The sequence below is a fragment of the Triticum aestivum genome, chromosome 5B (genome assembly GCF_018294505.1).
Source record: "Triticum aestivum cultivar Chinese Spring chromosome 5B, IWGSC CS RefSeq v2.1, whole genome shotgun sequence".
NCBI lineage: Eukaryota > Viridiplantae > Streptophyta > Magnoliopsida > Poales > Poaceae > Triticum > Triticum aestivum.
The window spans coordinates 588,274,899-588,346,177 of record NC_057807.1 but is presented as its reverse complement, the minus strand read 5'-3'; the positions used below and the strand labels follow the sequence as shown (position 1 = coordinate 588,346,177).

The 71,279-nt window shown below is 46.7% G+C and overlaps 4 protein-coding genes and 1 long non-coding RNA gene across 5 annotated transcripts; 3 read left to right on the top strand and 2 right to left on the bottom strand.

Moving 5' to 3' along the window:
- Window positions 1–20,476: 20,476 nt before the first annotated feature.
- On the bottom strand, window positions 20,477–21,374 carry LOC123117039 (uncharacterized). The gene has a single exon (XM_044537892.1). It carries the CDS (start codon window positions 21,147–21,149, stop codon window positions 20,682–20,684), a length of 468 nt encoding a protein of 155 aa, XP_044393827.1. The 5' UTR covers window positions 21,150–21,374; the 3' UTR covers window positions 20,477–20,681.
- A 7,600-nt stretch (window positions 21,375–28,974) lies between these two features.
- Window positions 28,975–31,173, top strand: LOC123117038 (uncharacterized). The gene is made up of 3 exons (XR_006457260.1): window positions 28,975–29,242; window positions 29,347–29,435; window positions 30,903–31,173. It is a non-coding gene; the product is annotated as an uncharacterized lncRNA (long non-coding RNA).
- A 2,385-nt stretch (window positions 31,174–33,558) lies between these two features.
- LOC123113448 (cytochrome c biogenesis protein CCS1, chloroplastic) lies at window positions 33,559–36,317 on the top strand. Its single transcript, XM_044534676.1, has 8 exons — window positions 33,559–34,060; window positions 34,167–34,386; window positions 34,482–34,593; window positions 34,688–34,960; window positions 35,047–35,312; window positions 35,403–35,559; window positions 35,652–35,735; window positions 35,827–36,317. The coding sequence occupies exons 1-8, from the start codon at window positions 33,667–33,669 to the stop codon at window positions 35,983–35,985; spliced, it is 1,665 nt and encodes a 554-aa protein (XP_044390611.1). The 5' UTR covers window positions 33,559–33,666; the 3' UTR covers window positions 35,986–36,317.
- Window positions 36,318–52,946: 16,629 nt separating this feature from the next.
- On the top strand, window positions 52,947–53,651 carry LOC123117037 (probable calcium-binding protein CML41). The gene has a single exon (XM_044537891.1). The coding sequence runs from the start codon at window positions 53,007–53,009 to the stop codon at window positions 53,565–53,567; it is 561 nt and encodes a 186-aa protein (XP_044393826.1). The 5' UTR covers window positions 52,947–53,006; the 3' UTR covers window positions 53,568–53,651.
- A 10,517-nt stretch (window positions 53,652–64,168) lies between these two features.
- LOC123113447 (BTB/POZ domain-containing protein At3g50780) lies at window positions 64,169–68,393 on the bottom strand. The gene is made up of 3 exons (XM_044534675.1): window positions 67,799–68,393; window positions 66,215–66,910; window positions 64,169–65,536 (listed from the first exon to the last, which is right to left on the bottom strand). Exons 2-3 carry the CDS (start codon window positions 66,839–66,841, stop codon window positions 64,589–64,591), a joined length of 1,575 nt encoding a protein of 524 aa, XP_044390610.1. The 5' UTR covers window positions 66,842–66,910; window positions 67,799–68,393; the 3' UTR covers window positions 64,169–64,588.
- Window positions 68,394–71,279: the final 2,886 nt, after the last annotated feature.

The window sequence follows — 71,279 nt, the reverse complement described above, 5'->3', positions numbered from 1 at the left end:
TGACTCACCTCGAGTGCGCATGTACAAAGAGAGAGAAGCCGAGCTTGATCGGCAGGACAGTTTAGATGCCCTGGAGGAGGAGCGTGACGTCACAAAAGCCCGTTCCGCATTCTATCAACAACAGGCTCGCAGGTATCAAAGCAGAGAAGTACGGGCCAAAACTTATAACGTTGGTGAACTCGTTCTACGCCTACCGGAGAAGAAAAAGGACAAGCTCAAGCCCAAGTGGGAGGGCCCCTTCATCATTGATAAAGTTCTCACTGGAGGAGTGTACCGTCTGCGTGATGCATGTGATAATCGACTCGAGCCAAACCCATGGAACGCGGCCAGACTCCGAAGATTCTACGCCTAGTGCCGGACTCTGTGTTCGTCTCCTTACCTCTGCCTTTTTTTAGTTATATCCGCTTTCTTTCTTTCTTTCTTCCCTTTTCTTTATGGCCTTAAAAGCTTAAAGTATGTCTTGACTACGCAATCTTGACGCGCTATGCGCGCTCATTATACCTGGGGCTTCTTATACAGAAGCTTAATATAATTATATTTTGGGATTTATGCCCACCACATATGTGTCACTTTTCCATATGTACCTTTTTTCGCCATTATATGCATCGATATGACTTAAGTTTTGGCCAAGATGGGTTGCCTGGCTCTTGTGTTTATGCCCTATGTTCCCGTTAGTTCGGCTAGGGCATAAGGGGAGCACCTCTGTGATTGTTACTGCCGGGTCAGCCGGATGCGTACCTCATGGGTGAAGCCGAAAGCTAGCGTTCTTAAGGGAATATTCGGTCGGTGAACAAAAGATGTTTCTTACTCATTACAATATATGCCCCCAGATGTTATTATCCTACGTCTCTTTTTGCAGTTCAGACAAGCACATTAATGCAGGCATGCCCGGGGAAAGGAACCCTTAACAGAACTATTTTCCCTGGAAGATATTTCTTACTATTCATGTAATATAACATAGTGAAAGTGCTAGTTATCGACTAGAGGGGGGTGAATAGGCGATTTTTACGAAAGTCTTCAAAACGTGGAAGTTTCGAAGACAAAAGATAGAATTGGCCTAATTGATATGTAGCGGAAGATAAACTACACTAAGCAAGCCATAGTCAGGTATGCGATAATGTGAAAGTACAAAGACTAATAGCAGCTAGGTAGTAAGGATCAGGATGGAAGATAGTATGAAACCAACAATGATGGTAGTCAAGCAATGAAGTCAAACAGGTATGATAATTAAGCAATGACTTCACGAAGACAAACACAAGGTAAAAGGGGGAGAGGATAGAACCAGTCACTTGTTGAAGACACATGATTTGTTGGACCAGTTCTAGTTGTTGTGACAACTGTACGTCTGGTTAGGGAGGCTGAGATTCAACTTAGAAGACCGTGTCTTCACCTTATTACCCTTGAGCTAAGGACACCTAGTCCTTGCCCAATCACTCTGGTAAGTCTTCAAGGTAGACTTCCGAACCTTCACAGACTTCGTTCACTGGCGATCCACAATGACTCTTGGATGCTCAGAACGCGACGCCTAACCGGCTGGAGGATTCACAGTCCTCTATAAGTCTTCAGGTCACACAGACAGAAAGACTTTAGTGATGCCTAACACTCTTTGGCTCTGGGTGTTTGGGCTTTGTCCTCGCAAGGATTTCTCTCTCTCAAAGGCTTCGAGGTGGGTTGCTCTCAAACGACAAAAGCCGTAAACTAACTCTGAGCAGCCACCAATTTATGGTGTAGGGGTGGGCTATTTATAGCCACAAGGCAACCCGACCTGATATGTCCGAAATGACCCTGGGTCACTAAGGAACTGACACGTGTTCCAACGGTCAGATTTCAAACACACATGGCAACTTTACTTGGGCTACAAGCAAATCTGACTCATCCAGCTCTGGATAAGATTTTCTCGCATTGTCTTCGCTCGAAGACATAGGATTTTGGTTGAGCATCACTTCAGTCATTCTGACTTAGTTCACTTGGACCCCACTTAACAGTACGGTGGTTCCTATGACTCAACAAAGAAGAAAAGGAAACAACGAAACGACATAGTCTTCGCGCTCCATAGTCTTCACTCAATGTCTTCTCATGTCATAGTCTTCAATGTGAATATCTTCACATACCACCATTGTCTTCAATGTCTTCATACATTTTTAGGGGTCATCTCCGGTAGGTAAACCGAATCAATGAGGGACACTACCTGCGTTATCCTGCAATTCTCACAAACGCATTAGTCCCTCAACCAACTTTGTCGTCAATACTCCAAAACCAACAAGGGGTGGCACTAGATGCACTTACAATCTCCCCCTTTTTGGTGATTGATGACAAACTGGTTGAAGTTTTCAACGGGAATAAAGTATGTGAAATTGTAAAGGATAGGGTATTGTCTTCATAAGTGGCAAAGGCTCCCCCTGAAGATGTGCATATAAGTAATTTGCTTTGGAATGCAAATGCACATGGCAGGTTGTACTTGTGGAGATCCTCTTCAACTTATGAAGATAATTCATCATGCATGAAATGATGTAACAAAAGGAATGACATGCATAATGAAAAATGGACGTCTGCAGAATGATCTAAGTGCGGAAGTTATCATCGCACATGCGGAATTTATCATCGCATCACAGAAAAGCAAATAAGTAGCAGACGACCATCGAGTTTAAGTGTTACAACTCAAAGAACCAAATGTATCAAAAGCGAGAGTTGTAAACACGAGGCAAAATATAAAGCAACCGCCCATATGAACCCGCTTGAAGACTATCAACTCATACGCTTCTCCCCCTTTTGTCAGTAATGACCAAAAAGGTTTGAAGACATAGAGCATCTACTCATTCTCATGAGTAGGTGAAGCATCAGGGTTGTCGTTGTTGTTTGGCGGTGCAGACGTACTTGGTGCAGTGTCGATGCGTGCAGAAGTAGGAGGCGGTGAAGTAGCATCGTCTTCATCATCGATCACTCTGGCATTCACAGTTGCCGCGGAGGAAGAATAGTCAGAGTCTTCAAGAGATGGGGTTCGACGTAGGACAGCATTCCGTGGAGGAGTGGAGTCAAACTTGAATCTTTCAGTGAAGCCATCGTCTTGAAGATCTTCTTCAGCACTAAGCAGCGTCAAACTCTTCCATGATCGCCGACAGGTCTCGTGAGTGACAAAGGCATTCTTGGTGGCAAGATTTCGAATGCGATTGACGTCCACCAAGAGGCTTTGCATCTGTCTCTTGAGCCAAAAGTGATGCTTATCTTGTTTCTGATGCAGTGCCACAAGTAGTTCTCGGTCATTTAGAACGCGAGAGCGCTTCTTGGGTCTTTGGGCAATTGTGCTCTCAGTAGCTTCAGTTTGCGCACGATGAGGCAGACGAGTGTTCCCAGCCATTGGATAGATACGAGTTACTGCTTGGACTCCTTCCATGGGCTGAGTGAAGCTTTGGTGTTCAACATTTTGAAGACAAAGAGGCTTCTTGGCAGGCTCAGGGTATATGGCTTCAACTGACATATCAACCTCTGGTAGAAAGATCAGATGATTGCGAGCAGAGGGCTGATAGTTGATAGCAGAGTGTAGCTTGATGAGGCGCATGACCCATGGAGCATAGAACTTCAGGCCAAAAAGGTCAGATCCAGACGCAGCAAGTTGCCGGATGAAGAATTCTTGTGTATTGAAGCTGATGCCATTGAGGATGTAAAAGACCAATGTCTTCATGGCTCCTTCAAGTTTTGCAGCTGATGAATGCCCTTTGATAGGCCATAGAGTCCGCCTGATGATGTGATATATGGTGCGAGGCAGATACTCAAGGTCATCAACAAAGAACTCTGTTGGGTATTCAGCGTCATGTGGCAAAGGCTTCATCATGCTCAACATCTGGCTCATGTTGGGTTCTGGCTTATGGAAGATGCTCTCCAGTGCATTGCGGTGGAGTTGACAATCAGGTTCGTACAGCTCTCCGGGAGTGGATAAGCCGGTAAGCTCAATGATGTCATGAGCTTTGGCTTCATGATGAACATTTCCAGTCATCCACTCGAGAACCCATGTCTTTATATCCCTGTTGTAGCCGCGAATGTGGAGGGTAGCATAGAATTGAAGCAAAAGTTCCTCATTCCAATGTTCTTTGTCTGTCACAAAGCTGAGCAGACCTGCATCACGAAAGCAGTCAAGTGCTTCTTCTAAGCATGGCAGTCCAGCAATGGCTTCAGTGTCGAGGCGCATATGAGGGAAAATGCGCCCTTGATCATACAGAACGCAGGAGTAATAGCTTCGCTGCTGATAGCTCCAGAAACGATCAGATGATATTCTTGGCTTTGTGTAGGGGTTCTTTGCGCTGTCAAAGAAGGTGTTGTGGCTTTTGAAGCCATTTGCATTGAAGGACCCTGTAGAGTTGGCAGTTCCTGGGAACCTTGGCAGTCTTGGCTTTGGTTTCTGGACCTGAGGCCTATGCTCAACATGATAATCAAACTGAGGACCAGAAGCAGTAGGCGGAGGGACCAGAACGGGCCATCGGACAGTGGTTAGCTGACCATGATTGAATGCTTGCTCAATAGTATAGGGCCTTGGTGGCGGAACAGGAGCAGTGGCATCAACTGAGGCTTTAGGCCGCACAACAGACACTTCAGGAGCAGTTGCATCATTGGCTTCAGGCACATTGGTTGGTGCAAGCTCCACATTAGCTTCAGCCATGACAACGTCATTGGCTTCATTGGTGTTGGTGGTGGCAGCCTCAAGATTTTCAACCTCCACTTGATGAGCTGGAGGGTCGGGCACTGGCACGTTCACATCAGGAACATCTTCTTCAGTATTGGGGGAAGTGGGGACACGTACGTCTTCTTGATTTTCATCGGCTGATGCAGCCGGATTGTCTTCAGCAGCTTGGGCTTCAGACTCGGAGACATTGACAGTCGGAGTGGCTTCTGGAAACATTTGACGTGCAACAGATGGGTGGTGCACTTCTCCTTCTGGAATGCTCGAAAGAGGGACCTGAGGCCTTTGTCCTTTGCGAAGCCTGCGAAAAGCTGGCGACGCCTTTGGAGATGGAGTTGGCTGGGCCTCAAGGTCTTCTTGTTCTTCTTGAACAGGCGGTGTAACTTGTGGTTGTGGTTGGGGAGTACTTGGGGAGTCTTGTTGCTGTGGGTGATCAGCCCATGATGCATCCTGAGCAATTGGCGTCAGAGGACGACCAATGCTGATGAGTTCGCTGTTCGTGAGAACAGGCGATGATACCAAGTTGTGTTCGATCTGAGGAAGAACGTCATCATCTTCAACATTGTCATGGTGACCAATGTCTTCAGCAGCGGTGGGTTCAACTGCTGGAATGTCTTCAGCTTCATAAGCCTCTGTGGAAGCAGGCTCATGAACTATCAGCTGTTGTTCGTGGTGTTCAGATGCAGGACGCACCATTGAGATGGGTTCAACAACCAAGGGCTCTGTGGGAGCAGCCCGATTCTTCTTGGTTTTGCGCTTCTTCTTGGAGGGAGCAGCATCAGAGGCTTCTGTAGTTTTCCTTTTTCTGGCTTCAGCCTCTGCAGCCCTCGTCTTCTTCAGTTCTGAAGCGGTTGACATGACCTTTGGCTTCGAGCCAGTCATGCTGCTTGGGAAGACTATGCGAGGTTCTTCCTGCCTTGAAGGTGCAGATTGGGCAGTTGATAACTTCTTCTTCTTTGCAGCCATTCTTGGGTCAATGCCAGGACGACCAAGAGACTTGCGCTTCTCAGCCTCATTGTAGGCTAGCACACACTTGTCAGCCAGACTCTTCATACGCTCACGAGAGCCTTGAGCTTCTTCACGCTTCTTATGAAAGGCTTCTTTGAGCTCGTGCAGCATGATCTTGAAGTTTTTGACATCTTGCACGCTGAGCTTGGCCACATGCTTCTTGAACTGAGCCTTCTCATAGTCGATTTTGTGCTTCAGTTCAACGATGCGCTGAGCAAGAGCTAGCTCAGAAGCAATGGCGCCATTGAAGGCGACGCTGAGGCCAATGGGAAGTTGCAGATCATCAAAGCTGAGATTTGGGGTGTCAAACCACTCATCAATGAAGTTATGGATGATTGCCACATCAAAGAGAGGCAAATTATTGAAGATCTTTGCTTCTTCCTTGCTCTTGATCAGTTGCTCAAGGGCATCATCCGCAAGATCTTCATCGCTGGACAGATCAATGTGCTCTTCTCGCAGAATGGCAGCAGGAGTCAAGATTTGATCAGTGTGCTTGACGATTTTCTTTTTCTTCTCCGTCTTCTTGGAGATACGTGATAGATCCTCAGACTGCACACTGTCTTCAGGAGGTGCAGTGGCCAGTGGCTTCACACGTGAAGCTTTTGGAGGAGCAGCTGATCCTGAAGCCTTAAGCTTCTTTGGCTTCTGCGGTTTTGGAGGTGGAGCTAGGGCTTCATCAGTGTCAGCATCATTATCAGAATGATCCACTTTGGCACCTTGGACCAAGATGTAAGTGATGAGGCCATCAAGGTTGGAGAAGGGGCCGATGACATTGGGTTCTGCATCACGTGAGCCGTCAGCACGGGGAGCAGAGGGACCAGGATTGAAGTCTAATCCCAATGACTTCTTGTTTTCTTTGGCCAATGCCTTTGCGTGCTGAAAATTACGCTTGAAGAGATTGTCGTCACGACATCAGAGCAATGATGTTGAGTTGGCATTTTCAGGCTGAGGTCCACGGACCATACAGGGATAGAAACCCTGTGCAATAGCTTCAGCTCTGTTCTTGGGTTGAAGGCCTCGATAGAGAATATCACCCAAGGACTTTTGATAGCATTCTTCTCAGCATATTCCTGGGTCACGAACTTGTATTTGAACCATTGTTTAGCCCAATATCGTCGAATCCATTGGATCCGTGTCTTGCGCTGATGATAATTCTCTTCAGGATCTGTCTTATAAAGTTCTGCGAGGTCATCAGGCAAATCTTTTGATGTTCCTCCTCGATGCTGTCTGCCACCCTTCCTTACTGACTTCTCTGTAGCCATGAACTTCAAACTGAATGGTTTCAATACGTTCAGAGGCTTCAAGGGCTTTCGCTTGCTGGACAAACAGGAACTGGCTTCAGGAGAATCAATGTGATGCTGTAAGAATTCTGCAAACGAATGCAGACTATGAGAACCAAGGGATTCTCCCACGGACATGTACCTGTGACAGCATTAGAGATGCGAGGGAAGGGGAAGAGGTCATATGCATTCTCAGAAGATTTTGAAGATAAATCAGTTTGAAGACATTGACCTCATGATGCGAAGACATTCACTTATATGTTGAGAGTTGGTTCCAGATTTGTACGAATCCGTGAATAAGTACAAGTGAGGAATCTAACTAGATATGAAGCTTAAGTGAATATACTAGGCAGTATGAGGTGCAGACAGACTAGATCTAACATTGTATAGGTAGAAACCACTTTTGGTAAATAGGATGAATCTTTGAGGATCAAAAAGATGGTAAAAATAGAGTTATATTTACCACACGAAGAACTGCTAGATGGGATGAATAGGAGACCGAGCAGTTCAATCCACCGTGCCCTAACTTGGCGACGGAGGACACCTACAGTAGCGGCGGAGAGGACGATGTCCGCGGCCGACGTGAGGACAGTGTCGGAGAAGTCGCGGCAGCTAAGCGCTTCGTCGCCGGCGTCGTCGAGAGCTAGTGGTGGCGCTAGGGTTTTGACGAGGTGGAGAGGTGGAAGAAGGTTTTCTTTACAGCAAGGGGCATGTATTTATAAGGAAGTGTGCGGCACAGCGCAATTACGCAGGTGCCCCTGGCGGTTCACATCTGAGGGGCACGTGGCAAGCATGCAACATACTCAGAGTTGTCCCACGTTCCCACGCCCGCCAGGCATGTCGGATGGTTGTTCCGGCTTCTCCGGATTTCAACCAATAAAGATAAATCATTTAAAACAGACTTAATGTTTGTCTCTGTGTCTTCTGCTGACTAGGACGCAGAGAAGACATTCGACAGTTTCAATAGAATGCATATGATTTGGACAGATAGAGTTTGAGATAGAAAGCACAGAGTGATTAGGGTCCGATCACATTCACTTAGTTCAAAAGATTCAAATAGGGAGACATAGCTATAAGTGAATGTTGTAGAGGACAGAACACTAGTATATTATATATATCAGAAAGCAATCAAATCATCATAGTGAAGAGAATCATGAAGATAAGTTGAAGTTGAAGACAAACAAAATGCGAAGACATTGCAAAAATAACGCCATGAGTGAAACACTTCAAACCAAGAAATTTGGTGGTGGCGTTACCCACCGTATAGGAAGTATTAGACCCAGACACGGCGCACAATTATCGTGGCGCTCCGAAGTCAAATTCCACGTTAATGTATTCACACTCAGAATGTAAGTCTTCATTAATTGAAGATATACTTTACTTCGTGTGTTAAGTCATCAACATGCATAAGTGTTAGGATGTGTGCCTGATCACAGGACATTTGAGGATTCCAAGATATTTAGCTCACACCGTAACTTGCAAAACCTTTTCTCATCCAAGGGCTTTGTGAAGATATCTGCCAGTTGCTCTTCAGTGTTGACGTGAATGATGTCAATATCTTTCTTCATGACATGATCTCTGAGAAAGTGATGACGAATTTCAATGTGCTTTGTCTTCGAGTGCTGGACTGGATTGTTGGCAATCTTGATGGCGCTTTCGTTGTCGCAGAAGAGAGGTACTTGTTTCAGATTGATGCCATAGTCCTTGAGAGTTTGCTTCATCCATAGAAGCTGAGCGCAGCAAGATCCAGCAGCAATGTATTCAGATTCAGCAGTTGAGAGTGACACACAGTTCTGCTTCTTTGAAGACCAACAGACAAGTGATCGTCCCAGAAAGTGACATGTGCCTGATGTAGACTTGCGATCCACCTTGTCACCAGCATAATCAGCATCCGAGAAACCAACCAAATCAAATTTTGAGCCCTTTGGATACCATAATCCGAGTGTTGGGGTGTAAGCCAAATATCGAAGAATTCGCTTCACAGCTAAGTGATGCGATTCCTTTGGTGCCGCTTGGAATCGAGCACACATGCAAACACTAAGCATAATATCTGGCCTAGATGCACATAGATAAAGTAAAGAACCAATCATGGAGCGGTATACCTTTTGATCGAACTCTTTACCATTGTCGTCGGGACCAAGATGGTGTTTGGCTGGCATTGGCGTCGTATAGCCTTTGCAATCTTCCATTCCAAACTTCTTCAGACAATCTTTGAGGTATTTTTCTTGAGATATGAAGATGCCATTCCTTTGCTGACGAATTTGAAGACCAAGGAAGAATTTCAGCTCACCCATCATGGACATCTGATATTGCTCTTGCATCATGTATCCAAATTCATCACTATACTTCTGGTTGGTGCATCCGAAGATAATGTCATCCACATATATTTGGCACACAAACAGTTCACCATCATATGTCTTCGTGAAGAGTGTGGGCTCAAGGGATCCAGGTTTGGAGCCTTTTCTCTTCAGGAAGTCTTTGATCGTATCATACCAAGCGTGAGGAGCTTGTTTGAGGCCATATAGTGCTTTGTTTAGCTTGTACACCATATCAGGATGTTTTGGATCTTCAAAGCCAGGTGGTTGAGCTACGTACACTTCTTCTTCAATCTTGCCGTTGAGAAATGCACTCTTCACATCCATTTGATGTAGCAGAATGTTGTGGTGATTAGCGTAGGCTAGCAGTATACGAATAGCTTCAAGACTAGCCACAGGAGCAAATGTTTCATCGAAGTCAATTCCTTCAACTTGAGTATATCCTTGAGCCACAAGATGTGCTTTGTTTCTGACTACTTGACCATGCTCATCTTGCTTGTTTCGATATATCCATTTTGTACCAATAATGTTATGCTTGCGAGGGTCAGGACGCTTGACAAGTTCCCAAACATTGTTCAGCTTGAACTGTTGAAGTTCCTCTTGCATTGCTTGTATCCATTTAGGTTCCATAAAGGCTTCAACAACTTTCTTGGGTTCTGATATTGACACAAAAGAAAAGTGCCCACAGAAATTTGCTAACTGTGTTGCTCTTGAGCGAGTAAGTGGACCAGGTGCATTGATGCTATCAATTATCTTCTCAATTTGTACTTCATTTGCAACTCGAGGATGAACAGGACGAAGACTTTGCTCTTGCTGATCATTGTCATCATTTGGAGGATTGTCTTCAGTCTGTGCATTGTCTTCTGATTGGTTAGGTGCAGAAATGATAAGTTCCTCTTCAGGTTGTGCTTCAGAAGGCATGATTTCACCAGTTCCCATCAGCTTGATCGATTCGCTGGGCGGAGCTTCATCTAGTGTACTTGGCAGGAGCTCTCTTTGTGAACCATTGGTTTCATCAAATCTCACGTCCACAGTTTCAACGATTTTGTAGAGATAGAGGTTGAAGACTCTGTAAGAGTGAGAGTCCTTTCCGTAGCCAAGCATGAAGCCTTCGTGAGCTTTAGGTGCAAATTTTGACTTGTGATGGGGATCCTTGATCCAGCACCTAGCTCCAAATACTCTGAAGTAGCTGACATTTGGCTTCTTGCCAGTAAGGAGCTCATAGGATGTTTTGTTCAGAAGCTTATGGATGTAAACACGGTTGATGATGTGACATGCTGTATCAATAGCTTCTGGCCAGAACTTTCTTGGTGTCTTGTACTCGTCGAGCATTGTTCGAGCCATCTCAATGAGGGTTCTGTTCTTGCGCTCTACGATGCCATTTTGCTGAGGAGTGTATGGAGCAGAAAACTCATGAGTGATTCCCATTGTATCCAGATAAAGATCAAGCCCTGTGTTCTTGAACTCAGTGCCGTTGTCACTTCTGATATGCTTGATCTTCACACCATAATTGTTCATTGCTCGATTGGCGAAGCGTCTGAAGACATCTTGCACTTCAGTCTTGTAGAGAATTATGTGCACCCATGTGTATCTTGAGTAGTCATCAACAATGACGAAGCCATAGAGACAAGCAGTTGTTGTGAGGGTAGAATAGTGAGTAGGGCCAAATAAGTCCATGTGTAACAGCTCGAAGGGTTGAGATGTAGTCATGATTGTCTTCGAGGGGTGCTTTGCCCTTGTCATCTTTCCAGCTTCGCAGGCACCACACAAATGATCCTTCTTGAACTTGACACCCTCGATGCCTATGACATGCTTCTTCTTGACGAGTGTGTGTAAGTTCCTCATGCCAGCATGCCCCAGCCTCCGATGCCAGAGCCAGCATTCTGAAGCTTTTGCAAGAAGACATACGGCAAGCTGTGGACCTGCTGAGAAATCTACCATGTATAGATCATCTTTTCGATACCCTTCAAAGACTAGAGACTTGTCAGATTCCATTAGTACAAGGCAACGATATTTTCCGAATAGCACAATCATGTTTAAGTCACAAAGCATTGAGACAAACAGTAAGTTGAAACCAAGGGATTCAACAAGCATCACTTTATCCATGTGTTGATCCTTTGAGATTGCAACTCTACCTAGACCCAATACCTTGCTTTTACCAGTGTCAGCAAACGTGATGTGACTCTTGTCTGATGGACGTAAGGTTGAGTCCATGAGAAGACTTCGATCACCAGTCATATGATTAGTGCATCCGCTATCAATAATCCATTCTGAAGCTTTTGGTGTCGTACCCTACAGTGCAGTTAGGAGGATAGGCTTCACAAAGAGTGTTGTGAAGCATAAGTATTTGACGCTTATAAGGATTATCACATCTTAGGTCATGGTTAGGACACACAGTATGACTAGTAAGAGATTCAGATGTGAAATACATAGCAAGATCATTTTATCATGCGTCCTATAATGTGTTTTAGGTCCCCAGCAATAGTATCGGACGCCTTTGATTGCTGGCTGGAGACCATTCCCTGCAAAAGAAAGTTAAGTCTTCTTCACCACCCACATCTTCAGGGGTGGTTTAGAAGCAATGAGTCTAAGTGCAGCATCTGAGAACTTCGGCTTTGAAGCCCTAGCAAATAGCCTTGCAGGAGATGAATGATACTCATATGAATAAGCAGAAAAGTTCTTAGTTCTATGAACATAGCGGTTTGAAGACACACGCTCATATTCATCAGTTTGAGTGCGATTTCCCTGCAAAACATTGGTGTTAGGGTGACTCAGATGAGTCCTGTATCTGTATGAAGCCTTTGGGCCATATGAAGCCATAGGTCTGGGGTTTGTCTTCTTCCTTGGTGGTGTCATGATGACATTCACAGGAAGATTCTCAATACACTGCTTGGGTACCCAGATCTTCTTCATAGGTGGTCCATTCCTGCAGTTAGTACCAATATACCTGGCAAACACTTCACCATTCTGATTTTTGAACAGTTTATAGTTTGCATCAAAGGATTCATCAATGATGATAGGGTTAGTGCAAGTGAAGCCAGATAAGGTGGATGGATCTACTGAAGGTTCCTTTGCAGCAACCCATGTGGTTTTGGGATACTGCTCAGGCTTCCAGTAGGAACCATCAACATTCATTTTCCTCTCGAACCCAACACCCTCTTTCCTAGGGTTTCGGTTCAGAATCTGCTTTTTGAGGACATCGCAAAGTGTCTGATGTCCTTTCAGACTTTTATACATCCCTGTTTCAAGCAATGTCTTCAACCTAGCATTTTCATCAGCAATAGTAGTGGTATCCTCCGCAGAGGGGTTAGTTACCACATTTGTAGTTGAAGACAATGCAATAGTAGCAGCAGTGGAACATTCAGCAACAGAGGTAGCGTTATCATGCTCAATGCATTTTAGACATGGTGTTTCAAATCCATCCTGAGCGGAACTGATCTGTTGAGCGCGAAGTGACTCATTCTCTTTTTGAAGATCTTCATGAGCCGCTTTCAATTTCTCAAGCTCTTGCTTCCTTTGAAGATAATCATAGGAGAGCCTTTCATGAGTGGTTGAGAGCGTTTCATGAAGACTTTCAAGGTCTTGGTACTTAGCATGAAGATTTTTTATGTCTTCAACTAAGGACTGTGAACGTGTCATTTCCACGTCCAACAGGTCATCGCTTTTGTCTAACAGTTTTTGAGTATGTTCCATAGCTTTTTGTTGTTCAGTTGCAATTTTAGCAAGAGTTTTGTAGCTGGGTTTGGATTCACAATCAGAGTCATCTTCACTTGATGTTTGGAAGTAAGCATCACGTGATTTTACCTTGGCACCACGTGCCATGAAGCAGTAGGTGGGAGCAGGATCGTCCTTGTCATCAGCTTCAGCGTTGGTGTGGAAGTCAGTGTTGAAGATGGACTTGGCAACATAGGCTGTGGCTAGAGCCAGACTTGCAACGCCAGGGTCGGACTCCTCTCCAGACTCCACCTCCACCTCCTCAGAAGCAGACTCCTCCTCTGAATCCATTTCCTTGCCAACAAAAGCACGAGCCTTGCCAGATGAGCTCTTCTTATGAGATGAAGACCTTGATGAGGACTTGGAAGAAGACTTTGAAGATTTCTTCTTCTTCTTGTCATCAGAATCATATTCCTTGCTCTTCTTCTTCTTCTTCTCATTGTCCCACTGTGGACACTCAGAGATATAGTGTCCAGGCTTCTTGCACTTGTGACATGTTCTCTTCTTGTTGTCATGAGTGGAAGCTTCATCATTTCTTGAGCTAGATCGTGAAGACTTTCTGAAGCCTTTCTTCTTGGTGAACTTCTGGAACTTTTTCACAAGCATAGCAAGTTCCTTTCCAATGTCTTCAGGATCATCAGAACCGCAGTCAGATTCTTCTTCAGATGAGGAAACAACTTTTGCCTTCAAAGCGCGAGTTCGGCCATAGTTGGGACCATAGATATCTCTTTTCTCAGAAAGCTGGAACTCATGTGTGTTGAGCCTCTCAAGTATATCAGACGGATCGAGTGTCTTGAAGTCAGGGCGTTCTTGTATCATGAGGGCAAGGGTGTCAAAGGAGCTGTCAAGTGATCTCAGTAGTGTCTTGACGATTTCATGCTTGGTAATCTCAGTGGCGCCGAGAGCCTGAAGCTCATTTGTGATGTCAGTCAGACGATCAAACGTGAGCTGGACATTTTCATTGTCGTTTCTCTTGAAGCGGTTGAAGAGGTTGCGAAGAACACTGATCCTTTGATCTCTCTGGGTTGAGACGCCTTCGTTGACCTTGGATAGCCAGTCCCAGACTAGCTTCGACGTTTCCAGAGCACTCACACGGCCATACTGTCCTTTGGTCAGATGACCACAGATGATGTTCTTTGCAGTAGAGTCCAGTTGAATGAACTTCTTGACATCAGTGGGGGTGACACCTTCACCAGTTTTGGGAACGCCGTTCTTGACGACATACCAGAGGTCGACATCAATGGCTTCAAGATGCATGCACATCTTATTCTTCCAGTAGGGATATTCAGTTCCATCGAACACGGGGCAAGCAGCGGAGACTTTGATTATCCCTGCAGTCGACATAGCTAAACTCCAGGTGGTTAAACTGAATCACACAGAACAAGGGAGTACCTTGCTCTGATACCAATTGAAAGTGCTAGTTATCGACTAGAGGGGGTGAATAGGCAATTTTTATGAAAGTCTTCAAAACATGGAAGTTTCGAAGACAAACAATAGAAATGGCCTAATTGATATGCAGCGGAAGATAAACTACACTAAGCAAGCCATAGTCAAGTATGCGATAATGTGAAAGTACAAAGACTAATAGCAGCTAGGTAGTAAGGATCAGGATGGAAGATAGTATGAAGCCAACAACGATAGTAGTCAAGCAATGAAGTCAAACAGGTATGACAATTAAGCAATGACTTCACGAAGACAAACACAAGGTAAAAGGGGGAGAGGATAGAACCAGTCACTTGTTGAAGACACAGGATTTGTTGGACCAGTTCCAGTTGCTGTGACAACTGTACGTCTGGTTAGGGAGGCTGAGATTCAACTCAGAAGACCGTGTCTTCACCTTATTCCCCTTGAGCTAAGGACACCTAGTCCTCGCCCAGTCACTCTGGTAAGTCTTCAAGGTAGACTTCCGAACCTTCATAGACTTCGTTCACCGGCGATCCACAATGACTCTTAGATGCTCAGAACGCGACGCCTAACCGGCTGGAGGATTCACAGTCCTCAAGTGTAATAAGTCTTCAAGTCACACAGATAGAAAGACTTCAGTGATGCCTAACACTCTTTGGCTCTGGGTGTTTGGGCTTTGTCCTCGCAAGGATTTCTCTCTCTCAAAGGCTTCGAGGTGGGTTGCTCTCAAACGGCAAAAGCCGTAAACAAACTCTAAGCAGCCACCAATTTATGGTGTAGGGGGTGGGCTATTTATATCCACAAGGCAACCCGACCTGATATGTCCGAAATGACCCTGGGTCACTAAGGAACTGACACGTGTTCCAACGACCAGATTTCAAACACACACGCAACTTTACTTGGGCTACAAGCAAAGCTGACTCATCCAGCTCTGGATAAGATTTGCTCTCATTGTCTTCGCTTGAAGACATAGGATTTTGGTTGAGCATCACTTCAGTCATTCTGACTTAGTTCACTTGGACCCCACTTAACAGTACGGTGGTTCCTATGACTCAACAAAGAAGAAAAGGAAACAACGAGACGACACAGTCTTCGCGCTCCATAGTCTTCACTCAATGTCTTCTCATGTCATAGTCTTCAATGTGAATATCTTCACATACCACCATTGTCTTCAATGTCTTCATACATTTTTAGGGGTCATCTCCGGTAGGTAAACCGAATCAATGAGGGACACTACCTGCGTTATCCTGCAATTCTCACAAACGCATTAGTCCCTCAACCAACTTTGTCGTCAATACTCCAAAACCAACAAGGGGTGGCACTAGATGCACTTACACATAGCTAGTTGGGTACTTGTTTGTTCAAGCACTTATGACCCCTACGCCTGGTTTCCACGCGTACCTCGGTTTTTACATAACTAAGCAGGTATTCAGACACACTCCGGACTATCGGGTCCAGAGGTTGAAGCAAAAAGGTCGCCATGACAAATGATTTACAATCCGGCTAGGAACAAAATATGTCATTTGAAGTACATAGTCACTTAGACTGACTAAATTCTTCTTCTATACTATCCAACAGGTTGTCCAGCCTACAATCCTGTTGAGAATACTTTGCGGCTAAACCTACCTGGTCATACACCAGACTAACTGGGATCTCTTTCCCATCTGACCCTACAGGTCCGACCTCGGCCATATGATTTGGGTCAACCTTGGTGTACCGCGTTTTCACCATGGCCCAGGCTTCCCTCGCACCTTGTCGGCAGGCAGATATCTTCCATAATCGGAAGTGCCGCCGCGCTCTCTTGAGCATCTCTACAAGCTCCCCCATGCCTCCTGGTAGGGAGGCGGATGGCCACAAGGCCTGGGCAATACCCTGCATCACCTGTCGAGCTTGTTCGTGCAGTTGTGAGAGCTCTTGCAGAAGATCGCCTGCGGATCCGGGCATCTCCTCTTCGGGGCGACCTGTCAGCATATCTACAGACATAACTCTGTTAGCCCGTTTCTTCTCCGAACTGTATAAAGGTTCGTTTGAGCACTTACTAAAAATGCCGCGTCGAAGCCTCTTATTCTCCTTCACGGAGTCAGCAAGCTGGGCCAGAATATCTCCCAATTCAATGCACAGCCGGGTATTGACATCCTGGAGATCGTTTTTCTCTCGCCTAACCCGTGTAAGCACGCGCTCGCCAGCCTCTAGCTGTCGTTGAGCTTGTTGCTCATCCTCTTGTACGATCTCCAGATTCACTTCAGGATTGTGTGCAGAATCTATTGTTAGATTTGCAAGTATGCCGAATACTAACTGGTATATGTAATTACATTTTCGAGACAAGTATTACCAGATGAGGCCTTCTTGGATTTCTCTATTTCGGCAACTGCGGTCCTTAGCTGGGCTTTGCACTCCTCCAGCTCTTGAGACAAACGGGTGTTCTTCGCTGTAAGAACCTACTCATACAATGATCCTTAAATCAGTTGTGCCAACTGTTTGAAGTCTCAGGGGCTACTGATATACATAATTATCAGATTTTTTCTTAGTTGTATATCCTTCAAATACTGGTCAGTGGCTCTAGCAAGCCCACCTTGTGCAGCTCGGATGTACGCATCTCCTGAGTTGAAGGCATTGAATGCCTCTTCGGAGAAATTAGCGTCGCGGAGTACGGCTCGCCGACACCGGTGATTCATAGCGCTCTCCACTTCGGAATTTGTAGCGGATATTCTATCCGCATCTTCTGTAGGAGGACCGTCCGGCACTGCCCTCACGTTGGCCTCCGCCCTTGAGGCTGGTTCTTGAGTCCGGCTGGTGGAGGCGTGGCCGGCAAGATCTCCGAACACAGTCCGGAGAGCACTTTTCCTGCCAGGGCACAACGATATTGTTACATTTCAAAGACGGTAATCACGGAGCAAGTTTTAAATTATACCTCTGCGACGGCGTCTCGGTCCTGACCGCCTTCCTTTTAAGCCTGCCCGGCTTGGGCGCTCCTTGTTGGTGAGTCGCCGCGGTTTCGGCACGGCGCCCCGACAGCCTTCCCTGTAAAGTACAATATGTGTACGGTGGGTAAGGCGTAAGGAGGGGATCCTTCTCGGAAGTTAGGACTCCGGTTTTACTTACATATGGTGCAGGGAGTAGCCTGGATAGTCGGCTATAATGGCCACCAAGGCGCCGTCACAGCTTAATTGGTAAAACGTCATGTCAACGAGCTCCACAAATATGTCCGGATCTTCTTCGAGTTCGGGGTCGAGGGCCCGGTCAGGGTCCTCTGGCTGTGGAGACAGGCTGTGGACCTCCCTCACAACTTTTCGCAGTTCCTGCTATGAATTAGCGAGGTAAATATTTGTGATGAAGAATGCAGGAATGAATGCAGTTGAATAAAAGATAGCAGCTCACCCAGCTTGGGGGGTTATACATGGAAAATCCGTCCCGCGGCTTAATACGGAGAAACTCCTCTTCTTCTCCTTTATACAAATCGGATAGTATTTCGCCAGAGCGGTGGCGGAGTCCGGACCTTTACGATCGCAGCGGGTGGCATCGTCTTCTCCGTTGAAGTGCCACATGGGTTTTCCCCAATACTGAAGTGGCTGCACCCCCCGCGTTATGCATATTGACATAACCTCAATTATTGTCAATCCTGATTTGGCCAGTATTTTTATCTGGCCCATCAGATAAAGGACCTCTCTGTTGTCTTCCTCCTGGGGGCTCCAGGGACGCCAGCTACGGCGTTTATTCAGTGGGGCATTGGCAAACTCAGGAAGGCCTACCCGGATAGGGTCCGGAAGGGGGACGTCCTCTATATAAAACCACTCTGAAGGCCAGTCTTCGGATGGCTTCTTCGGAGTGCTGGATAGGTATCCGGTTCCGGCAATGCGCCATACTTCGGCTCCGCCAACTTGGTATATTGATCCCTCCTGATTGCGAGGGACCAGGCAGAATAGCCTCTTCCATAGCTCGAAATGAGCTTCGCAGCCCAGAAATAACTCGCAAAGGGCGACATAACCTGTGATGTGCAGTATGGAAGCAGGAGTGAAGTTATGCAGCTGGAGGCCGTAGTACTCCAGGAGCCCGTGGAGGAACGGATGGATTGGAAATCCGAGGCCCCTCAGCAAGAAAGGGACACGGCATACTCGCTCCTCCCTGGATGGGTTGGGGAAACTCTCTGCTTGCTCCCCGCCATCGTAAGTGGCTAGTCTGGCTCGGACGGGGACCATATATGCAGGCGGGAGGAACCCCTGGGTCTAAAACTCCACCAATCGGCCATGGGATCCAGAACACTTCTCCCAATCACCTGGCTTAGCACTACGGGAGCGAGAGGAGGAGCTGCGGCGGCCGGCCATGATGGGATGGCTTTTTTCGGCCGCGCTCTGATGGATACTCGCTGGAGGAAGATGGTGTGATTTGGATCTGAGTATCGCCGTCTATTTAATAGGCGATTTACTAACATTGTCAGGGTGGCAGATGTAAAAATGCCCCGACTTCTCACATTCGCTCGACACGTGGAGACTGCCATTATTAGGGTATAGAAGCCGAGGAGTGCAACATTAATGGGAAGCCGGACACTGCTCGTTACAACAGCTACTCAGGGATTTTGGAGAAGAACCCGCCTTGCAATGCCGAAGACAATCTGCGCGCCGGACTCATCGTCATTGAAGCCTGGTTCAGGGGCTACTGAGGGAGTCCTGGATTAGGGGGTCCTCGGACAGCCGGACTATATACTTTGGCCGGACTATTGGACTATGAAGATACAAGATTGAAGACTTCGTCCCGTGTCCAGGTGGGACTCTCCTTTGCGTGGAAGGCAAGCTTGGCAATTCGGATATGTAGATTTCCTTCTCTGTAACCGACTCTGTGTAACCCTAGCCCCCTCCGGTGTCTATATAAACCGGAGGGTTTAGTCTACTCTTGTACTGCTCATATCTTCAATATTAATCTAGCAGGAAGTAGGGTTTTACCTCCATCGAGAGGGCCCGTACCTGGGTAAACATTGTGTCCCCCGCCTCCTGTTACCATTAGGCTTAGACACACAGTTCGGGACCCCCTACACGAGATCCGCTGGTTTTGACACCGACAGAGACAAAATCATGTACCCCTTCGTGAAGGCGTTGTTGTGGAAGAAGTTGACTTAGTCATAGGTGTTCTATTCTTTCCCTTATAATGGTTTGACCTTGATTGTCTTTGTTCTGTACTCTGTTTAATAATTTATAACGATGGTTATGTGCATAAAGGTCGGGGGGGCAACCTCCTTTCTTCTCTTAAAAAAAAGGATAATGTGGAGGTGCAGGAATCGAGTGGAGTGGGTTAATCATCCTTTTTCTAACTTCACCAAAATGCACTAGCCAATATCAATATCTCAACTCCACTTCACCAAAATGTGAAGCTAGAGATGTCCAGGATAACTCCACCTATTTTTTTTTCTAATAAAACTGTGGAGTTAAGCTGTCCAATGCAATCTAAGCCGTTGTGGTGGTATTCTCTTTCAACGAACGAATCTGAACTCAGTAGAATAGATTGTTTCGTTGGTGTTGGCGTTCTGCTTGGGATGTTGTTTGTTTGTCCCTCCGTCTGGAAATACTCGTCGAAGAAATGAATAAAAATGAATGTATCTAGAACTAAAATACGTCTAGATACGTCCATTTTCGCGATAAGTATTTTCGGACGGAGGGAGTACGTATGATGCAATTATAAGGTACGGAGTCAAAGACGAAAAAATTGACTAGTTTGACACGTTCATAGACTTATGATGGACTTGATCTAGGCTAAAAAAATGACTTGCGAACTTTGGTGGTAGCAGCGTTTTGTAAACTAGTGTAAACTCGACTGGAATTCCGTTTCGGAAAAAAAAACTCGACTGGAATATCAATATAGTCCCGTCGTCCCGAGCCCGAGAGTATCAAATGCCCTCGGGGTGGCAACAGGAATGTCAAGACAACTGATGTCTGCGCTTGTGACATGCCATTCATCGTGTGCCCGCTCAAGAACGGCATCGCCCGCGCTTTCAATCTCTCGTGTGACCGGTGACCCGGCGGTGGGTGGCAAGTTGCAAATATCTATACTGTATGATCATTCCGGCATTTCAATGCAAGCAAGAGACAAGAGAATGACCATGGAGCCCATGATTTTTGAAGCATAACCGAGAGTAAAACGAAACAAGCAAATTACACATGCATGAATTCCTCCCTGTATCGTGCTATTTACAAGCTCAAGATCCCAATTTTAGATGGATCGGAGCAGCATGAACAAATTTTGGCAAGCATGACCTGATCACACACGAGCAGTCCAGGAGCAGCCGGCACGGCAGCTAGCTCAGCCCAAGGCCGACATCTTAGTGTGGCAGTGAGACTTCCTGGGCCCCATGGCCCCGCCGGCGTAGCTCTGGCTGCGGGAGTAGAGCGTGGCGCCCGCGCCGCCGGCGAACTCGCACGGCGCGTCCTCGTCGATCGGCGCCATGGACGCCGCCCCCGCCACGCTCTGGCTCCTGGGCACGGCATGGAGATGGACGGCCTGCCGCTGCTGCTCGCCTTCGCGCCTCTGCGAGGCCGCTCGGATGAGCTCCCGGAGGTCCTCCTCGCCGCCATAGTCGGCGCCGGAGCCGCAGCTCTGGCTCCTGGACAGCGGCGCGGGCACGAGCACCGGATAGGCGCCGAAGGCCGCGTCGGCCGGGACGTAGCGCGCGCACCCCGTGATGCTCCGCACGTAGAAGTCCCGCGCGCGGCCGAACGCCCGCGCCGGCGCCCTCCACAGCCACCGCAGCTTCCCGCTCCCCGGGCTCATGCCACCCTCCCGACCGATCGCTCGACCCACTCTCCCTGCAAGAACGAACGCTGCGCCTGCTCCCCGGGCTACCAGGCGCAGGATCACACTCTCTATCACGGACGCTGTGATGGCGAACAGCACTGGAGGATCAGGTGCGCGGGTTTTTGGTTTAATAAGGTGAGGATGATGGTGATGATGGATTAGGTTGGGTTGGAGTTTCGAGCGTCTTTGGTGGTGGTGGTGGGGTGGCCGCCTTCTTGTACCGGTGGCCGGTGGGAGCCGGGGCCGGGGCCGGGGGGGGGGGCGCGGGTGTGGATGGTAGGTGACGGGGACGACCTCCGCGCCAGTGCGGAGTGGGCGAAACTGCGCGCGGTCACCACGGCGGCGACGTTGCCGACTCGGCGTCTCGCGTTGGTGCACGTTGTTTTGTTCCGGTCTTCTAGACGGAGCGGGTCAACACAGCACCGGATAGGGGCGTGAGTTGGCGGTGTGACTCAGCCAGCCATGAGGTCTGGTGCACCGGTAAGAGCGTGTGATTGATCCTGTGAGCGACTGCGCCTTTCCGGATTTGAGAATGGAAAAGAAACGCTGGCCTTTTTCTGGTGGAGTTTGACGTGACTGCTTGGATGGTTCCGCTGCCGGGTGCATTCGCGTGACTGTTTGGCGTCTGGTGGCCATCGTGGCATCGCCGTCGGTGCTTGCAGAGTGCGAAAAGATAACGACGGACGGTAATGGATCGCCAATCATATGATTCGTGCTCGTACTACGTATCTTAGAAGATGGATTCGTACATTACTTTGAGTACATTTCACCTGCTTACACTAGCTTTCCGGTCTTTTCTCCTCTCTTTTCTCATGGGAAGAAGCTTTCTTTCAAAATACTCCATTTGTTTCATAATTCTTATCGTGACTTTAGTTTAACTTGGAACTAAAACCATGACAAAAACTATGAAACGGAGGGAATAAAATAAATAGGAGTTGCATATTGAAGGACCCTTCGAGGTAGTGGCGTAGCTAGCCCAACATGCCAGGGTGGTCCACCAATGCAAAATATTCACATAAATATATTTATTTATTATAAAAATATATTTTTCTCTATGCTATATAGATTATGGGGAAATTCCAGGGTGGTCCATGGACCACCCTGTCCACCTCCTAGATACGCCACTGCTTCGAGGCACCACGTTTTAGTACTTCCCTTTTATTTTGTTGAGCTACACACTGGGAACTTCGACTGGCTTGGTCAATCTGATAGCCATTAATTAATTTTTAACTCAAACCTTTTTCAGTTTGATTAAAATTTAGAGAAAAATAGCTGGCATTACCAATAATATGCTACGAATACATATTTTGTGACAAATCTTCTTATTATTATGGATGTTTATCCTTTTCTACATATTTGGTCAAAGTTTAAAAGTTTGACTTTGAACAAAACTCAGGGTATCTGTTTTATAGAGTACATAAAGTGGTCCAGCCGCAAGGGTTTCAACTTTCAAGCCTTAAATAAGTGTATTCATACTCGGTTGCTCTCGGGCAGCGTGACAAGAATGCCATTATGTTTTTTCATTGAAACAACAACAACAACAACAATAATAGCCGACTGCTACCTACTACCTCCGTCCCGGTTTATTGGTCCATTCGTAATTTGTGCCAAATTTTAAACATAGATTTAACTAACAAAACTTTAGTGATGTCACCAAAAATTATATCGCATGATTCATATTTGAGCATAGTTTTCAATGATATTATTTTTTGTCACATGCATTAATATTTTATTACTTAAATCTAAGGTCATAATTTTGCACAAAATACAAAGGGGGCCAACAAACCAGGACGGAGGTATATATCCTATCGTCATGTTATTTATAGACAATCTAATAGGGACACGGATTTGATGAACATGATTCCTTGCACACCCCTTATGAATAGTAAATTCAAAAAATGCTAAAAAAATCAAAACATATTTGTCTTTTGTAATATACATAGTCAATTGGTATGCTTGCGGGTGAAGTTTCACAAAGAAATCACATCCATGGTAATCTGGGAAAATTTGACAAAATCATAGCTATATTAAAAAACATTGTTTGGTGACTAGTATGGTTCCAGTTGTATTTTCTTCACTAAGAATACCATGGGTGCCAATATATCACGAAACTTTACACGTGAGTAGAAGGTCGACTAAGTTTCAATGTTTCATACCCCCAAATTCCAGAGTTTTTAAATTTTTCCCAATATTTTTTCTGGATGTACTACGGGGCGCGTGAAACCATGTTCATCTTTGTATTTTCAATCTAAATATCTAATAGTCATCATTTACGTTAACTATAAATTTATCCTTCTTTATTAATAGTTGGGTCACTTTTTTTTGAGTAGTCTTAATCTATAGTCCGCTTCTTTTCTCCCCCTTCGACTCAGTAAAAATATAATATTCAGATACAAACACGACGTTGTACTTTTCAACAAACATGTCATATATTATTGGTGTAGTAGATTGTCAAAAGTAAATTTTAAAATAGGTATTAGGCCCTATACACATATACTACAGCTCAATTGCGTTGCATCCTTCTATTCCTTTTTTGGAAAAGAACTTACGTTTGTAGACCACATAACGACGACTAAATGCACTAGAGCGAGCTGAAGGAGCACCGTTGTCATTGCCCCTCCTTCGTCGAAGCCGAGCAAGTCTTATTGAAGTAGACAGTTGGGAAGTTGTCGTGCTAAGGCCCAACATGACCAGCACACCATAAAAGCAACTGTCCCGATGAAGAGAGGCGTAGATCAAAAGTATCCAATATGTAAACACATGAACGCAGTCAAACAAATATTAGATCCAAGCGGGTCCATGAAAAATAAATGCCGACCGAATCCTGCGATATCCATGAAAGACACACATCCCCATGCCCTCCGACGAGGCTAGATACACCGCTGGGACGAAGGAAAGATGAGGACAACTTTATTTCATCTTGAAGGAGCCACCGCCGCCTCATCTTTCTAAATAGGACACAAACTCTAACCAAACTAAAATAACACATAGACCAAAGCCCTCCCGCCTCCCCACACATTCATTAGTGTGTGTGAAGCTTTTCTTTTTCGGGTACAAATACTTGTTTTTTGCGGGTAGCGTGTGTGAAGCAAATTCACTTGATTATGAGTAGGAGTAGATGAGTACTCTTACGTTGAACTTTTCTTCGCGGGAGAGTTACGTTGAACTCACTCTAAATGTTTTCCTTTTTTTATTCGGGCATGTGTATCACGATGCGGCGCGATGGTCCACCAGGTTCAATGGAAACAGAACCAACCAGTTCAAACCAGTTACTAAAATACGTGGTTTTGGTAGGAGAAATTCTGCCAGAGGCCAAAGTCATACTAGTATCATTCTGCTAGACGAAACTGCACGCCGTTGCATTAATTCTGCTGGAAAACACCAACCCCTCCAATCATGATGCGAGACCGGGCTCAAACTAGCGAAAGATTCAATCTCGAGACTCCGCACGTGCCCGGTCCATGACTCCCGTCTGCTGGCACCGTAGCTATAGCTGTGGGCGGCTGGGCGGATTCACGGCGGCCGCCGCGCGCCGCCACCGCCACCACGTCAGTCGTCACGCCGCCGTTTGGCTTCGAGTGGTAGTGTCAACGTTAGGCATGATTGATGCCTTGATCCAGCGCGAGCCGGCACGTGGTGAGTATGCATTGGGTGTGCATGGCCGCGTGGTCACCGGGTGGTGACTCGCTGCTCAGCTGCCGATTTTGACACGACGTGCCTAGATAGTCTAGGCTCGGAGAGTCTGCCTTCCAAGGTAGGTGGCGGATCATCTCGGGTGGTCTGTTGGAAAGAGCAGCATTCCACTGCACGTTGCACACGTTCGTTTCCCGCGCTCACCACCTACATAGCCAGGTTCGTTTTTCATCAGTGTACGCGTCGTGGAGGCGGTGGAGCTTTCGTACATTCCACAGGGGGTTTCTAAAGTTGTGAAAATATATTGAATATGATCGACAGTCAGCAGCTAACGTTGAAGGAAAGTGCCTCTAAAGGGGTCGACAAATAAAGTTAGGGACTGTTCGGATCTCCTCCAGTTTCTAACCCCACCAACTTCACAAATGATTTTGACCCGAACGCTTGGGCTCCAAGAAGCTAACTTCTCGACGTTGAGCCCGATCGCAGTGTGAAAACCTAAAGCTCAGTCGGCCCAGCTCCATCGATTAGAAAGTCTGGAGTCTGCCCAATTTACAACAACTTACCACCATCTAACATAACGGTCTGTTGCGCCCAAAACTATTGCTACACGCCGCATCGGTACCACTCTCCCCCTCAATTGGTGCATTGCATAGCCCGAATTGGGCGGCTTCAGCCGGCCCAATTTGCGCCGAACAGGCCACTACCCTCCCAGCAGAGTTGCAACGTTGTGAGAAGCTGCTGATGCAGCCGAACGCTTCTGGATCGCTAACTGAAGCTAGAGGCCACAAAGTGAAGATGAATTTGTGGAGTTTTGTGAAGTTGGAGTGGATCCGAACATGCCCTTAATCTACTTGTATTTGGTTTAGCCACGTCATCAAGTATCAGGAACAAATATAATATAAGGTAGCAAGGTGCCTTTTACTGGGAAATAAAAAGGGAGAAAGGCCGACTGGATAAGATTATCCCTTGGAGATCTAAGATAACAAGACTTCAAAAGGATCCACATAGCATGGCAAAACACCAGCATTTCTATCGGCAGCGAGACCATGCACCATAGTAGTCGATATAAGTTTTAGTGTTTTTCTCAGAGAAAGACTACTGATTCGTTGGGTAGATCTCGCACGCCATTTTTAGTCCTTGTAAGAATATGGTCAGGCCATTGTGGGTAGATCTCGCACACCATTTTTATTCCTTGTGAGAATACGGTCAGCCCTTTGTGGGTAGATCTCACACATCCTGAGATTTGTTGGGTAGAACTTGCACACCATTTTCAGGCAGGACATGTGGGCTTTAAGGGCTTTAACAACATCTGACCTAAATCTGGATAAATGGCAACCAAGGTTGATTGTCATTCCTCTATAAAAGAAATTGACTGTCATCTTCATTAAGATTATGAAAAGGAGTTTTCAGTTGTGTATGAATCACATACCTATCACCTGCAAAAAAAATAAAATGAATCACGTACCTGCCACATTACAAAGACTCTGTCACTCTCTCTCATTATGGTCAGCCCATTGCCGCCCAAATCATCATGCTGCCTCCCAAAGCTTGAACTATTCAAGTGCCTTTTGAGCCATCTGACTAGCACTCTAGCAGTATCATATTAGTTTTCAAAACCTCTCGCGTTTATTTCCAATCATATCTTCCTCATACCTACGATCTCAAGGCCTACAAGTTCCTTAGTCTTCCTCGCTGACTCTATATCTACTAGTGAGAACTCTAGCCCCTTTTTGTATCAGTGATCACCGACACGAGAGTTGAAAAGCCCCTCAGTCTTAGCAGTTTGAACCAAACCTCACGCTCAAAAGGGCAATTGACCATGAGATTATCAATCTCTCTAGTATTGATCATGGAGAGGACATTGCGATGGTCTCGACATTCCTCTTCTATCTAATGCATCTGCGGTCCAACATTCATTGGGAAGAACAAGTGAAGTGGATAACTTTTGGTGGGGAAATGTTCTTCGAGTGAAAGTAGAGTAGGCAAAACTCACAAAGTAGATGCCATTGGGAGAGAGCCTCCAGCGAAAGACCTCATCACGGCTTGAGAGAGGAGAGGGGCCTCGTTGATCTCCAACCACAGATTGAGGTATTCAGCCAGGGCTGAGTGGAGGGTGTACCTTTGAAATCCTGGTCCATGTGTCGTTGTTAAGAACTATAGCCACTAAGTGATATTTTGCACCTCTCCCGGGCCAATGAGAAAGGTTTAACCATTTATCATCGCAAAATCAAGCCACACGGCCATTGCCCACAATACATCCCACAAACGCCAGGAATAAATCGAGCACCTCTTCGGTGATTGATAACCGCAGACCTAACATTGCAACTGATATGGTCGCTCCATCTAGCACCGGCAAAATCATTCGACGGAGTCCTCACTCTATTTTCTAGTAAGTATACCCTTGTAGGTAGGGTCGACGGAAATGAACATCGATATTTGGCGGCCACTTGAGCCAATAATTCGTTCTCGTTGAAGCAATTTCTCTGACGTTCGCTCTGACACCATCTGCCCCGAATCATGTATATGTGGCTTTTTCTAGATAGATCATCTGCTTATTTTATAGGAAAATAGTATGCCATTTTTGTAGTAAAAGAATAGGTATTTTGTTATGGGAAAATTGGTTCGATTCCAAGTCTAGGCAGCCCATGGCCATTGCTCGCATAAACTGTGAATCCTATTCGTCACCTATTGCGACGAATTGTCGCCCACTCGCACAAGGAGCTAGCAAAGTGAAGGTGATGTGGGCCGACCCATTTAGCTATCTACAAAATCCCTTATTTCCTTTTTCCTTTACATGTTTATCCTTTTTTCCAGAAAAATTGTTTGCATTTAAAATAACTAGCTTTTCCCCGCGCGGCGGCACGCCGCGCCCATCCATACGGCACAGATACAATTTTTTTATGTACTAAAATAACTGGTTCCTACACTAATTCATGCGCCACACGAATTAACACACGCTATCTGACTTTTTTGAATGTTTGGTAACTCGTCCCAAGAGTTGATTCGTTGCAAAGTAATTCATACAAGAAAAGGGTATGTCTATTTGGTACATGCATAAATGATGTACAATAGATAGTGATAGTGGATATTGGATGCAGAATGGCGAAGCTCTTGTTCTCTTGTTAGATTTGAGATATTGATCCTCAAGCTGTGTTTGTCTCTGTGATGTAGTGGTAGAGAGATGAGGCTAGTTCTTATGCTATTGTTCTTGATGGTTTGTTCCCTGTAAACACAATCTTGAAGTTGTTGCTGGATGCACGGCCTGCCTCTCAATGATTCCAAATCATGACCTGACTCTCGAAGATTGCAAAATATCTTGAAATTGGAGCAAACCGTTTTGAGAATCCATGTCACCTTGATTTCTCCCGCTGAAGATTAAGTGCACACAACAGCTACTTATTTGTTTAATAAGGTTGTAAACCTAGATGCATGTATCTTTATTTCTTTTCAAACGAAGTGGTCAAATTGAAGGTTCTTTTTTTTGCTCGACCGCTACAATGGTTTTGGTGTACTAGAGGAGCGAAAGATAAGTAGTACCAAAGTGGAGAAGTCAACAGATCCATACGCTTTCGAAAAAAAATAGATCCATACGCTGGATACATAGTTTACTGGTACAATAAGTTTTAATTAATCAAAACAAAAGATAAGTTAAGGAGAGAGGAAAAAATAATTAGCATGTGAGTCACTTCAAACAAATTGAGGCTAGACAGAGCAAAATACGTTGAATTAACTAAGCAGTCTACAAGAAAATTAAGGAGTTGAGTAACCTTCGTGGATGATTGTGAGAGTGCTTGGTGTACGGATTAGTCCTAGTCAATTGCAAGCAGTTGACTGCCTTGTGGCCCAATTTGAACACGGGCCAAACCGACAATAAAAGAAAGTTAGAATTATCTTATTTTTTTAAAGAAAATTGGTTATTTGTCACTTTTAACACGGGGCTTCGCAGAATTGTCACCGTCAAGATTTGCTTGAAAAAATGCCATCCAATTCATGTTCACTTTCATTACCATGCAATTTCTCCTTTTTTCATTACTTTCCCTTTTTGTTTTCCATTTTCTAGGCACCTGGAAGGACCAAAGTGCCCCTGATCCTATCTAACCTTATCTGATGCGTGTGGACTGGTTGGATAAGGATTGCTCTCAGGCTACCTCGCTCTTGTCGTCACGGGTTGCTCGTCGTGAACCTCACCGCTGCCAGCGCAAGCCACCGCAGCTCTCCGCCCTAGCTTGCCCACGCCTGTGCGAGCAACCGTAGCTCCCCGACGGTGCTCACCCACGCTGATGCCCGAGTGATCCACTGCGACTCGCCGCCGGTTCTTGTCCACGTCTGCAGGCGCCGGCGCAGTTCGTCCTTGCCTCGCGGATGCCTGCGCTAGATACCGCAGCTCGCTGCGGGTTCTCCCCCACGCCTGCGCGCGATAGCGCAGCTCTCTGCGGGTGCTTGCCATCCCCGCGGCTCATTGGCGCAGCTCGCCCTCCCCTGCTGGAGAAGTGTTCTAGTGGCGAGGGTTGTGCTGAATAGAATACGATGCCTTGTGCAGGTCCTGAACAAGTGGCGCGATGGCAGCAGCGGCTGGAGGAGGAGATGGATGTGTGTGTAGGTCCTGAAGATGTTGAATGCAAGCAACATGTAAGTCATGTTTGTTGTAATATTTTGCTTGATTATGGATTGTGATTTGGAAATTACATGAAGAATAGCATGTCACGTCTGGTTTCACAGCCAGGATCAAATGAGCGACAATATGAAAAATGAGTAATATTGCAAATTTCAGTCCATAAGCTACTTGCTGCAATCTGTTTTGTTGCACTTGTTGTAGCTTATTCAAAGGCAGCAATGGAATTGTAGGTAGAAGTGGCACACGTATGTAGCCCTCCGTACATTGGCAAGGGACACTTCAACCATGATTCATAGATGAATCTGAATTCACATCTCCTCCAAAAAAGTAAGGAGTTCACATAATGATTTCATAAATAAAACTAAAATGAGTTCACAACGCCAAATATATATGAGCTCCCGGCTAATATAAGCTCACGGCTCAGAGCAATTGAAGAAACTGAGTTCAAATAGAAGAAAACTACTTGATGAAATAAGTCTGGAACTCGCTGACAGGAACTTGATTTATGTTTAATAATATGGCGCGGCTGTGTGCATCATTTGATGTAGAGGCCGGGGTAATCCCCTTTTCGAAAATAAAGTAAGTATAACATCAATTTCATAGAGACCAATCATCCAATTTGTAGCTTTCTCTTGGATGTAAGCTTCTTTGCTGGATATGTGGGGTTTGGAATGAGAATAATGTTAGACAGTCCAATAAGCGGTATGTGATAGTAGGCCTTCTCTGTGTCAACGGCCAACGGGCAATATTAAACTCATCTTTGTCTAGAGGGACAGTTTAGTAACTTAGAGACGTACTAAACATTTTTCTCCTCAGAAAAGAAATTCCCCACTCCACAAACAGTTCTTCTTCTTCCAGGTTGGTGCATTGACGGAGTCAATACACTGGTACAACCCTAGCATGGAAGATACAAATTACTTCATATTTCTTGCTGTAATTTTAGTGGTGACTTCCGGGCAAAGCCAGGCGGCTGCCTAACATTGTGGGGTCGATTAACATCTGCCACTGAGTCGCTGGATCTACCTATTATTACTTTCAATCCAGTAGTAGAGCACCCTGACTCATTCAGCTCAGTAAGCATCCTTTGTTCCCTTTCTTTTGGTTGTTTGAATCATTTGATTCCACTTTGTTTCCATCGCTGAGAAAAATTACCACCAATTAAATCGACCCGTGGTGATAATATATGTGATCAATTTATGTTTGTCATCCTCGTGTTCTTGTACGATTAACATCCATCATCTGTTTTTGGAATAAAGAAATGTAACTACTCTATATATATTTTTCTGTCAGTTAGTCTAATTGTTTAGCATCTGTTGCAATGAGTGACAAAGTTTTCTATTTAATTAAATAGAAAACTTATTTTCCTGATAGACCGCAATGTTATCTCTGCTGAGATTATTTAATCAAATTGTTTCTTGTTATCCAAAAAAGATTGCCACCATGGCTATACAGTAATAAAATGAATTTATTCATTGTTGCAGAGAGAACTGTCCAACACTACTTTCTTGTCAATTTTTGCATGTCCAGCCTTCTCGGAAGATGGCATTAGGCAGTTTACTTTCTGATGGAGACCACTTCTGATGCTACCTAGATTGGCCGATCTACTTTTTTTATCAGGGACACTACTATCCATTTCATGAGGAAGCACTCGGCATATCTGCTGTAGGATCACAATGTTCAGCCTGGCTTCTATCTTGTATCTGGCATGTAATATCTTTTTCATTGGTGCAAAACTGCAAATTTATCCGAATTGTGCCGCTAAAACAAAGTTCTTAATATGAGTTACCTATAATCATTAGGCGCTGCTTATATAATTTTTTTGACAGTAAGACTCATGGCACAGAATAGATCTAATACTTCTGCCTGGAAAAGAAGCAATAGAGAAAATTAATTTGCTAGATTTGAAAGCACAACCCGGTATTTTAGTGTTTAGTGAATTGATAGCATCATCACAAACACCATACAAACAGAGGAATTTTGTCTAGTTAGCTAATAACAACATACATGAACAGATACACCGGTGAAGTATGTGTGCATCACCCATCTGTGTAATACTAATCGCAAGTACCAAAATAAATTATCTTAGTTTTGTACAGAAAGCCCAACTGATGAAGCTAGCATAACTTCCAAAAGTCATTCTTGACAGGAACTCCCGTACTACTAACCTGAAAAAAAGAAAATGAAAAAAGATTAGTAAAATTCAGAAACAAACAAATAAGCAAAAGAGAAGTTTTCTTGAACCAGATTTTTTCTTCTAATTACCAACAGAGAATTGATTATGTCCTTGTTAAACCCAACTGGTGAAGCAAGCATAACTTCCAAAAGCCAGTCTTGGCAGGAACTCCTGAATCACTAACCTGAAAAAAGCATATCCATATAGAGATGAGAGCTGAAAAAAGCTCATCCACGGGTTGAACACTCGAGACTTCAGTTGTGCCTAACTATAAATAATAAATTGTGGTTGCTACATATAGGAGTGTTTCCTTCTATTTGTTTTCACATCAAAATCACCTTCTTGCTCGTCGTCGCTAATTTAAAAATGGAAAATATCAACCAAGATATAAGAGCAGTTACAGTAATCCACCTGATCTTGTCCACGGGATCAATTTTTGGGAAATGCAGATGCATCTCACGCCCAGAGATGAAGGTTCTCCTGACATTGTCATGATAGTACATGTCCCAGGCTCCCAGCAGCGGTATCCTATGATCTGTCCTCGTCAATGGTAATGGGGATAAAACATGGAAAGGCCTGTCAGTGGGAGGGGATGGCAAGGGCCAGCACGGTGCCCACTCTGCAGCCCTTGGCACCGGCCGTCGCCTTCCCTTCCGGTAGGCTGGCGATGGTTCCGTAAAGGAACGGAAGTGAATCGGCATGCGTTGTGTGCTGGAGCGGGGCTCCGCCACAACCTAGAAGGCGGCGACAACCATGGAGTTGCGAGTTGCTATAGGTGGCCGGCTGCTGCGAGTGGCCTGGACCAGCGAGGCGAAATCGAGGGTGCTCGCGGGAGAGGATGGGAGAGGAAAACGAACTTGGTTGGGCCAGCGGGGACCGCTTGGTGTCATCGCCGGTGTGAATTCGGCCGCCGCCACGCCATATGGGCTCGATCCGGCCTCTGCGCCATGATTGGAGCGCCTGGCTGGGAGGAGGTGGGCGCAGAAGTGAAAGAGAGAGCTACGCCGACCGGCGCCAGGAAGGGGATGCGGCCCAGTGGTGAGAGCTCCGGTGATGCATCGGCCATCAATGAAGTCGGGAACGATGGGTTTTGCGTCGCCGAAAATCTGGGAGACGTGCGCAGTGAACTCAAGGGAAGGGGACAAGAGCTTTTTATAAACGACCACGGCGGTGGAGCGGCGGCATGCTGTTGAGCGGTGGGCGGTGGAGGTGGAGCAACCACGGGATGCTTCGCGAGCCTTTGACAGAGAGGGACACGCAAAGAAAATTGAGAGGGAGAAACGGGAGTCTATGCAATAACCGCATCACCATAAATCGGCCCAGGCCAGTCAACACACACATGCAGGAAACAAATCCAAATCAAACAGACTGCCCCGGATCATTAGGAAATCGCTGAAGCCACCCCAAATGCACACACAAAAATGCGAATCAGTTAACAAAATTTACATCAAAAATCTACAGTCACAATGAATTTGTATACCCCTGTAGCCCAAATTAATACACGTGTCGGCAGCCACACCTTCTCAAGTTGCTTTCATCCAAGTGGTGAAACGTGAAGGCAAAAACTTGGTTAGATATAGTGGTTTTGGTATATTCATGTTTTGAAACAATGTTCAGAAATTTCGAAATTTATTCAGTTCTTTGAAAATGTTCACAATTTTCAAATAAAAAGTTCACAAATGTTTTTAAAAAGTTATTTTTTAAAAAAAATATTTTTTCTCGAAAATGTTTTAGAAATTTAAAAGTTTTTATTTTTCCAGTAAACATTTCTTTCATTTAAATAAAATCTCGACTGGCCGAATTATGGGTTGCTCCCTGCCTAAACACGCCATCACTAACTAGGCCTTGTAGCCCACGAGAAGCTAGAACCCGTATAAGGATCCGAATAAAATCACCGGCCCAGACGGAAGATATTTGCCTCTCACTTCACTTGTGCGCAGGACGCGGGCACGACACCTTATCCGGTCCCTCTTTTTTTCGCGCGGGACGAAGCGAGCCAACGATGCGTCGCCACTCCTCCGCGCCTCTCCCACTCCCCACTCCTCCCCGCCGAGCCAACGGCGTCGGTGGCGATGCCGTCCCCCACGTGCTACCTCCTCCTGAACCCCTCCAGGACCTGCCACCGCCTCCGCCCGCCGTCTCCGCGCCTCCCCGCCCGCTGCGCCCGCCTCCGTGTCTCCTGCGACGTGCCGCGGCAGGGGGGTGACGACGGCGGCGGGCCCAAGCGCGGGGTCATCCCCGCCGGACCCGGAAAGGGCAAGAAGCAGGTCGTGTTCTTCGACGCCGCGCCGCCGGTGGCCCAGCAGGGAGACGGCGAGGATGTGAAGGGGAAGGCGCCGGAGGTGAAGAAGGACGGCGCGGCGCTGCGGGCGCTGAGGCGCGCCACCAAGCGGACGCTGTCGGTCCTGTCCAACCTCCCGCTCGCCATCACCGAGATGTTCGCCATTGCCGGCCTCATGGCCCTGGGTAGGGTGCTTGTTCCTCCTTCTGAATTGCGACACCACGCTGCTCATGTTTCCTCAAATGCTTCCGGGAAGCTCGTCTGCTTATGCTTTTTGGATTGCAATGGCAGGCACGGTGATTGACCAGGGAGAGGCGCCGAGCCACTACTTCGAGCAGTTCCCCGAGGACAACCCGGTGTTCGGCTTCATCACCTGGAGGTGGATCCTCACCCCCGGCTTCGACCACATGTTCTCCTCGCCGGTCTTCCTCGGCTTACTCGCGCTCCTCGCGGCGTCGCTGATGGCCTGCACCTTCACCACCCAATTGCCCATGGTGAAGGTGGCGAAAAGGTATGTATGTCCTCTTCATCACGAGCTCAATGATCAGACATCAGAGGAGAGGATCGACTGTTAATATCAGGTGCCAACGGCTGCTCATCTTGCAGATGGTCGTTTATGAGTTCAGGGGGAAGCATTAGGAAGCAAGACTTTGCGGAATCTCTTCCCCGCGCATCTATTCAGGATTTGGGGGTCATCTTGATGGGTGCCGGATATGAGGTGATTGTCACCTTCGATGCAATACATTTGCCCCCAAATTGTCGTTCTTCCCTTCTCAGCATGTTACATTAAAAATGTGCTTGATATGTTGCAGGTCTTTACTAAGGGCCCGTCTTTGTATGCCTTCAAGGGCCTTGCTGGTCGGTACGCGCCGATTGGCGTGCACGTGGCGATGATTTTTGTCATGGCAGGTGCCACGCTTTCTGCGACCGGAAGCTTTAAAGGCTCGGTGGATGTCCCCCAAGGACTGAATTTCGTCATTGGAGATATCATGAAACCCAAAGGCATTTTCTCAGTCGCACCGGATGTTTTCAATACTGAAGTCCATGTCAACCGGTTCTACATGGAGTACTATGATAGTGGAGAGGTAACCACTTTGCTCTGTAGTTTACTACACTTGTGTGCTCACGTGACACTAGATTGATAGATAAGCATATCTTCTGAATTTGTCAGGTTTCACAATTTTATAGCGATCTTTCACTTTTCGACCTTGATGGCAAAGAAGTAATGAGGAGGACGATCAAAGTTAATGATCCCCTGAGGTATGGTGGGATCACGATATACCAAACGGACTGGGGGTTTTCAGCATTACAGGTGAAGAAAAATGGTGAAGGACCTTTTAACTTGGCAATGGCACCCTTGCAACTGAATGGCAATAAAAAGCTATACGGAACATTCTTGCCACTTCAAGACTCTGATTCTTCAGGTGTCAAGGGAATGTATGTTCAACATTTTCCCTATCCTGAGCTAATAATGTAATTGAGATATTAGCTAGGAAATTATTAACCGCTTTTCTTGATAACTTGTAGATCAATGCTTGCTCGAGATCTTCAGTCTATTGTGTTGTATGATCAAGATGGCAAGTTTGTAGGAGTTCGCCGGCCAAGCTCTAAACTCCCTATTGAAATCAATGGCAATGAAATATTAATTGAGGATGCTATTGGCAGTACTGGTCTGGATCTCAAGGTCAGGACTATAAATTCAGTCTTTCCATTTTGAAGACATTTGTGCATGTTGCATGAACTACTAAATGTGCCTTGTATTTTCTTTTCCATCAGACTGATCCAGGAATTCCTATCGTGTATGCTGGATTCGGTGCGCTCATGTTGACGACCTGCATTAGCTATCTTTCGCATGCTCAGGTGTGTGCAAACACGCAACTTCCTCTTTCATGGTTGTCTTCCACAAGCACTGTATTAACTATTACAAATTTCTGGTTTACTTTGCTCTTAGTTATGGGCGCTGCAAGACGGAACTACAGTAGTTGTCGGAGGGAAGTCCAATCGAGCCAAAATTGAATTTTCTGATGAGATGAACCGGTTACTTAATAAAGTACCAGAGTTGGTTAGTGTTGGTGAGAAAACAGTAGATAATAAATCAAGTACTGCGTGAGGGATTCGTTTTGTTCGGTTGAGATTGCTGAAGACACGCAGGTGTTGAATTGAAGTTGGTTCATAGACAAGTCCCTCTCGAAGAACAGGAAATCTTACATTCTATTGGTGAAGACAATTCCTGTTGCAATTGGACTATGTATTCATCATTCAGGTCAAGTTTGCTTGCAAGGAATTGTACATTCTCATGGGTCTATGGTGTTATTGTATCAAAAGGAAACTGATGTTGTCACTCTATTAGGGCAGAACAAAGTGATAAATATAAATTATACCGTGAAGTTGAACCATTTGGTTCAGGTACTGAATTTTCAAAATTGCTGAAGCATGTGGTCTCTTACTTTCTTTGTTTGCGTATATTCATCGGAGGAGATCATGTTTTTTGAGATGCCTGATATCTTATCATCTAAAGCAAGAGAGTTCATGGACGAGCTTCGTTCGCTTGATGGGGGGATCTATGTGTGCCGAGGCAGTGGTGGTGGAGCAAGAATGGTTTATCCCAGTGGACCAGTTTTGTTTGGATGTGCCACATGGCGAGAATATGTTCAAAGTCTATTTTCCTTCCAAACTTGAGGTCACCCATATAATTGCATCGACTAGTGGTGTGTTTGGTTGCTCACATAAACTCCAAACAGGCTGAGTGGATGCAAACAAAATCTGTTTGTTTGCTTGTGATATGCGCTGGCCCGTGTTGTACTCAATGTGGCCTAGAACCTGGCTCTAGGGGAACGCTTGAATTCAGGGTTTTTCATGTAGCCAAATTGACGAGATATGTCTGTGTGTGTGTGTGGGGGGGGGGGGGGCTACGTGGGGGAGCAGGCTTGGAGACGACAGGAGATGAAAATCCAACCTCGGTTTTTTGCACTGGCGGCGACGACGACTTAGATCATCAACACTGGGAGGTGCTCCTCCCCACCGTTAGTTGCTCGCTCCCTTCGTCCCCGTCTCCGTCTTGCCCGCCTTGTCTCCAGCATCAATAGGTCGTCGTCGTCGTCTCCCATGGCAACAAGCATCATACGGCCACAGTATCATCCCTCCACTTTTAGGTCGTTAGGTAAGGTGTAGGGTCGGTTTTGCTGTTACTTTCCACGACATCGGTTTCACTAGGACGAATAGATGAAGCTTATCATTTAGGAAACTTCACTCATAGTTGTGATTCATGGTTGGCTTCTATTGGTCCATGAAAATGCATCTAATTCCGTTGGTAGATTTGGTAATTAATGTCAACATATCTTAAGGAACTAATGTTTTACTAGGTTATCTCAGGAAAGTTTCATTTGGTTGCAACAAAGAAAATGAAAGGTGACCCCCACAAGTTATCATGAAGACAAGTGTTGGCCACGCCAAGGATTTACCATTTTCATTTTAGTGATCCTAGATCACATCGAGTCCATATGCATGCCGATAGTATCAAAAGGGGATAAGGATGTTGTGATGAGTTTCTTTCGCTCAGTGCTTAAATACCAAACTTCAATTGCCATCAAAAGCCTTCAAATTCCTCCACTATATCTACCTAACTTTCACACCTCAGAACTACCAAGCTCTTCCCGTCAAAACCGCCAAGCAGTTCATCCAGATATAGTCGCTGCAAGTCGTAGCACTTCGGAGTTGCCAAGAACTCCACTCGGAACCACCAAAAGAATCTGGCAAACCTTCTATTTCTCTCTCAGAATTTCCGAAGCCCCTCGCTAGGAATTTCAAAAGTGGTTACAGAGAGTGTGCCACTACCAAGGTAATCACCTTGGAACCTCCAAATGTTATCCCTTTGAACCATCCAAATGATTTGAATGTTACCACATTTGCACATGTCGAAGCCTCCAAGCTAATCACTATGGAACTTCTGAGATGTGTCAAAAGCGTGTAACAGACAAATTTTTGGTCAAGCCTATATATACCCCAACTTATCCCATCAGTTTACTCAAAGCAAACTTCACTCATATCATATGTTCTGAGAGAGAACTCCACCTTCTTGTGTTGATTTCAAAGGGATTTCTACTCCAACCATCCAAGCTAATCCTATGAGTTATAATCCGATTTGCTTTTCTCTCCCACTTCTCCAATCCAAAGCCAAATCTCATGAGAGTTGAGTGCAAAAGGAGATTATCTTTTGAAGCAAAAAAGCAAGGGATTCATCACCAAGCAACCTCAATTCTATTACTTTTAGAGGGTGTGCGCTTCCCAGATCGATTAGGTTCTTGGAAGTCTTCGAATTTGTGAAAAAATTCAAGAAGTTTGTATGGGCCGGGAGGTCGCTTACTTTGTGAAGATCTACCCTGAGTGAGGCTAGTCTTTTGTGGGCGTAAGCCATCGTGGCATAGGTTGGTTGCTCCTTCGTCGACCCTTCGGGTGAGTGTCCTTCGTGGACTTGTTCTTTCATTGGAATTTGCAACAGGGATCCTTGTAAGATCCTTAGTGGATCTAAGGCTCTGTCATCGTGGATGTAAGATAGCACCAACTATATGAACCATGGGAAAAATCTTCACTAAGCCACTCTGTGTTTGCATATCTCCAACTCTACCACATATTTACACTTTGCATGTCTTTACTTTCCGCTGCCTATGTAGGGTGCTTGATAGACTACCATAGGAAAACTCAAAATTGCCAAGGAAACTAAAATTTGGCAAAAAAGTCCTTTTTTCTTAGTCGACTATTCATCCCACCTCTAGATGTACTTCCTACATTCCACAAGAGAGGGTTCATTTCAATTCCAGGAGTGGGGTCACATATGCTCCAATGTTTCCTCGAGATAGGTAGAGGATGCGGACATGCTTCGAATGAGAAACGCCCCTTTTGCCCTACTTGTGAAGACATTTATGGAGAGGCGTTGCTAAAAGATAGCATCCACACCTTTGTGGAATAGCAAGTAGCAAGTTCCTTTATGTTGTGGGTCATAACCAGAGGTTCGGAGTGATTCACAATACATTTAGGAGATCTAATGAGATAATATCCCCATATTTAAAGCAAATTCTCTATGTGATTGGAGATCTCAGAGGAAAAATGGTCAAACAACCTATTGGTCAAACTCCTTCGGTGTTATGAATGAGCTACAAAAGGTATCCATATTTCAAGGTGGGTAGTACTAATTGTTAGTTCGCGCCATGATATCATTGTATTGTTGTGAACCATACTAGTTTGTTCATGGCATCATATGATTGTATTGGCGCAACTGATGGTACTCATGTGACTGCTAGAGTGACGAGGTCACAACCTGCAACATACAAAGATAGAAAGCACCACACCAACCAAAATGTGCTTGTTGATGTTGATTTTGATCCCAAGTTCACATATGTGTTAGTGGTTGGGAAAGATCAACCCTTGATGCAAACATTCTTGCTGACAACATGGACCGGTCTAATGGGATCAATATTCATGATGGTAAGTTCTACCTAGGAGATGTTGGATATGCAGGTCAGCCAGATAAGTCGCTCCCACCCATCTTTAAGTTGTCGTTTAGCATCCACTGTTGGTGGCCATTCCTCTAACTTCAAGGGAGAATGGTTATTTCCCACTAAGGGTTGGCTCTAATGGGTTGGAGAGGGTCAAGAGTGCTCAATGTGCTCATATATGAAATTAGACAAAGAGTTGGTTGGCAAAGGGGACACAACATTATTTATAAATCTATATCCAAGATAACAATTACATGATTTTAGTACATCTATTCAGTCCGAGTGATCAGCAACCACGAGAAGTTCAAGCCTTCAGCCATGAAGAAGCTGAGCCAACAATCGCATATTGTTTGGGGGTACCATGTTCCAGTAGGCCAGCAACCTGGTCAAACCAACTTTAGTAGGGGAAAACAACATTCAGATAGTACATGCCATAGGCCCCAAATAGTCCGACCCGAGCACTCTTGGAATCACCCATGATAGTTCGGCAAGGGAATCGAGCAGGGCCAAATACTAAAAGACATAGATTTGGTTTGGACACTCTGAGTTTTACTCGGGTAGCCGACCCCACAGGTACAAGCAATGCTCTAAATATCAATGATTAATGCACCGCCGATCTCATGATCCATGTGGAGTTGTGGAAGGATGTAGAGGGATGGGTGGTGCCCTAGGGGATCTCACCAATGATGAAGGTGGCATGGTGGTTTTACCCAAGTTTAGGCCCTGAAGGTTTAATAGACCTATGTCCTACCTATCTATGTTTATTAATCAATGAGAGGATTATAGTAGTGTTTAACTCATCTAAAGAACTAGATTCCGCGCATAATGCTTTTCCGTGTGTCTTTATCCTTTGGCAGGGGATATCATGTCCCTTATATAGGAAGGAAAGAGCCAAATAGTTTGGTAACTATCTTTAGGGGATATGATACAATCAAGTGATCTACTATTATGGGAAACATATCTCCCATAATTGACATATCCCTGACATAGTTCACATGTCCTTATCCTCTACGAGTGTCTAGCGGGTGCATGACTTGGGAGTCCTTAGACACTTGTCTGAGTAGGTGCCCTCCAAGTAGGTATCCTTACCATCAACAGATGCCCTGGAGCACTTATGCATATCCATCACTCTAGGGTTCACACCCTAGATAGTCCAACATCCCCTTGTTTTCAGCTCAAAATTAACTTATGATTTGTTTGGTTTTTTCCTCTTTGTAGTGAGAAATTAAAGATAGAGAAATGATCACTTCTTGTTCACCTTGAACACCCCCTCTAAATAGTGTGGCTTTTGTGACTCAACAATATCACCAACAGACAATATACTTCTAGAAAACCTAAAGTTTTCTCCTTTTGGGGGGGTCGACAATGCATTACAACATTCAGTTGAGATGCTAAATCTTGTTCATACACTTAGGCCCTGTTTGGAGTCTCTCCGCTCCACGGAGTTGAGGAGTTCGATTTTGGCAGCTCCGTCAAAATACGCTGCACTATGGTCCGCTCCGGGAGCGAAGTTACAGGAGTGGAGAGGAACCGAACACTCCCTTAGCACACACAATAGCCCCTTGATTTGTCATCCTTAATTACTAAATCTACATAAGGGTCTCAATATCTTTAGAAAATTGTACTAGCAATGGAGAACCTCAAAGTTATAAATGGTTGTTTAAGTTATTATTACTAATGTTCCGAAATATAAATCATTGGGGGAGTTCAGTTTACACTCCCCCAACAACTTATATTTAGGAACGAAGGGAGTAGATGACAACATGATTCGGTAAGAGCCATTATGAAAAGAATACTTCCACTCTAAAATATCATCACTACTTGTTTCGAAACCCTCTAACTCCCTTCCTAGAAATGACTCAAGTGGGTCAAAGAGGATTTCTTCTACCGTATGATTGGCACTAACACACATTTTTGGAAGACTCGTGGTTGGTTGATTTCCACTTAGCGAGCAATATCCAACATTGTACAACATTGTTAGAGAAAACATGTTGAATGTTAACATAAACGGGGTTTCAGTGAATGTTAGCTTTGACAAACACTAACTAGTGAGAATGGACTTCATGGTTAATTATGTTTAGTGGTTAATGTCAAACAACTTAACGGGTACCTAGATGTCGATGTGTTTCGTTGGTTGCTCAATGCTTCTGGGTTTTCCTCGGTCATACCAACGAAAGCCTACTATCACTTCCTTTATTCCGTAGTATCTAGGCAGTGGGGTAATCTTAATGAATAACTTCACTACATGTAATTGGGACGACAATAAGAAATGATGTTATTGCAATATGGAGGAAATAATTCAACATTTGTTTCTCTTCTGCCTTTTCGCCTGCTTTTGAGGCAGACTGTCTTCGTGGCTTGGAACCTGCCCTCGCTGATTATTATCTCGAATGTGTTTAAGATAAGAATCGGTTATAGGGGGGCAAGTACACAACTTAAGGTTCAAATCCAGGTAGGTGTGTGTGCTTTATATATACGACGCTGTTGTGATAATAATTTTCCTAAAAAGGAATAGTTTCAAATTTTCATAGGCTACTCACTACAATGTGTGGAGGCATGTGATTCTTTGGTCTCTTTAGGTGCCACTTGGACGGTGGTTCGGGTTATGTTCAGCCAGTTTGAATGAAGGTCTAGCAATAGGATTAGTGTTGCATGAGTTTTTTTTCTTTTTTTTCAAAAAGGAGGATTGCCCCGGCCTCTGCATCAAGCGATCCACACAACTGTTGGGGAACGTAGCAGAAATTCAAAATTTTCCTACGTGTCACCAAGATCTATCTATGGAGAAACTAGCAACGAGGGAAGGAGAGTGCATCTACATACCCTTGTAGATCGTTAAGCGGAAGCGTTCATGAGAACGGGGTTGAAGGAGTCGTACTCGTCGTGATCCAAATCACCGGAGATCCTAGTGCCGAACGGACGGCACCTCCGCGTTCAACACACGTACAGCCCGGTGACGTCTCCCACGCCTTGATCCAGCAAGGAGAGAGGGAGAGGTCGAGGAAGACTCCATCCAGCAGCAGCACAACGGCGTGGTGGTGACGGAGGAGCGTGGCTATCCTGCAGGGCTTCGCCAAGCACCACAGGAGAAGAGGAGGAGGAAGAAGAGATGCAGGGCTGCACCAACGAGAGGAGAAGTTCTCATGTGTTGGGCTGCTCCAAACCTCAAGTATATATAGGGGAGGGAGAGGGCTGCGCCCCCATCTAGGGTTTCCCCCCCCCCCCAAGGGGTGCGGCCAGCCCTAGATGGGGCTTGGGGAGGCGGCCAAGAGGGGAGAGAGGGGAGGCGCCCACTAGGTGGGCCTTAAGGCCCATCTGGACTAGGGTTTGACCCCTCCCACTCTCCCTTGCGCCTTGGGCCCCTTGTGGGGGGCGCACCAGCCCACCTAGGGGCTGGTCCCCTCCCACACTTGGCCCATGCAGCCTTCTGGGGCAGGTGGCCCCACTTGGTGGACCCCCGGGACCCTCCCGGTGGTCCCGGTACATTACCGATCTCGCCCGAAACTTTTCCGGTAATCAAAACAGGACTTCCCATATATAAATCTTTACCTCCGGACCATTCCGGAACTCCTCGTGACGTCCGGGATCTCATCCGGGACTCTGAACAACATTCGGTAACCACATACAAGCTTCCTTTATAACCCTAGCGTCATCGAACCTTAAGTGTGTAGACCCTACGGGTTCGGGAGACATGTAGACATGACTGAGACGTTCTCCGGTCAATAACCAACAGCGGGATCTGGATACCCATGTTGGCTCCCACGTGTTCCACGATGATCTCATCGGATGAACCACGATCTCAAGGACTCAATCGAACCCGTATACAATTCCCTTTGTCTAGCGGTATTTTACTTGCCCGAGATTCGATCGTCGGTATACCGATACCTTGTTCAATCTCGTTACCGGAAAGTCTCTTTACTCGTTCCGTAACACATCATCCCGTGATCAACCCCTTGGTCACATTGTGCACATTATGATGATGTCCTACCGAGTGGGCCCAGAGATACCTCTCCGTTTACACGGAGTGACAAATCCCAGTCTCGATTCGTGCCAACCCAAAAGACACTTTCGGAGATACCTGTAATGCACCTTTATAGCCACCCAGTTACGTTGTGACGTTTGGTACACCCAAAGCATTCCTACGGTATCCGGGAGTTGCACAATCTCATGGTCTAAGGAAAAGATACTTGACATTAGAAAAGCTTCAGCATACGAACTACACGATCTCTATGCTAGGCTTAGGATTGGGTCTTGTCCATCACATCATTCTCCTAATGATGTGATCCCGTTATCAATGACATCCAATGTCCATGGTCAGGAAACCGTAACCATCTATTGATCAATGAGCTAGTCAACTAGAGGCTTACTAGGGACATGGTGTTGTCTATGTATCCACACATGTATCTGAGTTTCCTATCAATACAATTATAGCATGGATAATAAATGATTATCATGAACAAGGAAATATAATAATAACTAATTTATTATTGCCTCTAGGGCATATTTCCAACAGTCTCCCACTTGCACTAGAGTCAATAATCTAGTTCACATCGTCATGTGATTAACGCTGATAGGTCACATCGCCATGTGACCAACATCCAAAGAGTTTACTAGTGTCTGTAAAGTAGTTCACATCATCATGTGATTAAGACTCAATGAGTTCTGGGGTTTGATCATGTTATGCTTGTGAGAGAGGTTATTAGTCAACGGGTCTGAATCTTTCAGATCCGTGTGTGCTTTACAAATCTTTATGTCATCTCCTAGATGCAGCTACCACGCTCTATTTGGAGCTATTCCAAATGGTTGCTCCACTATACATATCCGGTTTGCTACTCAGAGTCACTCGAATAGGTGTTAAAGCTTGCATCAACGTAACCTTTTACGCCGAACTCTTTATCACCTCCATAATCGAGAAACATATCCTTATTTCTCTAAGGATAACTTTGACCGCTATCTGATGATCCACTCCTTGATCACCTTTGTACTCTCTTGCCAGACATGTGGCAAGGCACACATCAGGTGCGGTACTTAGCATAGCATACTGTAGAGCCTACGTCTAAAGCATAGGGGACGACCTTCGTCCTTTCCCTCTTTTCTGCCGAGGTCGAGCTTTAAGTCTTAACTTCGTACCTTACAACTCAGGCAAGAACTTCTTCTTTGACTGATCCATCTTGAACACCTTCAAGATCATGTCAAGGTATGTGCTCATTTGAAAGTATTATTAAGCATTTTGATCTATCCTTATAGATCTTGATGCTCAATGTTCAAGTAGCTTAATCCAGGTTTTCTATTGAAAAACACCTTTCAAATAACCCTATATGCTTTCTAGAAAATCATTTCTGATCATCAACATGTCAACAACATATACTCATCAGAAATTCTATAGTGCTCCCACTCACTTCTTTGGAAATACAAGTTTCTCATAAACTTTGTATAAACCCATAATTTTGATCATCTTATCAAAGTGCACATTCCAACTCCAAGATGCTTACTCCAGTCCTTAGAAGGATTGCTGGAGCTAGCATACCTTTTAGCATCCTTAGGATCGACAAAACCTTTCTGACTGTATCACATACAACCTTTCCTTACGAAAGTTGGTAAGGAAACTCGTTTTGACATCCATCTGCCAGATTTCATAAATGCAGCTTATGCTAACATGATTCCGACGGACTTAAGCATCGCTACGGATGAGAAAATCTCATCTTAGTCAACTCCTTGAACTTGTGAAAAACTCTTCGCCACAAGTCGAGCTTCATAGATGGTGACATTACCATCCACGTCCGTCTTCTTCTTAAAAGATCCATTTATCTCAATGGCTTGCCGATCATTGGGTAAGTCCACCAAAGCCCATGCTTTGTTCTGATACATGGATCCTATCTCGGATTTCATGTCTTCTAAACATTTGTCGGAATATGGGCCCACCAACGCTTCTCCATAGCTCGTAGGTTCATTGTTGTCTAGCAACATGACCATCAAGACAGGATTACCGTACCACTCTGAAGTAGTACGTATCCTTGTCACCCTACGAGGTACGGCAGTGACTTGATCCGAAACTTCATGATCACTATCATAAGCTTCTACTTCAACTGGTGTAGGTGCCACAGGAACAACTTCCTATGCCCTGCTACACACTAGTTGAAGTGACGGTTCAATAACCTCATCAAGTCTCCACCATCCTCCCACTCCACTCTTTCGAGAGAAACCTTTCCTCGAGAAAGGACCTGATTCAAGAAACAATCCATATTGCTTTCGGATCTGAATTAGGAGGTATACCCAACTGTTTTGGGTGTCCTATGAAGATGTATTTTATCCGCTTTGGGTTCGAGCTTATCAATCCTGAAACTTTTTCACATAAGCATCGCAGCCCCAAACCTTTAAGAAACGACAACTTAGGTTTCTCCAAACGGTGTCGTCTCAATGGAATTACGTGGTGCCCTATTTAAGGTGAGTGCGGGCGTCTCTAATGCCTAACCCATGAACGATAGTGGTAATTCGATAAGAGACATCATGGTACCCACCATATCCAATAGGGTGCAACTATGATGTTCGGACACACCATCACACTATGGTGTTCCAGGCGGTATTAATTGTAAAACAATTTCCACAATGTCTTAATTGCGTGCCAAAACTCGTAACTCAGATATTCATCTCTATGATCATATCATAGACATTTTATCCTCTTGTCAAAATGATCTTCTACTTCACTCTGAAATTATTTGAACCATTCAATAATTCAGACTTGTGTTTCATCAAGAAAATATTCTCAACATCTACTCGAATCATCTGTGAAGTAAGAACATAACGATATTCACTGCATGCCTCAGCACTCATTGGACTGCACACATCAAAATGTGTTACTTCCAACGAGTTGCTATCTTGTTCCGTCTTACTAAAACGAGGCTTTCAGTCATCTTGCCCATGTGGTATGATTTGCATGTCTCAAGTGATTCAAAATCAAGTGAGTTCAAACGGTCCATTTGCATGGAGTTTCTTCATGCATATACACCAATAGACATGGTTCGCATGTCTCAAACTTTTCAAAAACGAGTGAGTCCAAAGATCCATCAACATGGAGCTTCTTCATGCGTTTTATACCATTATGACTTACATGGCAGTGCCACAAGTAAGTGGTACTATCATTACTGTCTTATATCTTTTGGCATGAAAATGTGTATCACTACGATCGAGATTCAATAAATCATTCATTTTAGGTGCAAGACCATTGAAGGTATTATTCAAATAAATAGAGTAACCATTATTCTCTTTAAATGAATAACCGTATTGCGATAGTCATAATCCAATCATGTCTATGCTCAACGCAAACACCAAATAACAATTATTCAGGTTTTAACACCAATCTCGATGGTAGAGGGAGCATGCGATGTTTGATCATATCAACATTGGAAACACTTCCAACACATATCGTCAGCTCACCTTTAGCTAGTCTCCGTTTATTCCGTAGCTTTTATTTCGAGTTACTAACACTTAGCAACCGAACTGGTATCTAATACCCTGGTGCTACTAGGAGTGCTAGTAAAGTACACATCAACACAATGTATATCCAATATACTTCCATCGACCTTGCCAGCCTTCTCATCTACCAAGTATCTAGGGTAATTCTGCTCCAGTGGCTATTCCCCTTATTATAGAAGCACTTAGTCTCGGGTTTGGGTTCAATCTTGGGTTTCTTCATTAGAGCAGCAGCTGATTTGCTGTTTCATGAAGTATCCCTTCTTGCCCTTGCCCCTTTTTTTTGAAACTAGTGGTTTCACCAACCATCAACAATTGATGCTCCTTCTTGATTTCTACTTTCACGGTGTCAAACATCACGAATACCTCAAGGATCATCATATCTTTCCCTGATATGTTATAGTTCATCACGAAGCTCTAGCAGCTTGGTGGCAATGACTTTGGAGAAACATCACTATCTCATCTGGAAGATCAACTCCCACTCGATTCAAGTGATTGTCGCACTCAGACAATCTGAGCACAAGCTCAACGATTGAGCTTTTCTCCCTTAGTTTGCAGGCTAAGAAAATCATCGGAGGTCTCATACCTCTTGACGTGGGCACGAGCCTGAAATCCCAATTTCAGCCCTTGAAACATCTCATATGTTCCGTGATGTTTCGAAAACGTCTTTAGTGCCTCAACTCTAAACCGTTTAACTGAACTATCACGTAGTTATCAAAACGTGTATGTCCGATGTTCGCAACATCCACAAACGATGTTTGGGGTTCAACACACTGAGCAGTGCATTAAGGACATAAGCTTTCTACTGTCCGCATAATTGCTACTTTCAACTTTCAACTATATTTTCTCTAGGAACATATCTAAACAGTGGAACTAAAGCGCGAGCTAACGACATAATTTGCAAAAGGTCTTTTGACTATGTTCAGGATAATTAAGTTCATCTTATGAACTCCCACTCAGATAGACATCCCTCTGGTCATCTAAGTGATTACATGATCCGAGTCAACTAGGCCGTGTCCGATCATCACGTGAGACGGACTAGTCATCATCGGTGAACATCTTCATGTTGATCGTATCTACTATACGACTCATGCTCGACCTTTCGGTTTCTGTGTTCCGAGGCCATGTCTGTACATGCTAGGCTCGTCAAGTTAACCCTAAGTGTTTCGCGTGTATAAATCTGTCTTACACCCGTTGTATGTGAACGTAAGAATCCATCACACCCGATCATCACGTGGTGCTTAGAAGCGACGAACTTTAGCAACGGTGCACAGTTAGGAGGAACACTTTCTTGAAATTTTAATGAGGGATCATCTTATTTACTACCGTCGTTCTAAGCAAATAAGATGCATAAACATGATAAACATCACATGCAATCAAATAGTGACATGATATGGCCAATATCATTTTGCTCCTTTTGATCTCCATCTTCGGGGTTCCATGATCATCATCGTCACCGGCATGACACCATGATCTCCATCATCATGATCTCCATCATCGTGTCTTCATGAAGTTGTCTCGCCAACTATTACTTCTACTACTATGGCTACCGGTTAGCAATAAAGTAAAGTAATTACATGGCGTTGTTCAATGACACGCAGGTCATACAATAAATAAAGACAACTCCTATGGCTCCTGCCGGTTGTCATACTCATCGACATGCAAGTCATGAATCCTATTACAAGAACATGATCAATCTCATACATCACATATCATTCATCACATTCTTCTTGGCCATATCACATCACATAGCATACCCTGCAAAAACAAGTTAGACGTCCTCTAATTGTTGTTTGCATGTTTTACGTGGCTGCTATGGGTTTCTAGCAAGAACGTTTCTTACCTACGCAAAACCACAATGTGATATGCCAATTGCTATTTACCCTTCATAAGGACCCTTTTCATCGAATCCGTTCCGACTAAAGTGGGAGAGACTGGCACCCGCTAGCCACCTTATGCACCAAGTGCATGTCAATCGGTGGAACCTGTCTCACGTAAGAGTACGTGTAAGGTCGGTCCGGGCCGCTCCATCCCACAATACCGTTGAAACAAGATTGGACTAGTAACGGTAAGCATATTGTACAAAATCAACGCCCACAACTACTTTGTGTTCTACTCGTGCAAAGAATCTACGCAATAGACCTAGCTCATGATGCCACTGTTGGGGAACGTAGCCGAAATTCAAAATTTTCCTACGTGTCACCAAGATCTATCTATGGAGAAACTAGCAACGAGGGAAGGAGAGTGCATCTACATACCCTTGTAGATCGTTAAGCGGAAGCGTTCATGAGAACGGGGTTGAAGGAGTCGTACTCGTCGTGATCCAAATCACCGGAGATCCTAGTGCCGAACGGACGGCACCTCCGCGTTCAACACACGTACAGCCCGGTGACGTCTCCCACGCCTTGATCCAGCAAGGAGAGAGGGAGAGGTTGAGGAAGACTCCATCCAGCAGCAGCACAACGGCGTGGTGGTGACGGAGGAGCGTGGCTATCCTACAGGGCTTCGCCAAGCACCACATGAGAAGAGGAGGAGGAAGAAGAGATGCAGGGCTGCACCAACGAGAGGAGAAGTTCTCATGTGTTGGGCTGCTCCAAACCTCAAGTATATATAGGGGAGGGAGAGGGCTGCGCCCCCATCTAGGGTTCCCCCCCCCCCCAAGGGGTGCGGCCAGCCCTAGATGGGGCTTGGGGAGGCGGCCAAGAGGGGAGAGAGGGGAGGCGCCCACTAGGTGGGCCTTAAGGCCCATCTGGACTAGGGTTTGCCCCCTCCCACTCTCCCTTGCGCCTTGGGCCCCTTGTGGGGGGCGCACCAGCCCACCTAGGGGCTGGTCCCCTCCCACACTTGGCCCACGCAGCCTTCTGGGGCAGGTGGCCCCACTTGGTGGACCCCCGGGACCCTCCCGGTGGTCCCGGTACATTACCGATCTCGCCCGAAACTTTTCCGGTAACCAAAACAGGACTTCCCATATATAAATCTTTACCTCCGGACCATTCCGGAACTCCTCGTGACGTCCGGGATCTCATCCGGGACTCCGAACAACATTCGGTAACCACATACAAGCTTCCTTTATAACCCTAGCGTCATCGAACCTTAAGTGTGTAGACCCTACGGGTTCGGGAGACATGCAGACATGACCGAGACGTTCTCCGGTCAATAACCAACAGCGGGATCTGGATACCCATGTTGGCTCCCACATGTTCCACGATGATCTCATCGGATGAACCACGATGTCAAGGACTCAATCGATCCCGTATACAATTCCCTTTGTCTAGCGGTATTTTACTTGCCCGAGATTCGATCGTCGGTATACCGATACCTTGTTCAATCTCGTTACCGGCAAGTCTCTTTACTCGTTCCGTAACACATCATCCCGTGATCAACCCCTTGGTCACATTGTGCACATTATGATGATGTCCTACCGAGTGGGCCCAGAGATACCTCTCCGTTTACACGGAGTGACAAATCCCAGTCTCGATTCGTGCCAACCCAACAGACACTTTCGGAGATACCTGTAATGCACCTTTATAGCCACCCAGTTACGTTGTGACGTTTGGTACACCCAAAGCATTCCTACGGTATCCGGGAGTTGCACAATCTCATGGTCTAAGAAAAAGATACTTGACATTAGAAAAGCTTCAGCATACGAACTACACGATCTCTATGCTAGGCTTAGGATTGGGTCTTGTCCATCACATCATTCTCCTAATGATGTGATCCCGTTATCAATGACATCCAATGTCCATGATCAGGAAACCATAACCATCTATTGATCAACGAGCTAGTCAACTAGAGGCTTACTAGGGACATGGTGTTGTCTATGTATCCACACATGTATCTGAGTTTCCTATCAATACAATTATAGCATGGATAATAAACGATTATCATGAACAAGGAAATATAATAATAACTAATTTATTATTGTCTCTAGGGCATATTTCCAACAACAACCATCTTTATTAATTACTTTCTTCGTCCCATAATGTGTGTCAAAAACGTCTTACATTATAGGACATAAGGAGTATTCAACAGAGTCCGACAAAGTAGATATATGGATCAACCCAAAGCCACCTTCCTGGCAACCTTAATCGCTACACCTACAAGTCTCATGGAGTGCCCTAGCGCATCCACGCACACCATCTAATCCGGTGGCCACCCGAGGCTGCCTGAAAACGAGCCGAGAGCATCAACCGGTGTCGCAGACCCTCAGCACACACCGCATTCGCACACTGAAGAATCCACCGCCGCCATCTTCCGCCATCCCATCCACAGGAGAGATCAGTGCGTATGGCTTGCCAGGTCCAACTGCTGTCGACGCCACCACGACGCCAGGCAGCTCCACCATCCTGCACGCGTCCATCAACACGCGACCATCGCCGAGACCCCGCTGCCCCATGCCGCCGAGACCCGCCTTTGTCGACGCGCCTGATGCCACACCGCTCCACCGCTGTAGTCGTCCACTGGTCCCTCTCGCCGATGAACCCCTCCAATGGGCGAACGACACGTGAGCGCCGTCATCATCCGATCGACAGATCAATGGTTTCCCCCGGAGGTAGCGGAAGCAGGTGAGAGCTTCACCTCGATGATGCCTTCAAGAAGGAAATGACGCCTGGAGCGTCACCATCACTAGCTCCGGCCACCGGCCGAAGACAAGGTTTTCACCAAGACTAGTTCTCTATTTCAAATTTTTATATCGATACTTTGCAACAATGAAGATAGCTTCGCTTACATTAATCGATGCAGAGTTTCTCTGTTTCCGGGAAAAGAGCTACCGAACGTTTCGATAACATGCTGTAACTTCTGGAGCCATACAGACTCATTGGAAAAATTACAGTACATGCTTGGTTGTGATGAACCCTCTATCATTATTTCAGTGGTCGGTGTGATGAACTTGGGGGGTATCAACACCTTGTGTTTTGAATGTCAAGTTGGTACCTGACAATCTTCATTCTGGTCAAACTAACGATGCGCATAAACTAGCGAGAAGATTCTTCTAGTGGATGCGGGAACCCAATGATGAGCTTCAGGTGGGTTATTTATCTACCAACTGACTCATAAGCAGCAGCATCTAGTGCCATCTGCCATGTGGTGGTGCCACACAAACATGTGACTTGCACAATTCCTAACTCCCAGCGGTTGATGGCATCCATGAGAGCCACATGGAGGTTCTGCAGTTGCATTGTTGTTGAACCATCGCATTAGGATTTCAGATTTCCCTGCTCCCCAAGCTGCAGTAAGGAGATCTCTTTTGAAATCTCAGGGGGTGTTTGGTTCAGGGACTTTTTAGTCCCCGAGACTAGAAAAAGTCTCTAAAAAGTCCCTAAAACCCAAACGGGAGGGACTTTTTCTACAGGGACTAGAAAAAGACTCTACTGGAGAGTCTTTTTTGATTAGTCCCTGGGACTAGAAAAAGTTCTAGGACTTCTGAACCAAACACCTTCTTAGTATCCATCTTCTTCTTTTTTTGCCTTCCAAACTTGAAATTTGAAGAAAGCCCGATCAGGAACCACTACTGTGATCGGTTGATACTTCATATTTCAGAGTGTTTTTATCGACTCGTACCGTTGCATCTGAGACGATACATCATAATGAGTTCACATCCAGAGATACTATCACTGAACCTGTAACGACATGCACATAACCCACAACCACAAGTTTCCAGTATTCGAAATCTGCGTCGTCCTAACCTCGTGAAAGAAGAGATACTACTATCTCACTTGCACTTTCCCTGACAGTTTCCGAAGGCCTGGAAGCTGCCAAGAGTTAAAATTCTCAGTGGAAGGTGTCTCTCCCAGTTGTCAGTCGCTGAACTGCGGAGAAGCACTAAACAAGTAGGGCGCTGTCTCGATCGGAGATATCGTTGTTGGTTGGACGGCGGCGCTCGGATCGCGAGCCATGTGATCACGATGCCCAATGGGGAGAAGCTGACAGTATCTCAGGAAGGCGAGGCAGTTGCCAACGAACTTGTCATCATGACCGGTCAAACGCACACGCTAAGATGGCCGCTCCTGCAAATCTGCTCCGGTTTTGGCATCCCAAGCTCCGAGCCGAGCGCCTATAAAAGGAGGCTCGCGGCATACCTTTCTTCCACAGCTGCATTGGCATTGCACAAGTGTATTTTTTCAGTGATCTTGTAGCGTTTGAGAGTTGTGACGTACGCAAGGTTCAGTTCATGGCGAACGTGAGCGTCTCCAAGCCGGCCAAGCGCCTGGCGGGCAAGAGCAGCTTCAGGCTCGGCCTGCCGCTGCTCTGCGGCCGGTCTGACGTGGCGAGCCCCGGTGCTGCCCCCGCTCGGTCGTCGTCGAGCAGGAGGTCGTCCGGCACCGGCAGCAGCAGGAAGTCGGAGCTGCGCAGGATCTTCCAGCACTTCGACAGGGACAACGACGGGAAGATCTCCGGCGCAGAGCTGAGCGCCTTCTTCGCGTCCATGGGCGACGACCTGACGGTGCCGTCCTCGTCGTCGGGAGAAGGGTACCTGCTGGACTTCGCCGGGTTCGTGGCGCTGATGGAGAGGGGGGAGGGCAGCCAGGAGGAGGACCTGAGGAGGGCGTTTGAGGTGTTCAACGCCGTGGATCAGCCCGCCGGGAGGATCACGGCCAGGGGGCTGCGGCGGGTGCTCGCCCAGCTCGGTGACGACCGGTCCGTCGCCGACTGCGAGGCCATGATACGGGCCTACGACGTCGACGGCGACGGCGGCCTCGACTTCCATGAGTTCCAGAGGATGATGAGCTAGCTGGCTAGCTAGATAGAGCTGGCTTCATGCCAGTGGTGGTTGTTCATACTCTGCATTGCATCCAGATGAGCCCATGCAGATCGATGCAGATTTGCTGTCTCATCTTGTGTTGTTTGGTGTCTCACAAGTGACACCAATGTATAAATGAAGCTATACACTTGATTTATTTTTCTTCAGTATTTTCTGCTTAGAGAAGACTGTGTTTTTTCCAGAGTTTCAACTCTGCAAAATGGCTGTAAGGGAGTGAGAAGTTCCATGAACAAAACTGTGGTGCACCGTTTGAAATTTTAGGCCTCCTTTCATAGGGTTGGGAAATCATAGGAATAGAAAACGCATTCTGAGGTACCATTGAGTAATAACAAAAAAAATTGGAAAACGAAGGTACCACTTAAAGTCAAAATATTCATGTGGTATCTCCGTAGGGGAGTTGTGCTAACAAAAGACAACCTCGCACGATGCAACTGGTCGGGAAGTAAGAAGTGTTGTTTTCGTACTCACGATGAGACAATTAAACACCTCTTTTTTCACTGTAAGTTTGCACGTTCTACGTGGTCAGCCATCCAAATAGCGTCAAATTTGTATCCGCCCACAAGTGTTGCCAATATTTTTGGTCATTGGCTGGACGGTATTTCAAATAGGTACAAAACGCTAATAAGGGTGGGAGCGTATGCCTTACTATGGTCGCTTTGGCTATGTAGAAATGATGTTGTTTTTAATGACAAAACTGTTTCTCCTTTGCAGGTTATTTTCCGTTGTACGTACTCGCTTCATACGTGGTGTATGCTACAACGAGCGGAGTACCAACCGCTGTTCAAGGCGGTGTGTACGCTGTTGGAGCAGGTGGCTACGGAGGTTTTTACCCAACATGGATGGCAGCATAATCTTCGGCTCAGTCCACCATCTCTTTCGACATAGGCATAGTGTCGGTCTATGGACTCTACTGTTGCCGAATTGTCGGTCTTTTATCTTTCTATTTATCAGACTACTGGTGTTTGGTTGTGTGCATCCTAGTTATGCAGAGGCCGGGTGATACTCTTAATGCTTTGTATCACTTTGATGCTACATTTTGAGATAATAAAAGCGCCCTTTATCGAAAAAAGAAAACTCATAGAAAATGAGATGACACGCATCTCAAATCCTATGAGTAGGAATTGGAAAGGGGATATCCTTTGATTCACATCATATTATTATTTTTATTGAGTCTAGGCTAATGTTTATTTTTCTATGAAATGTGAAGGATAAGAAGAATTCCTTCATAAAAATATGATTCTAATTTTACAAATCAAAGCGCCCTAAAGAAATTATTTCTATAAAAATCTTATCTTATGAAATTCCTACAAAATTCCTTCAAACGAAAGGAGGCCTTAGACGAGAATTGGGAACAGCCGAAGAGGTCTGGTCTTCTCATCTGGAAGGCTGAATTAATAACACTGAATTAGCAGGAAGCTGCAAGGTAGCTCAACATTTACAGAATCCCAGGCGTATATACTATTGAAGCAAGATTCAGATTTTTTTTAGAAAAGGAAGCAAGATTCAGATACTTCTCACACAATATCACAATACAATTAATTGCCTGACCCAGAGGTTACCGGCTGTTAGGACTTCCTTCCCTCTGCGCTACTTGGGGCTTCCTCTCTCAGTTTGGCAACTAAAGTTGGTGGATCTTCAGTTTCTAGTGGACAAGGCTGCAAGCAAGCTAACAACTTATGTGGGCAAAAACATCACCACCATCGGAAGAACGACTCTTGTCAAGTCCGTAATCACCTCCCAAGTGGTCTACCCCGCCACACCGCTAGTTATTCCGCCAACCATCTTGCTCAAAGTCAACAAACTTCAGAGAGCTTTTCTTTGGTCCGGTTCGGACAAGACGACAGGAGCGAAATGCAAGGTGAACTGGGAGATTGTTTGCCGGCCACTTCAATATGGGGGACTTGGGGTCCTTAACACCAACAAGTTTACTCGTGCCCTCCGGTTGCGATGGACATGGTATGAATGGAAGGAGCCCACCAAGATGTGGGTGGGGATGGGAAACCCATGCGATGAGGAGGACTTAAATTTTTTCTATGCATCCACCACTATCACCATTGGCAACGGTGCGAAGACCCCCTTTTGGGGCTCACCTTGGCTCCTTGGGCGCAAGCCAAAAGACATTGCCCCACTCATTCACGAAGCGTCAAAGAGAAAGAATTGGAAGGTGCAGGAGGCCCTCTCACACAATGCATGGATCCACAAGATCAAACCCCCCACCAACATCTCTGCGGAGCACATCATGCAGTTCTTCACTCTTTGGGCGCTTTTGCATGAGGTCCAACTTGATGAACTCACCAGGATGACATTGTATGGAAGCATACGGCTAGTGGGACCTACTCGGCGGCATCTGCTTACAAGGAGCAATTCTTAGGGATGGTTCTCACACCTTTGGATAAAATGGTTTGGAAGGCTTGGGCCCCCCCAAAAGTCAAGTTCTTCGCTTGGCTGGCGTTGCAAGACAGAATTTGGACCGCCGATAGATTGGCCAAACACGGGTGGCCCAACTGTGATCTCTGTCCTCTTTGCAAGAGAGTGCGGGAATGTGGGTCTCATCTCTTCTTCAATGCTGCTACACACGAAGGCTTTGGTCCTTGATCATTGACAAATACCACATTCACGGTCTTGACACCAATGGTTGGCCCCTCTTCGACTCGGTTGAGGCTTGGTGGGCAAGTACTTGCGACAATGGCACGCCAAACCGCCAAGCCAATGCGTCCCTCACCATGCTTGTTACGTGGACCGTCTGGAATGAGCGAATCGCAAGGGTCTTCAAGAACAAGTGTGCCCCTCCACCTACATTGCTTGACTCCATCGATACTGAGGCCAACCTTTGGGTCATCGTCCGTGCAAAAAAATTAGGGTCTCTTATTTTGCGAGAGTGATCTCATGCCGTGTATTGAGTGACTTGTAACAAACTCTTTTCTCTCTTAATTAATGGATGAGGCAAATCTTTTGCCTCCGTTTCAAAAAAAACAATACAATTAATATTTACAATTGCATCACAGTCATTCAGTTTCTTTCTACACGTGTGCCGTAATATGTCTGTTGATCCTCTAGCAGAGAGCATCAAGATAGTCGACCCGATGCCTTGTGTGACAGGTACATACAAAACCTAATAATTACTAGTATGTATACGACCGAAACTTCCCCCTCTGCCACCGCGTCGTCCGCTCGGGCGACTGGGGTGGCGACTAGGATTTTTTTAGAAGAAAAGGGCTCTTGCCCTGGTTTCATTTCCATCAGAAAACGAAACCATGGTAGTATCCTTATTACAGCTCGCGGGAGAGGATTGACTCATCCTTCCGGCATAATCTAGAAAATAGAGTTCACCACTTACAGCTCAAACTACTTAATTTGATACAGATAGGGATATAAGGTTTTTCCATCAGCAGTAGACTGGTAATTGGCATCTTTTATTATCCTTCCAGGAGTACTCCACTGTCCATGCCCATCCAGCCTTCTGCCTTCTTCTTCAGTGAGTATTGCAGCCACAGCTCCCTCTTCCTCAGCCTGGCTCTGGCCAAAGCAGCAGAGGAGGTCGCCTGGCAGCCTCCCGCAGAGATGAGACGAGCCTCTCCATGTGCTCTCTTGCAGCCCCTTTGCACAAGATCTTCCATTGATCGCAGCAGCCAGCAATTCTCCTCAGAATCACCTGCACTCCCATCCAGGGGGCATTGTTAAAACACATATCATTTCTTCTCCTCCAGATAACCCAGAGGGTAGCTGAGATGATCATATTTGTAGCTTGTAGAGATTTGTAGCCTGGCGACTAGGATTTCCTCATGCCGTACCTCGCCGCCACCCAAGGAGGTCGCCGGGCAAGCCCGCGTGGCCGCCGGTGATGGTGGCGGCGGGGATCTTGGGCTTCATTTCTCTCGCGGAGGGCAGCGGTCGCCGGGGCGACGACCCCGGGTGGCAAGGTGATGACATCTTGACGGAAGGTGCTCGTCGTTGGTGCTGGTGGCCAGGCCGCTCGAGCGGCGAGGCCCTAGTGGTTGGTGGCCGCGGCGGGAGGCCTTCCTCTTTGTTAGATTTGATGGTACGTCACCTTACCCCTTTCTGGCTCACTCCTCCTCTTCCATCCTGGTGTTCGGCGGCCTTGGATGTCAGCTCCCTGGCCGGTGTGGTGCTGGTGGCTCAGGTATGGGTCTGGGGGAAACCCTTGGCTGGTTGGTCCGGCCTCGGTGGCGGCAACGCCTAAGGGCACTACTTTCCTCCTTTGAGACGCCGTTGAGGACCCTTCCTTTCCACCCCCTACCCTGCTCCCGAGCAAAAGCTCGAAATCCCCTCCGGATTGGACAACATTGTCATTGTGTGTCGTGTTCTCCATGGAGACGCCGCATGGAGATGATGTAGGTATGGGTGTGTGGTGCCTTGGTATGGAGGCATGTGGCAGTAGGGTGGTTCTTTCTACGGTGGCGAGCGATGCCATGTTTCTGCAGATCTAGCGTCCTCTTTGGTGGTTCTCTCCGGCATGGCGGTTGCCTTTCTGCCCTAGAGGGTCGGCATCCTTGATCCTGGGTGGTAGGGGAATGGGTTCCCTACCTGCGGACAGGGGCACAACCGTGTTGTTGCATACCCGGCTCTTCTCTGCGTCGTATGATTTTTATCTCAGGAGGCTCGTTGTTGTGGCTTGGCCTGGGTGTTTTTTCTTCATCTTCGTTTGCCCCATGTCGCTTTCCCTCTGTGTTGGGTGTCCGTGGGCGACAGCGTTGTAGCTATCATGGTGTTCTTCTTGTTGCGTGCAGGTCAAGCGACATGTTCTATCTGAGTGGCCGTGAAGCCGGATCTTGTCCTAGCTCTCGGGTGATCATGTTTCTTGCCAACGGTGCGGCGTCCTCGAGCCAGGACGAGAGGGTAGGGGCCCTCTTCGGCATTTGAGGAGGTAGGAGTTGCCTCTTCTCAGCCCGATGGTACATACACAATCTTGGTCCTTCCCATAACAGTCGGTTGATATCTACAATCTACTCAGTTCGGTTGTCCGAGGCCATAAGTGTAGTGGGCAGCGACATTAGCAAGTTGTGCTCCATTTTCCTATTTTGTGCTTGTTAGTGAGTGTTGTGTTGTAAGCTGCCCTATCAGCCCCTTGTATCATTTAGTCTTTGTTTGCTATGTTGGTTCTTCATAGTTCATGGTCGGTTGATGACTTTGTTAATTCAAAGCCAGGCTCTTCTTGAGCCTTAGTTTTAAAAAACTAGTATGTATACATGTGCATTGCATGTCTTGAATTACAAAGTGATTTTTAGTTTAAAAAATCCCAAATGTCATTATACAAATGCAGAAATCAAGTACAACAAAGTACTTATAAGTTAGTACATAACCGCACTGATGGTGACACAGAGAAGAACTTTAAAGAAGTATTGTACTCTCTGCCATTATCCTAGCCAACCATCTCACTTGGGTTTAATGTATCCTCTGCTCATGCTGCAACATGGCCCAGGAGGCATTAGTTATGGGTTTTTCCTTTGGCCTAGGAGGCATTAGTTATGGGTTTTTCCTTTCCCAGGAAGGATGGGACGCGATGGTTCTAGAATAGGATGGAGACATCCATGTTTTACTGTTCACCGCGAATCCAATTGCTTGCATTCGTTAGATTTAGCATGCCAATGGTCAGGAATGATCTATAGGTCCAATTCAAAACCGGTACATTGTGATTTTAATGACTAAACCTCATTGACCCAAGGAATTGCTATTTGCTGTCGTACTAATCCTTTGTCTCACTAGTGTTGAGAATGGTGCTCCACACATCCTTGCTTCCTACCTCCTCTTTGATGGATCCACAGAGTCTTGGGTGCTTGCAGGGACTTAGAACAAGAAGAAGACAAAAGACAACTTTGTTGCAATCACACACATACAAATAACGTCAAATACGCAAAGTCATTCCAACAATCTCGTGCACAAATACATAGTGTTGCAAGGCCTTGCATCAACCCATTGCCTTACCGAATTACTCACGCATGATGACCAGATCACAAGATGAACTCATTGAAGATGACATAAAGATGAATGATTGATTGCTAATATGGTTTACAATAGTTACCGGTTGTGATGCACCGATTACAAGTATGACTAACTTGGCGAGAAAGGATGCAATGATGAAGGTAGCAGTGGCTATGGAGATGAGATGGGAAATGGTGGTGGCTAGGTTAGAAGATTGATTCTCGTTCACTGTTTCGAAAAAGGTGGTTCTCCTGTTGACATTCTGGCGTGACCTCCTTTATAGAAGTTGTTCAGGTGAACGCCTTGGTGCTGAAGGCGTGCGGTACGACCGATGGTACGAGTGCGTGCACTCACACTATAAACTTGTAGTCTTGCGCTTTGGATTGCTTGTAGTGCCTCCTATTAACTTGCCTTCTTCACCAAACTTCGTATTTCCTTCTATACAATGATATTCTTCCATGTTTGAGACCATTTCCTGTGGAAACATATTAAACAAAGGACTTTAAATTTGCATTTGAATAGTGCTTTCAATTATATACTTTTTTGGTATAGGATTCATAATTATTAGTTAAATTTTGGGTCAAAGTTATGCCGAAAATTTGAGAGGCCAGGACTTATAAATCGGGCATGGGTTAGTTTTAATTTTTTTTCAGTACAGATGCATACGCTCACATATACACATATACTCCCTCCGTCCTTCAAAGAATGCACTTTCAACTTTGTTGGAGGGTCAAACTATCTCAAAGTTTGATCGAGTTTGTGCAAAAATATATCAATTTTGTGAAACCAAATAGGAATATAATGAAAATATATTTTATCATGAATCTAATGCTATAAATTTGATGGCATAACATTGGTGTACTATTGTATAAATACAGTCAAATATAAAAAAGTATATACTCATGAACGCATGCACGCAAATCCCATGCATGCTAATCCCATCCCTCCGTACAGTCAAACATAGAGATGAGTATATACTTCCTCTATCCTTGAAAGGTATCTCAAAGTATATACTCATCTTTATAAACGCATGCATGTAATTTCCATCCCTACGAGGGTCTATGTGATGCTAACGTTGGTGGCCTTAATATTGACAAAGTCGTAATAAGCGTCTCGTTGTCGGTAGAATATCATCTTCCACCCAAGACGCACATGTAGGTGTACAATCACCCTCGTGATGATCGAACATCATGTTGACCCTACTGATCACCCAACTACAACAAATTGCTGCTCACATAAAAGCTTTTTCAGGCAACTAACAAATAGCCGTGCCGTTACAATATAGCTTCGTCCAGATCATTGTGGGCAGCCAGGAGTTGGATCTGAGGAGGGCATTCGAGGTGTTTGCCCGGCGGCGAGAGGAAACGAACGAGAGGCGGGGGCTAGGTTAGATCGCCCGCTGGGAGGATTGCCATCAGGGGGCAGGAGGCTGCGGAGGGCGCTCGCCCAGCTCGGCGATGACCGGTCCGTCGCCGACTGCGAGAGCACGGTACGGGCCGCTACGGCAGCCTCGACTTTCATGAGTTCTAGGGCGTGTTTGGTTGCAGTTTGCAACAGTAGTTGCATTGCATGTCCATCTTCAGCCAGTCTGGTTGATGAAATGCAGCCTCAGATGCAGCAGATGCAACCTGTTTGGTTGCCTGCATCGCATGGAGAGGCACTTACCCCCCCCCCCCTCCTTGTTTGGTTGCCATTTTTGTGCTTAGGGTGTGAGCAGGTGCAAACTTCAGCTTTTGGTTGCAAACAACGTTTGTGTTCTGCTCATCCCATTCAAATGTGGTGGCCTTACTATCACACATGATTAGCACAACAGCAACAACACAACAGCAAGATCAAACAAAGCAAGAAATGTAATGACAACAAACTTAACACAACAAGCAAGGAAATGATAACAAACTACTTAACTACATAGGATAAGTCTAGATTAATAGCAGGGGCATCCTCCTTCCCTGCTCCGTGCCAGGGTGCTGCTCCTGGTCAAAATATGAACAAGTTCCCAACACAAGTCTCGCCACACACCATAAAAGTTCTCCACTAACACCTTACTTAACTTAACTACATAGCCTGCTCGATGCCACCATGGCAGTTGTGTTTGCTGCAACGATACCTGCACATGACCGAGGAGTCGTGGTTGTAGATCTGAACCTTCAATCCGAGTCCTGAGATGCGCACAACGACGAGGTCGCCAGGACGACCCCGCGGCGGCGGCAGAAGTAGTTCCAGCCCCGGCCAAGCACCATGTGCCCCTCGAAGTTCTGGACCTGCATCCAGAACACGCACCGCTTGTTCGCCGACAGCCTGACCACGCGCGGGAGCCGCTTGATGACCAGCCAGGTGTTCATCACCTCCACGAACTTGGGAGGGACGATGAGCATGGCGAGGTCCTCGTTGTCCTTGATTTGTTGGTAGAAGCGCATCGGCTCCCTGGCCCCCTCCTCGTGGCCCTGCCTCGGAGATCATCCCCTTGAACGAGGCACGCTCATGAAGGCGATCCAGCCAGGCAGGTCCACCGTCCTGAGCCACCTGTTCGTGGGGATGAAATCCTCGATGCGCTCAGCTCCGGCAACCACCTGAGCTCCTCCACCCGCCACATCCCAGTCAATCTTCTGTATCTTGTCAGGCAACATGACAAGTATTAATATCAAACAAAGCAAGCAAGCAAATGCCACTGATCAATGGCACTGATCAGTGGACTTGCCCAACAACAAGTGCCATTGATCAGTGGCATTTACTCATATCAGTGGCACTTGCTGTTGGGCAAGTGCACTGATCAGTGGCATTTGCCCAACAGCAAGTGCCACTGATTAGTGGCATTTTCTCATGGCCAAATGGCAATGATCGGTGACACTTGCTGTTGGGCAAGAGCACTAATCTACTTGCTGTTGGGCAAATAACACTGATCGGTGGACTTGCCCAATAGCAAGTGCCATTGATAAGTGACATTTTGCCCAACAGCAAGTGCCATTGATAAGTAGCATTTTGCCCAACAGCAAGTGCCATTGACACTTGTTGTTGGGCAAATGACACTGATCAGTGGCACTGATCAGTTGACTTGCTGTTGGGCAAGTCACTGATCAGTGGCATCTTCTTTGCTGCAACTAGCACTCATCACTGCACTATCCTAAACAAGGAAACATCTAAAAATAGCAACAGCAAGTGCTAATAGCATCCATGTGCAGCCATGCAGATTTGGCACCATCCTAAAATGGTCCTACTACATGCACGTATAACATTCAATTGGGCAAGTCCACTGATGGCACAAACCTTAGCTTCAACATGTATGTTAGGCACATGAAATAAGGACATGATCCTAACATGAACATGCCATCAGTCAACATGATTCTAGCATTCATCAGTCAGCAATAACATGCCATCAGTATAACATTCATTAGTCAACAATAACATGATTCTAGCATGAACACAACTACTAGCATGTAGCACAAATCTTAGGACACACAAGCAGTAGCACAAGAAAATTATCCTAGCACACACACTGTACAAAACAAGAACGGATCAGTCTGATTGGTAGGATCGCATCCAATCGGATATGCTAGAATCCTATCTAATTCTATCAAATCCACTAACTACTAGCACATGCCTAAGAAATTAACCGCTAATCTACATCTAGGAGCAAGCATTGAGGGGGTTGACTCACCAGAGCACGCACAACCGCGGCGAACCGAGGCCGGGGTGAAAACCCCGACGGGAAGGGGAGAGGTGGCGGAGCAGAGGACGAGCCGGCATCGGCCCCGTGCTGAACGCCACGCCGAAGGTCGAGAAGGACGGCCCGCCGACCGGAGAAAACCCTTGGACGGGGGTCAAGAAAACCCCCAAGCCCAATGGGGTCCCAAGAAGGGGCGGCTCCGTCGACGGCGCCGGCGCCGAGCCCAGGACCACGAGGTCCGGAATCAGCGGCGGAGCAGGAGCGGCCGGCACCGCATTGGCCGACGCTCGTGGTGGCCGGCAGCAGATGGGGGGCGGCGCTCGCAGCGCCGACTCCAGGTCGCGGCCCGAGTTCTAGAGCCCGGCCAGCCAGCGCTCCTGGATGCTGGCGATGAGCTGGTCGACGGGGCTCAGAGGGCGGCGCGGCGGTGGGCGTGGCGGAGCCATCGGAGAAGAGGAGAGGGAGGGACGATGAGAGAGCGGTGGGAACAGTGCGTCTGGGCGGTAACAGAAGAGTGGGGCGAGTAATGAGACGTCGCCTCCGTCTCCTGCGCTGCCCGAGGCGTGCAACTGCCTCGCACGCGCGGCCATGCCCGGCCAGGCTCGCGAGGCGGCAGTTTCCGCCGGGCCAGGCTGCGGGCTGCTTTAAGGTTCGTGCGGGCCTCAAACCGCATTGTAGCCCAAACAACCAAACAGGCCGCGCACATCCCGCGCGGGTCTGGTTGGGCTGCATGCAGGCAACCAAATACGCCCCTAGACTAGAGGAGGTAATCATCGTTTGCGTTACGAGCATCCCATATTGATTATCCATAGGATCGACAGGATTCAAATTGACAAGATTCATGAAAGAAAACCGACAGATTTCGCTGACATGTGCCATCTGAAGTTTGAAACAGGAAGAGGTCTGCTGCTCTGATCTGGAAGGCATAATTTAATAACGCTGCCTTAGCAGGAAGTTGCGAGGTAGCTCAACATTTGTAGAGCATGTCTTTGAAGCAAGATTCAAAATACTCACTCTCCCAAGTCTCAGATAATAATATCACAATAGTACGTACTCCTACACCCCAGCAAAATATTTACAATTGCATCGCAAGCATTCAGTTTCTACATGTGAGCCGCAATAATACCGCACAATGTCGTAGTAACAAAACACAATGCAACAAACTGATGTCTCGTGGTAAGTGAGCACCACATCAGACAAGACATTCTGTAAGCCAGAATTCAGAGAGCTTCACGTATCAGCGAAGAACCGAAGAAGCATCACAAGCACAGCGCACAAACATATTTCAAGCCTCACACAAATCAACTTATACCACTAAACCATTTTCAGCGATGTTCTACTTACGAAACGGCGCGCGGTAGCTTCCCTGCGCAAGCCGCCGGAGATCTCAGCTCCGACCCGACTGCGAACGGCTCCCCTGCTGTTCGACGTAAGGCCGCACAAAGGTCCTCCTCCACCACACCTCAAAGGCCTTCTGCAGGTTGGGGCAGCTGTTACCAACCTTCAGGAAGCTCCCGAGCCATGAGAGCAGTATCGTCTGCTGATCCTCCAGCGGCAGCGTCAGGATCGTCGACCCGATCCCTTCCTCAACGACAGACCGGTCAAACGACCTGCAACCATGCTGCAGCCAGTTGTAGTCATCCATGAGAGGCTGCAGCCACACATCCAGCAGGAGCTGCCTGGTGTCCTTGGACGGGAGCATTTCGCCTTTCCCAATCGCCACAAAGAGCCTGGCAGTGACGCAGCTCACAAGGTGGCGCGACTTGGTCGGTAGCTTGGAGTGAAGCCCAGCCAGCTCACGTTGGTTAGACCACAAGCCTGCAAATTCTTCTGCAGCATTCCTGCCAGCCAAAATCTCGGTTAACCACAGGAGATTATCCGCTTCGAGCGTAATCTGCCGAAGAATCGGTTCCTTAAGCTCCGAAGACTGCTCAGAGAAATCACTGTCAGATGCTTGCTGAAACAGGGTCAGCAAAGACTCCAGGCAGTTCTGGCAGTAACTGTAGAGAGTCTCAACACACAGGTCAGCAGAACTGCCGGCACAGCTGCTGCTGCTCTCCTTGAGAAGCTTGAGGACCAAGGACTTCATCTCGCGCCTCCCTCTGTCATCACTGCTCTTCAAGACTAGTTCTATGATACGCACAAACGTGTCATTTGGTGGGCTGGTTAGGTCGGGGCATACCCTCTTCAGTATTGGGGTGACACCGTAATCCTCGGTCTGAAGATGCCGAACAGATGAGACCACATTCTCCTCTTCTTCCCCGGCCCAAGGGACCGCTTCCAAGTAATTCAAGCATGACAGAACACATGCTCGGAAACCCAATAATTCTGCAACCTGAATAGTATATAAAGAAAACTTAATTACATAGTGAACAGCATAAAAAAGTAGAACAAAAGGTGCATTTGTTCTCAAGATTCCAAGTTGGTCATTCGTCCTAATTGAGGCACCATGTTGCTAAGGAATGGCCAATGTCCATGAAGGCATGGGCCTGATTGGTGATTGGTATGATTATCTCAATCTGCACCAATCGGTACATGCAAGCAAGATGCATTATCAGTCATGGGCTATGCCGTCTTTGCTGACTTACTATCATGGTTTAAGTGACACAATGCAATATTTATATAGAAGAAAATATTCCTTTGATATAACAACACGCAACAGACATGGATATAGTACTCGTTACACTTAAAAAATGGCTAGTGGTGGTTCATAATTATGTTGCTTCCTTGAGTAGACATACCAAGTTAAAAGTTAGCTTTTATTTTAGTAGATTGCCCTACACATGACAAGCTTCTAGATTTCAAAGCATTTCGGTGAAGGAAAATAAGGTCCCCATATTAAGGCAGACATTGCACTAACTTAAAGCACCAGCACATGTCAATTCTAACTTTCATCTCTAACAAAAGTGGAAGGCTCAGCTTTTTACCGTTTCTACATCTATACTAGCTAATTATTAAACTATAGAGTTAATCAAACTGAGAAAAGGAGATGCAGAGTTAACATTGGGTAAACCTTCAAGATCCGAAGTACGCGTGGAACACTTTGCTTGATCAACTTCTGCTTGACATCATTGCAGTACATCAAGCCAACAGTCTCAACATAGATCTCCACATCTTCACAATCAGGCACTTCTATGCTGGACACTGGAGATTGCCTTGAAAGCTTATCAGCAAAGAAGGTGCTATTTTCAGCAAGGATGTTCTTGTGCACACTCATCTTCACAGCAACCCCATCCTTGCCATACAGCACAACTCTCAAGTCACTCATCTCAATCTGACCAAACCCAACAGATACCTTATGTTGCTTCGGTGGCCTCTCGCTGGCTACCTTGGGTGGATTGGTGGCGGCATTGTCCGCCGACGGGCATCTTTGCTCATCTGAATTAGCTCTGGACCTTGTTGGAGTGGAATGTGTTCTCCTCTCCGACGAGATAGTCGGCGCCCTCTGGACCGAGGAGGCCTTTGACGCCGGAGGGGATGCGCCCACTTTAGGCCTCGTCTGCTGGTTTTGGTTCTTGACTGTCTTCTGGAGCACGGTCTGCGACGGGCAGCACCAGAAACCTTCCGGGGTGACAGCAATCGGGACGGTTCTGAACTTCGTCGTTCTGGCATCAAGGCTTCCAACCTTGAATTCTGCCATGCTTCGTAGGAAGCTTATGACCAGTGACCCCTGAAGAGGTAGCTGCAGAAGCAGCACTAGTTCATAAACCTGGGAATAAGTAACAGACAGGAGTTAGACTGATAAACTGAAGCTGGAACTAATAGTTTTCCTCTGCAAGTAAAGAAGAGAAGATGTCATCAAGAAGTGAAGAGAAGGCAGTTTACAGTATCTTCTCTATGTGCAGTGTGAGCACACCTCCTAGTTCATAGTTCACACCTACTAGATCTCTGTGTTTTGTACGTACATTTCAAAACTAGTACAGATTCCTCTGAAGCCCAGATAGAAATCTGAACCAGCAGCAAATGCCCAGAAATTTCCATAATCAAACTAGCAGACCAACCCGAAACATTTCTCGAGCCTGACTAAATGGATGCCGAATCTTAAGAAAATGGAACAAAGTCACTAAATCAGAAAAGAGTACCCTATCAAATCCACCTAAAATTCCCCTAGTTGGCGGCTACGGGAGACTAATTTCAGGTTAACACGCCGGAAGAGGAACATGTACCTCTCCTGCTCCCCAACACTAATTTCATCAACAAGTAAAGAGCACACAGTTTACAGCATCCCTCTCAATGAGCAGTGAGTGCGCCTCCAAGTTCATAGTTGACACTCTTCTTCATTACGAAAGTGGCACAGACTTGGGATCCATCTCTCAAGCCCAGACAGAAATTCGAACCAGCAGCAAATGCTCGGAAATGTCATAATCAAACTACCAGACGTCCAGACCAACTCTAGAGTCTAAACATTTATAGAACCTGACCACATGGTTGCTCAATCTTGAGCAAACTGGAACAAAGCCACTATATATAAAAATACCAAATCCACCTAGAATCTTCCGCAGTTGGCGACTCAGGGAGGCCAATTTCAGTCAGGTTACCACTTACCACGCAGCAAAAGGAAAACGATGAGGAGCGTAAGAGTGTGACACACACATACCTCTCCTGCCCTCCAATCCGGCACCACAAATCCTCCTCAAGCTCCGGCCACGCGCGGACGCCCCCAATCCTTCACCAAATCAGCAGCTCCCCAGAAACCACCGAGCAAAACGAGAGCAGAATCGGCTCAAAACCTCAGGACATGAGACTGTCAGAGGCACCGAGCGAATGGCCAGGAGGAGCACGGGTACCCTACCCACCTCCCTCCCCCGCCACCGCAGCTCAAACCGCAGGCAGTGGTAGCAGTACTAAAGAGGAGCGGCCGCGGCATCTAGGCAGGCATGGACGGAACCCCGCATCATTTCTTTCCCCCCACCCCAAAGCCGACGGGGAAAAGACGGAGCGAAAAGCGGCCACCGAAGGAAGGAAGGAAAGAAACTAGGGGAGAGAAGAAAGAGAGAGCTTCTTTCCGGAGGAGCGAGCGGTGTCCTCCCTTTAACCGTCTACGACAAAGATGATGCCACAGCGGCCATCATGGCACGGGCGCATGGCATGGCAGTCCTTCCGTTCCGGGCCTCTCCTCCGCTGCCCCACTCCGTGCTCTCCCCCCTCTGCTACTGCTGCTTCTTCTTTCTTCCTTGGTGGCTGTACACTTGCGCAATTCTTTCTTTTACCATACCCCGCTGTCCTCCAGTCCCCGTCGTCTCCACTTCCTGCGAGGAGCCTCTCTTTCTCTTTCTCTCTTTCTCTTTCCCCTTCGCCGCAGTGTGCGGGCCACGGGCAGCGGTCAGTCTGAGTCTGGGACTCCGGTCTGCTGGCGTCTTGTCCGATTTACTCCTCCTTTCGACGTTTACTCCTTCTCGTTCACTGTTCTCCTCTCGGGCGCTGCAGTCTGCGGCTGCTTTTGTTTTCACCCCTAACCTCGACGTCTCTGGCCTGTGGCTGTGGAAGTGTAATCTATCTTGGCGTTCGGTTTCGTTTTGCCCTAGGAGACTTTTCATCACATGCACGCCTTGATCTGGCAGCCACCAATGCTGGGAGTACCCTTGCTTCGCTTTTGCTAGTCGAGACTAGCTTAGCTCTTTACGTTTTTTGCTGTAAATCCGTGTAAACGGAATCGACATGCGCACAAGAAACATTATTCGATCCATGAAGCTCTCGAGCGAGTACGAGTGTTGCTTGGGAGGAACACGTCCTCTCTCATGCTTTTATCATCGCCCTAGGGGTTAGGGCTTGGGATTGTGCCTAACCTAGTGCAATCGTAGACGTGGGTTAGTAGTTGTTGTTGTACTACTACTACGAACCAACATCTCTGGAGTAAAGACCACTCTTTCTTGCCGAGAATCTGCAACGGCGAGCAGGGGACCGGACCCGCCTTGAGAGCCGCGGAAACGAAATCCCACTGCCACAGAGACGCTACTGGCAAGGAGAAGAGAAAACCGTACGAGACGCCGAGAAATCCAAAAGGCTGTCAGAGCTCGTGCCTGGCACCGTTAATTACAATACTCAAGATGGGCTTATGCTGCGTATGCATATGCATAAGCCAAACCCATGTGTGCTATGCTGCATCCAGTTCAAGATGGGTACTATTCTGCTTTGGATCCTCAGTCCGCTTCAAATTTCTCAAAGTTGCTCTGCCATTTCTTTTGCTTTTCTTCTTCTTGATTGAGCACGGTTCCTTTGAGTCGATGCTCCTTTTGAAGTTCTGGTCTCTTTGATGGTCGCATCTACGGCGTTTTCCTCTTCTTTCTTTGGTTCGCGCGAAAAAGAATTCTATGAGACCAGGTCTCACGGATTAGCAGGTGAGACTCATCCTGATGGATGACACGTGGCATTCACAAATCACAAAGCATCTACCCCACCCCCCATCTAAAATCAGGGGTGTTAGACTGTATATGTATACGTAGGCTTGTTTATACGTAGACTTGTGTATACACCTTGTATTTGTACCCTTTGGTACTTATATATAATGAGATAGCCGCACCCCCCAAGGGTGTCGAGCAGTTGCCCCAATATCCTGGTTTAACATGGTATCGGACTAGGGTTTCTTGTGTCTTCCGCTGCACCCCCACGCGCCGTCGCCGATCGCCGCCGCCGCCTCGCCCGATGGCATCCGCCAACCCCGTCGTCGCCTCGGCTTCCTCCACTGCTGGCGCGCCGGTCACCCCTTCGTCGCCCTTCCTCGCGTCCCCCCGCTCGCCATGGCCTGGCGGCAGCCGCCGCTGCCCGCCGAAGGCCATCTGCAGGGCGGGCAGGAGCAGGGCGGGCCGGGCCATCCGCAGCCGCCTGTCGCTGCTAGCGGCGCCACTTCCTCGACCCTCGCCTCCGCGCCGCCGCCTCTTCGCGGCCCTGCACCGCCCGCCTACGGGGTGGCTCCCCCCCCCCAACCCTACGTAATAGCCCCTCCGCCTTACGGCGCCCATCATCCATATGGCGCGCCCCAGCCTTACGCCCCGTGGTACGACGCTCCTGCACCAACCTACGGCGCCGCGCCACCGATGCCCTCCGCTTGGCCGATGCCTCCGTCATCACAGATGGCGTCGTTGCCCTATGGAGCGGCCTACGGTGCCGCACCTGCCGTGTCCTCGGGGACCCCGCCCGGTCCGGCCGATGCCCCTGCCGGTCCTGGCTACGAGGCGTCCTTGGCCCTTGCTCCTCATGCTGATGTGCAGAACATGGGTCTCCATGCGGGTTATGCTCCGTCGCCATCGCCGTTCTACTTCTCGTATCTCCTTCCGATGAAGCTTACACCGGACAACTACCTGTCCTGGCGGGCGCAGGTGCTATCCCTCCTACGGAGTCGCTACTTGGAGGGCTATGTTGATGGCTCCATCCCGTGTCCACCGCCGTATCATCCGGCTCATCATGTTTGGGTGGCTCAAGACCAGGCGATACTTTCGGCCATTCAGTCCTCGCTCACTCCAAGCGTGTCGTCGCTTGTGATCTTCGTTGCGACATCTCGGGAGGCTTGGTCTGCGCTTCACAGCAGTTTTGCCTCTCAGTCTCAGGCGCGTGCTCACTCTATCCGCATTGAGTTGGGGGAGACCAAGCTTGGTGGCCTCACTATCACGGAGTACTTCAACAAGATGTCAGGTCTTGCCAATACGCTGGCCTCCATTGGCCAGCCCCTTGGAGATGAGGACTTCACCACTCATGTGCTCAATGGCCTCGATGATGACTATGATAATCTTATTGAGAACGTCCATGGTCGCGAGGCGCCTCTCCCGCCGCGGGAACTGTACGCGCGGCTCCTTGGTCGCGAACAGCGCATCAAAGTGCGTCGATCTACTCCGAGTTTTGCCTCTGCTAACGCCGCGACCCGTGGCAAATCGCAGAAGCCGTCGCTCCCTGCCAAGCCGGCGGCTCCATCTCAGCCCTCACGGGGCACCGCGCCATCCATCACAGGTGGATCACGGCCGGTGGCTTGCTGCCCCAGTTGTGGCGCTCAGCAGGCATGCCAAATGTGTGGGATTGAGTGCCACGTAGCTTCTCGCTGTCATCGCCGCTACAAGCAAGATTTCCTTGGCCTAGGCAACAATGGC

Excerpts from the sequence above, each read along its gene's own strand:
- LOC123117039 (XM_044537892.1), bottom strand. The coding sequence starts at position 21,149 with ATGAGCCCGGGGAGCGGGAAGCTGCGGTGGCTGTGGAGGGCGCCGGCG.
- LOC123113448 (XM_044534676.1), top strand. The coding sequence starts at position 33,667 with ATGCCGTCCCCCACGTGCTACCTCCTCCTGAACCCCTCCAGGACCTGC. Across the intron at positions 34,961-35,046 it reads AGTACTATGATAGTGGAGAG|GTTTCACAATTTTATAGCGA; the intron begins GTAACCACTTTG and ends TGAATTTGTCAG. Across the intron at positions 35,736-35,826 it reads GCTATCTTTCGCATGCTCAG|TTATGGGCGCTGCAAGACGG; the intron begins GTGTGTGCAAAC and ends CTTTGCTCTTAG.
- LOC123117037 (XM_044537891.1), top strand. The coding sequence starts at position 53,007 with ATGGCGAACGTGAGCGTCTCCAAGCCGGCCAAGCGCCTGGCGGGCAAG.
- LOC123113447 (XM_044534675.1), bottom strand. The coding sequence starts at position 66,841 with ATGGCAGAATTCAAGGTTGGAAGCCTTGATGCCAGAACGACGAAGTTC. Across the intron at positions 65,537-66,214 it reads GCGTACTTCGGATCTTGAAG|GTTGCAGAATTATTGGGTTT; the intron begins GTTTACCCAATG and ends TATACTATTCAG.